The following is a 71,552-nucleotide window of genomic DNA, read 5'->3' on the forward strand; positions in this document are numbered from 1 at the left end:
TATTTGTAGCAGACTGAAAGCGGCAGTGTTCTATTCCGCTAGTATTGTTTACTTCTTTATTTTTCATTTTACTGTTGGACTCATTCGCGACAACAGAATTTACCTAAATATCAGAGTATTTTCCACCGTACGACTGGGACTTGATTATTATTTTCCTAAATATAGAGCGCGTGTATGTAAAACTGCCTCTCTCTCCTAATTTTATGTGGCAATATTCTAAATATCACTTGCCGAGTCAGACTCATGCATGTTCATTGACTCCTTTTCCAAATAACAATTTTAGAAAAATTCAGTTTTTCCCCCGCGAGCTGTTTCTTTCTATCAGTCCTTGCTCGGCTATTTCGGGACCAAGCCTCCAGTTTTGCCGTCTGCCGCCCGGAAGAACGCGGCCCATTTTACACAAGCGTTCAGAATAATTTAACGCTCCACCGGGCGTGACCGGCGTGTCCACGGGCGGGGCGCGGCGGGGCTCCGCCAGGGCACCGCTCTGGAATCAAAGGAAACCCAGGAACGATGTGTGTTTTGAGGGTCGAGAAAATGACTTCAATGAAACTTAGGCAGGATAGCTTTTTCGTTAAGTGGCGTACAAAAATGCTACTAACAACCAATGCGTTTTTAAAGAGAGATCTACATCGTAACGAAGAATATTCACGTTTTCTATTGGTGGAGGCGTTAGTCACTGGCCTCGCTTGGTTGGGCATAAATTCCTCCACTGCCTAAGCTTCACCAGAGGTCTGAACACTAAAAAGACAAGCGGTGTGTGTCCAGGGTCAGCGCACAAGCCGCGCTGTGCTTCATCCTTCAGTCATGCGGTTCACCCCTCAGCGGGCCGGTTCATTTTCTTCGTCGTCCTGCGAATGTTCGGGGTTCCTAGTTCTCATCAGCAAGAGTCTCGACTCTGAGGTCACAGCACGCGTGGCTCAGGTGGAAAGTGTTCAATGCTGTAGTGTTAATGTTCTTGCACTGGGCAGCACAGATCATGGTACAGATGTGTATGAGGATATGTTGTTTATATTTTACGGTAGAAAGATAGACTAAGTCCTAAAATCATGACGCCTGCAACATGCTGCCTCTGCCATGGAAACTGAATGCCGAAAAAGATCAAATTTTGTTTCAGAGTTGTCTTGATAATTCCCTCTTAGGAGAGTTTATATCGTATACATGTTGACGTATGTTTAACAGCTAACGGGATGAAAAGAAATGAGAAAGAAAAACCTGGTTAACTTGCATCAGTTTCAGAGTTCTTTCGATAATTCCTTCTTGAAAGAATTTATATCGTTCGAGGAAAGAAAGGCTGTATGAGAAAATATTTCCCAGTTTACCAGTCAACGGGATGAAATAAAAAGAAAAAAAACGCTTAACTTGCAGCAGTAAGTTGGACGGGCTAGGGAGGAGGTTGAATATTACAAACGCTTTAGAGTTGCCGCGCGTTTTAAAGCCAGCAATTAGAGCAAACACTAATGGAGGCAGTAAAGGTGAGTTACGGTTATATAATAAACTATCCCCAACACGTTAATGCCGCTACGGATGTATACTAAGAGTTTTATTATTCGTCAGTACGTGCGGAGAGAGGGCGCTAATGTGTATGGTATTAGTGTGGCGGGAAGGTAATTAGGTGTTATTATGGTGATTATGGAGATAACGCTAATGAGGAGGCCTTACCTTATACCTGTGCCGCCACCTTGATGCCCCGTATTATGTGTGTGTGTGTGTCTGTGTGTGTGTGTTCGGGCGCGGGCATATTAGCGATTTCACTACGGGAATCATAACACACACACACACACACACACACACACACACACACACATTAATTATATAACTGTTGGTGGGGAAGAACAAAGAAACAAACTCCCGGCTTGGTATATTTCTACAAAGTGTAACGTCAGCTCGGCCTCATCATATGTTGACGCGCCGCTGCACACGCACAGCCTTCGCCTTAGAGCTTATGAGATTCGTTAGAGTACAGTAAATTGTCAACGCTCATTTGCACGTATCGCGTCCGGATGCCCGCTCGTTTCGGCCGCAGTTGTAGTGATGTGTTGATATTATCGAGCTGGTAATTCTGGTGTATTTGTGTGTGTGTGTGTGTGTGTGTGTGTGTGTGTGTGTGTGTGTGTGTGTGTGTGTGTGTGTGTGTGTGTGTGTGTGTGTGTGTGTGTGTGTGTGTGTGCTGTATTAATGTCAACCAAAAGTGTATAAAATGGCCTATATCTAATCATTGTAGGCAAGTTAATCAAGGCATATCATGCGTTTGTGTGCTTTATGAACAATGTTAAGCCTCGCTAAACATCAAATGCTATCAGTTTTTTCCCAGTGATAAAATATTAATTACTGCATGTTACATAATTTTGTTTGTCGTGAACGCGTCAGAGTTTTATTGTTCATTTAATTTTTGGATTTGTATGACAGATAAGACAAGTCTATTCGTTGTACTACTGAGAGATCACGTGTGTGTGTCGTGAAACTGTTTTGTTTGGTACAGACTGTGTCACACTCACACGACCAACGTGACCCCTCCACATTAGCTACAGGTGTGTGTTTTCATGCCAAGAATGCATGTGGAGGGAAGATATTTCAATACATTAACGAGAGAAAATGTGAAGCTTACCTCAGTTGCTGTCTGCCATCAGGTCCTACAAAGCTCTCGTGTCAGCCGCAGTAAACAAAACAAATAAGTAATTGTCTTTGTGGTAGAAATGTGTTGGTTCTGACAGCGGCAGCAAAATGATGAAGGGAATGTCTGGGATCCAAGAACTCGGCAGAAAAGTTATAATTGCTCGTCTTCGTATGAAGGACTTTTTTTTCGTATTCAAGCAATACTGTGTATAGACGAGATTGAAAATGGTCCCCCTAGCACTCCTGGACCATGTTTGCTGATCGAAATAGACTTCTGAGTGATAATGAAGGGATAAACTGATAGCTGAGGTGACTGGGTGGTCTGCGGCCTTGTTCTGAGTTTTGAAACGTTGCGTGGGTGGACTCGGGAACCGGGGTGTAGATACTTGCGACCACTGCACCAGCACCAGCGGGTCGCTTTAGGGAGAAGAAAGTTAGAAACACACCTGCCCAGGAGCACGGGGTCAGGGTTCACTGCGGACCCTTCCAGTGCACCACTGCATCGCCTCATCCATCTTAAGACGTAAAGAGGAAACGAGGCCTTTCCTCCGCCGGGCTGCCGCGGAAGGGTCCGGCATTCGTGGCAGGCCAGCGCGGTGCCGTAATGCGGGCCATGAAGGCAGCTCACCGCCAAGCCGGACCCTACAGAAAACTTGGCTGAGAGGAGCGGGACCGACCACTCCCTCCCCTTCTGGAGCGTCACTTAGTAAATTAAATTGATCAAGGACAGGTCTTTACGGGATTTCGTTGCGTGCTGAGGAAAGGCAGCAAGACGTGGGGCGTGGTGATGACACCCAGTGACCGCGGCTTGGGAGGCACCGGGTGCACAGTTTATTCTACACAATCTCTATCGTTATGTGGAGGAAAAGTTGGGGGGATTTCCTATTGCGCGTTGCCTTGGTGATCATCTCCGTCGTTAACTACTATACGTATGCATCTCCGAGGGACAGTCAGGGCATATCGTTACCTGGTGATCGAGTTGATGAGATTTGTTTGTCTGTCCGCCTGTCTGTTTTTTTTTGTCGGTTTGTATGTCTCTCTCACACACACACGACCTTACTGTAGAGAGTCCCCGCGTACACAGCGTCTCCTGCACCGGCTCTCTCGTTAGCTTCCCTTCGTAATGAGTTCCAAGGAATGGTCTGGCAGGGTGAATGAATGCCGGAGGAGCGCTGCTGGAGTGAGGGAGGGAAAAAAGCCTCCAACTACCTCGACTGTGACTGGAGGAAAGAAAGCGTCTCCCTTCTCCTCCTCCCACGCTGCTGGTGCTTGAGCTGATGGGATTTGTCTGTCAGTGTGTCTGTGTGTTTGTGTGTTTGTCTACCTTTCTGTTTGTGTGTTTGTCTGTTTTTCGGTCCTGTTTGTCTGTCTGTCTGTCTGTCTATGTATCTGTGTTAGTCTGCTTATCTGTGTCCGTGTATCTGTCTTTCTGTTAGTCGGTGTCTGTCTGTCTGTCTGTCTGTCTGCCTGTGTGCCTGCGTGTCTGTTTCTCTGTCCCACTCTGACACACACACACACACACACACACACACACACACACACACACACACACACCACACACACAGACCCCCCACACCCCCTCACACACACACTCACACACAAAGAGCGGATCAGTAATGGTTCCAGTCTTTTTGGGTGGATTATTCATACGAGCGTTGCGGGGGATATATTTCGCGATAATTATTTGATGAGGAGCGAGCGGGCGTAGAAAATATTAGCAGTGCGTCGGGCTGCTGCTGCTGCTGCTGCTGCCGGCGATGAGGTTAAAGACGATATCTCGGATTGGGGGATGCCTGCCTACCCGCCTTGCCTACCTGTATACCTACCTGCCTGCTCTTGTGTGTACCTGATCTCTCGGAGGCTGCACGCGCACACACACACACACACACACACATACACACACACAGTAAAGGTACATGTTCACACGTTATCCAGTGCTGTAGTGACAGGCATTATAAACATTGATATACCTCCTCTTCCTCTTCCTCCTCCTCTTCCTTCTCCTCCTCGTTCTCATCGTTATCATCTTCCTCTTTTGGTCCTTCTCTTTCTCTTCTCCCCTTCTTCTCCTCTAGTTATTTTTCACGTCTTTTCTCAAATTTCATACATATATTTTCTTTGCCTTTCCTTCATTATTTTTCTATTCATCTTCCTTCGTCTGCGTGCTCTATTTTTGCTTCTCATTCATTGGCGCGGCGTTGTATGTAATCTTTCTTTCAATCCTCTTCCTCCATTCTTCCCTTTCATTTCATTTCCTCCTCGACGTCTCTCCTTTCCTTCCTTTCCTTTCTTCTTCGACATCTTCTCATTCCTTCCTTTTATTTTTGCCTCGGCTCTTCCTCTGCTCTTTCTTTCCTCTTTGGCCCCTCCACTTCCCTTCCTTTTCTTTTGTCCCCCTTCCATTCATTCCCTCATTGAGTCTTTCCCTTTCCTTCCTTTCCTCATCAGCCCATTCCTTTACCTTCCCTTCTTTACCCCCTTATCTACCCCTTCCATTTCCTTCCTTTCGTCATATAGCCCTTCCCTTTCCTTCCTTTCCCACTCGACCCCGTCCCATCCCTTCCTTTCCTCCGAGAACCCTTCCCTCCTCTTCCCTTACGTTCCTCCACAGCCCTTCCGTTCTCTTCCTTTCCTCTACCTTGCCCTTCCTTTCCACCTCCCTTTTGCCACCTCTACCACTGCCGCCGCCGCTGATGCTGATGCTGCGGAAGATGCTGTGTCGTAAGTGATCGTGTGTCTCCCGCAGCCAGGCCAAGCATTAGGGGGATTGGCCTGGAGGAGCTGGCGGCGGCGGTGGGGGCGCCGGGGCCGGGGGCGGTGGGAGGTGACGGCGGGGGAGGGTGGGGCGGGGCGGCGAGAGAGGGCAACTAGACAACCACCCACCCACACAAGGCTGAGGTAGCGGGTGAGGCAGGTGTGTGGTGTAGCGGTGGTGCAGGTGTGTGTAAAGGTGGTGAGTGGGTTGTGTTATAGGGTGACAGGTGTGTGTGAGAGAGGGGAGAGGAGTGGAAGGTTTGTAGAGGGGAGTGTATGTGCGGGTATGTGTGTTTAGTAGGCAGCGTATGTGTGGGTTGCAGGTGTATGGGACAGAGGTAAATGTAGGTTGAGTATAGTTGTGAGGTGGAGAGATAATATTTGTTAGAGGGAACGTACGTAGAGTGTCTGGGTAGAGTGTATGGGACAGGGGTGAATATTGAGGTGTGAGAGTAACAGTTGTGAGGTGTGGGGTGAGTATATTTATGTAGGAGGGGAGTAAAGTGAATAGGCAATGCTTGTTTGTGTGTGTGTGTGTGTGTGTGTGTGTGTGTGTGTGTGTGTGTGTGTGTGTGTGTGTGACAGGTTTGAGCATAGAGAGACGGCTGTATAAGAGGGGAGAAGTGTGTAGGGGAGTGTGTGTGTGGGACATGGGTGAGGATAAGGAGACAAGTGTATGAAGTTATGGATATGGATAGGGTATGGGTAGGATATAGGATAGGATATAGTATGGATAGGATGACGGGGACAGGGGACGTTTAGGAGGGTAAGTGTGAGTAATGGGAGTGTATCTGCAGATGGGATGAGATGGATGGGGTAGCTGGGAGGGGTAGGTGAGGGGGTAAAGAAGGGAAAGTGAAGGAATGGGGTGATGAGGAAAGGAAGGAAAGGGGAAGACTCGATGAGGGAATGATTGGAAAGGGGACGAAAGAAAAGGAAGGGAAGTGAATGGGGTAGCTGGGAGGGGTATGTGGGGGAAGCAGGCGTGTGAGGGAATTTTTCTAGCTACCTATATATGAATTTTATGTTTTGTATGTGGAGTCAGGGAAAAAAGATGTGGCGGTCGTGATGGTGAAGGTGATATTGGTGGTGGTGGAGTATTTCTATATGATTTGGTGTGTGTAGTGGAAGACACATATGTAGTAGCAGTGGTTGTGTTGGTAGTGCTGGTGTAGTTGGTGGTGGTGGTAGAGTAATTTTGATGAGTGATATTTGTGATGGTGTTGGTAGAGTTGACTGGAAGACGAAATGTGTCGTGGTACTGACGCGCAAAATCAGGTGTTTGGTGGAGCTGGGATGGTGGAATGGTGGTAGTGGTAGTGAGTGAGGGTGAGTGGTGGTGCTACTCGTGTCGGTGGAAGAGGTATATGGTGATGAAGGAAATAATAATAACACCCAAGCAAACAACATGTCCCTTAGCACCACCACCACCACCACCACCATTACCACCACCACCACCACCACCACCACTGTTGACGTCTGGTGCCCCGCCGTCGCTCCCGGTCACTCCCTGCAGCGCTCTCAATTAGCAAATTAATTATGTCATTTGCAGCTGCTTTTTGTCCGCTGTCTCTGCCGCCTCTTGTCGCGAGGGAGGAACGGGAGGGAGGGAAGAGAGGCGGGAAAGTAAAAGGGAAAGGAGGAAGGAGTAAGGGGAAGTTGAGGATTACGGGAAAGAGGGGGAAAAGGGGAAGGAAACAAAGGAAGTAAAAGGAGGAGGAGGAGGACGAGAAAGGTAAAGAGGAAGAGAAGGGAATGGAAAGGATGAATTAGAAAAGGGGAATGGAAAATGATGGGTGAAAAAAGGAATGAAATGGAAAAAAAGAAAGACAGGAAACATGGAAATGCAGGCAACAGAAAACCTATTGGCTCATAACGAGGTTGCCCGCTCTGGTGATTTAATCTGCTCGACGGTCCCTAGGTGTCCGCAGAGCAGATGAAAGCACCTGAGAATGTACTCCTGACTCAACGAAATGACGGTCGATTCGATTTTTGAAGGAGTTGATGGTATTTGCATTTACTACATCTGAAGGAGGAGAGAGGGGGAAGGGAATATGAGAAGGAGTAAAAGGAAAGGAAAGGAGGAAAGAAAAAGCGAAGGGGAAGGAAGAAGAAAGACAGGAAGGGAAAGGAGTAAAGAGAAAGGAAAGTAAAAAGGGAAGGAAAAAGGGAAAGAAAGGAGCAGGAAAGTGGAAGGAAAATGAAGAAGAAATAGAGAAACAGAAAGGACTGCCAGGTTACTACTCTTTGTCTCTCTCTTTTCTTTTTCTCATATTTATTCTTTTACGATTCCTTGTTGTTGATATTGCTGTTCTTATTTGTTATTGGTGGTAGTGGTGGTGACGATTTTTCTTTCCTTCCTTTATTCCTGTTTTCCTTTCCTTCCTCTTCAATTCCTTCCTTTATTCCTGTTTCCCTTTCCTTCTTTTTCAATTCCTTCCTTTATTCCTGTTTCCCTTCCCTTCCTTTATTCCTGTTTTCCTTTCCTTCCTCTTCAATTCCTTCCTTTATTCCTGTTTCCCTTCCCTTCCGAATTGTTATGACCTCCTGCTCTTTGTGTGTGTGTGTGTGTGTGTGTGTGTGTGTGTGTGTGTGTGTGTGTGTGTGTGTCCGATTATTTAACGTGGTAATGACTCTTCACCTAAATAAAGACAGATACAATATACAAGAGAGAGAGAGAGAGAGAGAGATTTTAAGAGTCCCTGCCGTGAAAAGTATATTGTGGATCGTAAGAGTCGCGGTTTATACTTTTATTTTTTTTTCTGAGGCGACTTTACGTTCCGCATATTTATGGAAGTGGCGAAAAGGAGGCGGATGAAGAGGACTACTACTACTACTACTACTACTACTACTACTACTACTACTACTACTACTACTACTACTACTACTACTACTACTACTACTACTACTACTACTACTACGACTACTCCTTCAACCTCATCAGGAAAACGTCCATATCTCTACTTCATGCAAATTAAAGCATCGCTGGCACTTTGATCTCCTCTTTCTCCTCCCCTTCTTCTTCTACTTCCCCTTCCTCCTCCTCCTCCTCCTCCGTTGCCTCTTCTTAACCCCTTTAACCCACCCCTCTTCCCTCCTTCCCTCCACAACGATTTTTTTCCTCCACTTCATTTCTTGACGTCGTTTGCTTTTTCTTTTTCTTCCTACACCACCGTCACGAAAAAAATGAAGAAAACGCATGAAATAAATTTAAGGCTAAACGGACGAGTCGTGTGAGGGAAGAGAGAAAAAAAGGGAAGATATGAAGGGAGTGGAGTGAGGAGGAGGAATATAGGGAAGCTGCAGATGATGATAGTGGAGTGTGTTGCTAATGATAGTGTGTGTTGTAGAGGGATGGTGATAATGAGGAAGGGAAGATAAAAGAAGATAAAGACAGGGAGGAAGATATGATGGTGGAGCAGATAGGGATGAGGAAGAAGGAAGAGGAAGAAGGAGACAGTGAAGAGAGGAAAGAAGATGAAAATAGAAGGGGAAGATAATATGGATAGTGTTTATAGTGGTGGTGGTGGTGATAGTGATGATGGTGAAGCAAAAGGGAGGAAATGAAGAGAAGACAATGGAGGAAGATAGAAAGATAGTTAATAACGATAGAGAAACAGAAAAAAATAGAGAAAAAAAGGTAATAAACGGAGAAAGTGGGAGAAAGATGATGATGGAGTTAAAGATAAGGAAGATGATAATTGAAGATGCTGTGCGGCTAAGAAGAATGATAATACTGATGATAATGACAATGAGAATGAAGATGACAGTGGTAAAAATAAGAAGGAAAAGAAAGGAAACAAGAAAAAAATATATAGAACAAGAAAACTAGAAGGAATAAAAAGAGAAAAAAATGGAATAAGAGGAAATTTTAAGAGAGGGCAGAGTGAAGGATGGGGAGAAAACAATGGGGAGGCACGTGATGGTGATGGTTAGAATGATAGTGACTCTGATGATGATAGACACCCTCACCACCATCACCATCTCCACCACCATCAGCTGAGAGTCTAGTGGTGTTGTAGGAAGATAAATCAACACGTTCCAAGTAATGGTTGCAGTGAAGGAGAAAATATAAGGTGAGGTAATGGGCGTATCAAGGTGATGGGCGGAGGTGATGGGCGGGGGAAGTGAACATTATGGTTATGGTAGAAGTAATGGGCGGGATGGGGCGGCAGGCTTTACTGGTGGTGGTGGTGGTGGTGGGGGTGGGGATGGTTGTGTGGGATTTTAAAGGGGTGATTGTATGCTGTGGAAATGGTGTTGGTGGTGGTGGTGGTTAAGGAGTGTAGGTGGTTTGTCTGGTGGTGGTGGTGGTGGTGTTGAGGGTGATGATGGTGGTGATAGAGGGTGTTGGAGGTGTGTTTTTCATGGTGTTGAGCGGACCAGGCAAGTCAATGAGAATGGTGGTGGTGGTGGCGGTGGTGTAAGGCAGGAAGGCGGGATAAACGAAATCCTATTGTCGTTAACGGCTCGGCGCGCGCTCGCACACACACACACACACACACACACACACACACACACACACACACACACACACACACACACACACACACACACACACACACACTCTCTCTCTCTCTCTCTCTCTCTCCTCTGGCCCAAAAATCTCCTAAAGCTCCTATGATGATGTCCTTGAGTGGGATTGGAGAGGGGGGATCGGGAGGAGGCGGGGACGGGGGAGGAGGGAAGGAAGGGGTAGGGGCCAAGGGGAAGTAGGGGAGTAGGGGACATCCTTTCACAAGTTCTCCGTGTGTAACTTTTTTTTTTCCCTCTCTTGTGTGTCTGTTGGGTGGTGGTGATGGTGGTGGTGATGGTGGTTGTGTTAGTGGTGGTGGTGGTGATGCTGGTATTGGCCCACTTTTCTTTTTCCTCTTCTCACATCCTCTTCCACTTCTTTCTCCTCTACCTCCTCTTTCATGTTCTCTTCCACTCTTTTTTTCTCTTCTTCCTCCTGCTCTTCCATCCTCCTCCACTTCCTTTTCTTTTCCTTCCTCCTCTTTGTTAATGCTAATACTCTCTACTTATGGTTTCTTCTATTTCTTTAGTGTTTATTCGTAAGTGTAGTAAGTAGTATTGGCGTCCCCTCAGTTATCGATGTTATTATTGTTACTTTTATTATTGCTTTTGTCTCGTTTCGTGGTACGTTATTATGGTGATGGTGGTGTTTGTAGTGGTAGAGTTCTAACTGTTTGTCTTGTGGAAGTTTGGCATTGGTAGTGTTTGTATTTTTTTTTTGTGTGTGTGTGTTTGTATGTGTTAGAGGAGCGGTGTGTGTGTGTGTGTGTGTGTGTGTGTGTGTGTGTGTGTGTGTAGGTCTTGAGAGAGAGAGAGAGAGAGAGAGAGAGAGAGATCACACGAACAGAAACTTAAAAAAAATAAACAAACAACAAACAAACACACTCAAAAGAAAAACGAAAACAGAGAAGAAATAAAAGCAGAGAAAGACAAACAACCAGACAGACGGACACAAAGAGAGATCAGAACACACACACACACACACACACACACACACACACACACACAAAGAAGAAGAAGAAGAAGAAAAAAAAAATAATGAACGTTCAAAAACAGCCATATATGAACACAAATAACCATAGGCCTTAATTGATGCTCGACCTACATTCACCACCACCACCACCACCACCACCACCACAGGAGCGTATGATGTCTGGTGTTGCTGTTGCCCGGATTGACCACTTATTACGTTGCACATTTCCATTATCTCAGACATTTATTATCTCGTGTGAGTGGTTGTGATGACGGTGGAGGAGGAGGAGGAGGAGGAGGAGGAGTGAGAGGGTATAAAAGAGGAGGTGGCGGTGGTGGTAAATGAGTGCAATGGTGATAGTCGTGGTGGTGGTGGTTGTGGTGATAACAGAGACACCATTTATTATTTTTTTTACCTGCATGCATCTCCTCCAGGTATTGGCATTACAGGTGTTTCGTTCTTCTCCTTACCTGTGTCTGTATGTGTGTAGGTGTGCATAAGTATCGTCTTGTCGGTTTGTCTGTGCCTGTCTGTGTGTTATTTGTTTGAGGTATTGAAGGGAAGTCTGTGTGTACGTTTTTTTTCCTGTTTTTTTCTGTTTTTTTTTATTGTTTTTTTCTTCTCTTTTGTGTATGTGTGTTTGTGTGTGTGTGTGTTTCTCTTCCATTCATTACCGTTCACACCCACTTCCTCTTCTCCTGTTCACTTTTTCTCCTCCTTCTCTTCTTCTTCCTCTTCTTCCTCCTCCTCCTCGCTTGTCTCTTCCCCTCCTCTCATCAACGTTCTTTCACCTTTGTCCCGTGGTCGCTTTCCCTTCCACCCTTCCGCTCTTTTTCCCCCTTCCCTTTCTTCTTCGCGGGAATTGCATTATCGGAAGAATCACAAACCGCCAGAAGCAAGTAAGTACAAGAGGTCGTGTCTCCTGTGTGTGTGTGTGTGTGTGTGTGTGTGTGTGTGTGTGTGTGTGTGTGTGTGTGTGTTTGTGTGTTTGTGCGATTCGTTTACTCACCAATCCATCTACTTACCTATCTATATACCTACCTGTCTTACCCACCTACCTACCTAACTAACTACGCGCTTACCTTACCACGTATTTTCACCTTATCTACCACCTACTTACTATACTATTATACTTATACTACCTGTCTACCTACCTGTTTTCCTACCCGCTTACCTCACTCCCTACCTACGTACTAACATACCTGGTTGCCTATCTGTCTTCTTAACTGCCAGATTATTTTCCTCCTACCTTCCCACCGCACACCTTCGCCCCAATCCATCACCCTGCCCCGCCTAAAGTACCGCCAGTCCATTAAAGTACTTCCTCCCTCGCCCATCACCGCCCCTCCGCCCACAGCGCCGCCTCTCACCCCATAGAATAACCTCCCCTCACACCACTCGTTTGCTTTTGTCATCGTTTTGCTGTTTTTTTATTCTCCTCATTCTCCTTTTTAGTTCTTCCCTTATTTAACGTTCTTACTTCACTCGTTTTTTTTTCTCCTCGCCTTTTTGCTTCTGATTCGTCTCGTCTTCCTACTTCTTGTCTTTTCTTTCTCCTCCTTTTCTTGTTTTTTATTTCTCATCCTACCTCTTTTCCTCTTCCTTCTTCTCCTTCTCTGTTGAATATTTTGATACCTTCCCGTTTCTCCGCTTCTTTCTCCTCCTTTTCTTGTTTTTTATTTCTCATCCTACCTCTTTTCCTCTTCCTTCTTCTCCTTCTCTGTTGAATATTTTGATACCTCCCCGCTTCTCCGTTTCTTTCTCCCCTTTCTTCTCCTTCTCATCCGTTTCGTTTCCCTCCTTCTCCTGTTATTCGGTCTTCTTCTCCCTTTCTCTTCGTCCTCTCTTTAGTTTCTCTCCCTTTTCCTATTCTGCGACCTCCTCATCTTTGTCTCTTTATTCCCTTTTTTCTCCTCCGCCTCCTCGTCCTCCTCTAATTTGCAGCTGTTTTTTTATTTTCTTTCTCCTCTTCTTGCTCCTTCAATAGTCCTCCATCTCCTCCAATTCTGCAGCCTCCGCCTTTTTGTCCTCTTTTTCGTTTTGCTTCTGTTCCTCCTCGTCCTCTTCCTAGTCATCCTCCTCCTCCTTCTCCTCCTACTTTACGGCATTCTTTTTTTGTCTTCCTCGATCTCTTCCTCTTCCTCAATTTCGTCTTCCTCCTCCTCGGCTTCCTCCTCGTCATCCTCCCTCTCCTCCTCTTCCTGTTCCCGTTCCTCGTTTTCTCCAGGCTTGTTTTCTTGTTTATCTCTTTATTTTGTCTTGCGGATTTCCACGTGCGGCTTTGGTCGTTCGCTCTTCTTTATTACACGCGATTTCCAGCCATAAACATGAAAGCATTCCGAAACAACTTTACTTTGCGGCGGGAGGAGGAGGAGGAGGAGGTGAAAGAGAAGCAGGAGATGAGGTTTGCGGGACAGGAGAAAACCAGTGTTGTCTATTTATGTGAAAGGGATGGGAAGGGATTGGTTATTGGAGTATAGGGTTGTTAAGGGGAGAAAGAAAGGGGGAGAAGATGGACTGGTTGTGTATGGGGAGTTCAGAGGGAAGGAAAAGGGGAAGAAACAATGCATACGTATGAATTTAGGGAGGTGGGCGATGAAGGAAAGCAAGGTAAAAGAAAGAAAGGTAAATAAAGGAAGGAAGAAGTGTGAAAGGGAGGTTGGTTAGAGAAGAAGAGAAGGAAAGGAAAGGAAAGGAAAGGAAAAGATGAAATGAATGAAGGGTAGTGTACGATGAAAATAAAAGTAAGGTAAAGAGGGTAAAGGGTTAATTAATGAAGGTAGAAAAGATAATTCGTTGAAGGGAGGAATTGGAAAAGGAAGGAAAGAAGAAGAGAGGAAAGGGAAGGTACAGTGTGTGAGGAATTAAGGGAGGGGTAAAGGGGGAAAAAAGGTAAATAAACTGAAGGAAAAAAGGAGAGTTGGTAGAAGGAAGGGATTGAGAAGGGAAACAAATATAAAAGAGGAAAAAAAAGAAGGAAAAAAGGAGAGTTGGTTGAAGGAAGGGATTGAGAAGGGAAACAAATATAAAAGAGGAAAAAAAGGAAGGAAAAAAGGAGAGTTGGTTGAAGGAAGGGATTGAGAAGGGAAACAAATATAAAAGGGGAAAGAAAGGGAAGGAAGAAAGGAGAATTGGTTGAAGGAAGGGATTGAGAAGGGAAACAAATATAAAAGGGGAAATAAAGGGAAGGAAGAAAGGAGAGTTGGTTGAAGGAAGGGATTGAGAAGGGAAACAAATATAAAAGAGGAAAAAAAGGAAGGAAAAAAGGAGAGTTGGTTGAAGGAAGGGATTGAGAAGGAAAACAAATATAAAGGAGAAGGAAAGGGAAGGAAGAAAGGAGAGTTGGTTGAAGGAAGGGATTGAGAAGGGAAACAAATATAAAAGAGGAAAAAAAGGAAGGAAAAAAGGAGAGTTGGTTGAAAGAAGGGATTGAGAAGGGAAACAACTATAAAGGAGAAGGAAAAGGAAGGAAGAAAGGAGAGTTGGTTGAAGGAAGGGATTGAGAAGGAAAACAAATATAAAGGAGAAGGAAAAGGAAGGAAGAAAGGAGAGTTGGTTGAAGGAAGGGATTGAGAAGGAAAACAAATATAAAGGAGAAGGAAAAGGAAGGAAAAAAGGAGAGTTGGTTGAAGGAAGGGATTGAGAAAGGAAACAAATATAAAAGAGGAAAAAAAGGAAGGAAAAAAGGAGAGTTGGTTGAAAGAAGGGATTGAGAAGGAAAACAAATATAAAAGAGGAAAAAAAGGGAGGAAAAAGGAGTGTTGGTTGAAGGAAGGGATTGAGAAGGTAAACAAATATAAATGAGGAAAAAAAGGAAGGAAAAAAGGAGAGTTGGTTGAAAGAAGGGATTGAGAAGGAAAACAAATATAAAAGAGGAAAAAAAGGGAGGAAAAAAGGAGAGTTGGTTGAAGGAAGGGATTGAGAAGGGAAACAAATATAAAAGAGGAAAAAAAGGAAGGAAAAAAGGAGAGTTGGTTGAAGGAAGGGATTGAGAAGGGAAACAAATATAAGAGAGGAAAAAAAGGGAGGAAAAAAGGAGAGTTGGTTGAAGGAAGGGATTGAGAAGGAAAACAAATATAAAGGAGAAGGAAAAGGAAGGAAGAAAGGAGAGTTGGTTGAAGGAAGGGATTGAGAAGGGAAACAAATATAAAAGAGGAAAAAAAGGAAGGAAAAAAGGAGAGTTGGTTGAAAGAAGGGATTGAGAAGGGAAACAAATATAAAAGAGGAAAAAAAGGAAGGAAAAAAGGAGAGTTGGTTGAAGGAAGGGATTGAGAAGGAAAACAAATATAAAAGAGGAAAAAAAGGAAGGAAAAAAGGAGAGTTGGTTGAAGGAAGGGATTGAGAAGGGAAACAAATATAAAGGAGAAGGAAAAGGAAGGAAGAAAGGAGAGTTGGTTGAAGGAAGGGATTGAGAAGGGAAACAAATATAAAAGAGGAAAAAAAGGGAGGAAAAAAGGAGAGTTGGTTGAAGGAAGGGATTGAGAAGGAAAACAAATATAAAGGAGAAGGAAAAGGAAGGAAGAAAGGAGAGTTGGTTGAAGGAAGGGATTGAGAAGGGAAACAAATATAAAAGAGGAAAAAAAGGAAGGAAAAAAGGAGAGTTGGTTGAAAGAAGGGATTGAGAAGGGAAACAAATATAAAAGGGGAAAGAAAGGGAAGGAAGGGATAGAGAAGGGAAACAATTATAAAAGGGGAAGGAAAGGGAAGAAAGGGGACAAGAAAGGCTGCGATGAATTAAAGTAAGTTTTGCAATGAAGGAAAGGAATTGAGGGAAGGTAAATACATAGAGGAAGAAAAGAGAGTTAATTGAAGGGAGGGATCGGGAAAGGGAAGGAAAGAAAAGGAGAGGAAAGAAAAAAAATGAACGATGGAAAGTGCACGATGAAGAAAAGGAAGGTAAAGGAAGAAAAAAACATCAATAAACGAGGGAAAAAATACGGGTTCATTATTAAGGAGGAATTGTGAAGGGAAGAAGAGAAGCAAAAAGAGAAAGCAAAGACTCATGAATTCAGGGAAGCGAGCGATGAAAAGGAAGGTAAAAAGGAAGAAAAAAAAACATAAATAAACGGAGGAAAAATGAATGTTATTTAAAAGGGCGGCAAAGGAAGTGGATAACTGGATGAAGAAAGGGAGAGGTGCTGAGGAAGAAGAGGAAGGGGAAGAGGGCAGATTAGAGGGTAAGAGGAAAAAGATATTGGCTCAAGGAAAGGGAGGAAGGAGGGAAGAATTAGGTGAATCGATAAGAAGGGAAGGGAAGGGAAGGGAAGGGAAGGGAAGGGAAGGGAAGATGGAGCAGGAAAGAGGAAAGGGTTAGGAAAGGGGGAAGGGATGGAGGTAGGAAAGAAAAAATGATGGACTAGGAAGAGAAAAAAGGATGGAAGGGATGGGGGTAGGAAAAGAGGAGAGGGATGGGGGAAGGAATGGGGGAAGGAAGGAGGAATAGGTGGGATAGGAAAGGGATGAGGTAGGAAAGGATTAGGGGAGGAAAGGGATGGGGAAAAGAAAGGGGAAGGGATTAGGTAGGAGATGAATAGGGAAGTAAAGGGATGGGTTGGAAAAATGGGGGACGAAAGTGGTAGGGGAGGAAAGGGATGAAGAGGAAAGGGGGAAGGGAAGGGGTAGGAAAGAGGAAAGGGATAGGATAGGAAAGGGGGTAGGAAAGAAATGGGGAAGAAAAGGGTGGGGAATAAGAGGGATGGGGGTAAGGAAGGGGGAATTTATGGGGTAGGCAAAGGGGGTAACGAAAGGGGGTTGGATTCTTCTCTGGCGATGCTCAATTTTTTTTTGTTAAGTCCTTGTGGAATACGACGTTTGTTTGCTTAAGATAAATGTTTACTGATTATCATAGGAAAGCTAGATTCATTTTCTCTCTCTCTCTCTCTCTCTCTCTCTCTCTCTCTCTCTCTCTCTCTCTCTGTTTGTTTTCCATTTGAATCTGTGTTCTGTCTGTTTGTCTGTGCAGTGTTTGTTTGTTTACTTGTGTGACTGATGTTCTTTTGTCTGTCTGTCTGTCGTGTGTGTGTATATGTGTGTGTGTGTGTGTGTGTGTGTGTGTGTGTGTGTGTGTGTGTCTGTCTATCTGTCTTTCTTACTCCATCTCTAAATCTATGTATCTATCTATCTATCTATGTATCTATCTATCTATTCATCTTATTATCTCCCCCCTCCTTTCCTCCCCTTCCCCTCCTCCCTTCTTCCCCTTCCCCCCTTCCTTCCTCCCCTTCCTCCCGTCTCCTCATCTTCTCCCCCTCCGTCCCCGCCTTACATCCCCTTCACACTCCCTTCCCCTTCTTCCCCTCTTCCCTCCCCTCCCTCCCTCCCCCTCCCCCTCCCCCGTGTCATGGCCCGTGCGTGTATGTGCCGAGGGTAATAACGCTTTTTAATGCTAAGTAACCCGCGCCATCGACCCGCCAGCCAGCCCTTAGCCCGGCGATCGACCCGCGGCAGCTCACCTCGTTACCTGGGATTCTGCTCATGGCCCCCCCTCCCTTACCTTACCTGCCTTACCTGTGTGTCTCCTCCTCTACCTGCCCGTCTCCCCCTGCTCTACCTGTGTACCGTCTGTCTTTTTACCTGTTTCTCCGTCTACCTGTCTTTACTTTCCATTTCTTTACCTACCTGGCTTCTATCTGCCTCTTCCAGTTTCCCTTACCTGTCCCTTCCTGCTTTTTCTACCTGTCTCTCCCTACCTTTCTGTCTCTTATACCTGTCTCTACCTCCACCTATCTCCCTACTTACATTTACCTTTATCTGTCTCCCTATCTCTCTCCTACCTGTCCTCAACTGCTTGCTGCCTCCTATCTTGTCCCCCATCCTGTTTCTGTACTGCTCCCATAACCTGCCCTCCCGATCTGCTTCCATTTTTGCCCCGACCTGCCTCCCAGTCTACCTCCCAGCTTGTCTTCCATCCATCCTACCTCCGCTTGTCTCCATCCTGCCTCCCCACCTGACGCACATGCCTACCCCTTCTTTCTACTCCCTTTTACTGCCTCCCTTCCAACCTTCCTTCTTGCCTTCCCTCCTGCCCCCTCTCACTTGCCTCCCCTGCCTTCCCTCACCTTCCCAGTCAGAAAGGGAGAGAAAAGGGGAAGAAGTTTCTCGGTATCCCTCCTTTCCTCTTCCTCTACTTCCAACCTCTTCTCCACTCTCACCCCCTACCTCACCCCTACCTCCTTTTGCCCCGCCTCCTCCGCTCCCACCCTCTTCTCTAATCATACACCCCCTACCCTCTTCTCCACCCTCTCCGCCAGTCTCCAATCCCTACTCCTTCTCCACCCCGACCCCTTCATCCACTTCCCATTGAAATTCACGTGTACTGGTTCGTCATACTTCACTCTGATTGTATATATATTTTTTTAGTTTAACGTTCTCAAAAGCTTGTATAACCGTAACTCTCATTCTGCAAAAGCTCGAAATGTTATGTTACTTTTTAAAATAATTTCTGTTTTACTCCCCTCGTTAATGGGTTTTTATATATATTTATTTTAACTTGCATATCACAAAGCCTGCGTGGTACTTTTAACTCGCGTAGGAAAATGACTTTGTATACTTTTATTTATACACTTAGGAGTTCACAGCAGGTTTATATATATTTATTTTTTCTTGTGTATAAAAATAAAAAAAATCTGCGTACTTTTAACACGCATAAAAACAACTTTGTATACTGAAATTCATACACTTAGGTCGGTATTATAAGACCCTCTCGGTTCTCACATCAACTATTTCGAAAGGTCAAAGAGGGGGTCAGTCGGGTTCTAATGAGTGTTTCTTTTGGCTCACGGTACAGAGGAAGGGTCAAACTACCACCAGGGTCATAAAACTAATCCTGGAAATGCCCAAAACTCCTACGAAAGCCTTGGCAAATATGTGAACTTGGGCGACCAAATGTTTAAAATACGACACTTAAAAGCCCGTATATACATTGTAAGTGGCCTCATTTCTTCTATATTTCAACTCGTGTCAACAGGTTTAGAATATATTTTAGCTCTGATTTATGGGTAGGTTGTTTGAGCGCACATTAAGCCCGTATATACATTGTAAGTGGCCTCAGTTCTTCTATATTTCAACTCGTGTCAACAGGTTTAGTACATATTTTAGGTCTGATTTATGGGTAAGTTGTTTGAGCACACATTAAGATTTCACGTCCGCAAGTCGCAAATAAAAGCAATGTACACTGCCGCCGTTAAATTACATGATGTACAAAAGGCATTACGCATTATAGATCACAAAGCCAGTGTACTTTAACGCGTGTGTCCAAAGGCTTGTGGAGATGTATTAAACTCGTGCATCAGGGAGCCTGTAAATCTACCTCCCTTGGGCCGCGGTGAGCGATGCGCCTCGTCGATCGTCGCGACTTGAAAGGCGTGAGTGTGTCCGCCACGCCCCCGGTGCACGTCAAAGGGAATGCACTCAAACGTGTTAGGTATTGAGTGTAATGGTAAGGTTAGATACTGATACTTTTTTTTCACAACAAAGGAGACAGCTCAAGGGCACAAAAAAAGGAAACAATAATAAAAAAAAGCCCGCTACTCGCTGCTCCTAAAAAGAATCACTTGACTATTTTGCTTTAGGAGATGGACAGCTTTGTGTCTATTGGTTGTATTGGTAAGGTAAGATACTGATAATGGTGTTTGGCTCTGTTGCTTTAGAAGGCGGACAACGCTGTATGTGTTGGTTTTATTTGTGAGGGAAGATACAGACTGACACAGACACTTATTTATGTTGTTGTGGGAGATGGACAGCGTTTATTGGTAAGATTAGATACTGACAATGGCTCTTGGCTATTTTGCTCTAGACGATGGACAACGCTGTAGGTATTGTTTTTGTTCATAAGGTAAGATGCACTCCTCTTGTCCTTCCTCCCTCCCCACCTGTACCTTCACCACCAACCCACTTCCTCGTCTTACTTTGCCCTTGATCAAAAAGACTCTTCGCTGTGTTGCTTTAGGGAGATGGACAGCGCTGAAGGAATTGATTTTATTGGTGAGATACTGAGTTATGATGGCGCTTGGCTGAGTTACTGTAGGATATTGACAGCGTTTAGCGGAATGACGTAATTTGTGCAAAGGGACGGTTCTGAGGGAGGTGTTGGTGGGCGTTCATGCATGGTTGCGTGAGTGACCTTACAAAAACGTGAAATCTAAATAGCAGAGGTTTTTATATAGTTCAAGTGTAGATAGTTCAGTCCATCAGTTCAAAGATAACGTAAGGTGCTTCTCTCTACGTATGGTAATTGCAGGTGGTTTTCTCTCTTCGTAAAATATTCAAGTAATTATTATATAAGTGACGTGTTTTTTCTCTTCTCGCTACGTCACGCCACATTACATCACAGAGACGGAAGAATGTCCTCAACATAACTACATGATACCACTTATTTTTTTCTCTTGCTAACGGGCACGTGGATAACGAGTTCGCTCTATTAGCTACGATCGATCTCCAGTGCTTGACAAATGGGCTCAGAGGGGTAATTGTAGTAGGTTCAGGAGTGTGTGTTCTCGGAGTAAGTGAATTTAGTAGTGTCAGGGTTGTGCATTTTCTGAGCAGGTAAATTTAGTAGGTTCAGGAGCATGTAAACAAATGAGCTCAGAGGGGTAATTTTAGTAGGTTCAGGAGTGTGTGTTCTCGGAGTAAGTGAATTTAGTAGGTTCAGGGTTGAGCATTTTCCGAGTAAGTAAATTTAGTAGGTTCAGGAGCATGTACTCAGGGAAGGCGGGAGTCGTGCGGGGTGCGGCTCGTCGGCTGAGTCCCGGCGGAGGGCGAGGCCACCTGTTGAGTCCCTCCCGTGCCTTGTCCGTCCTCGCGTCACTCCCTCCGCCGCTGTTCCCGTCCACCGCGCGTCAGCCAGGCCGTGCTGCACCCCTGTCTGGCCCTGATGCTGCTGCCGGCCTGGTGCTGTTTGTTTGTTTGTTAGTTTGTGTGTGTTTGTTTGTTCATCCGTCTGTCTGTCTGTCCGCCCTTCTACTTTATGGATGCGCCTCCTTCATCTCCGGCACAATGCTTACGTCGTGAGTAATTCATCACAACGCACAAGATAAATTCATAAAAATATTTGCATTATTGCGTTAATTAATATTCTGTGACGAATTTTTCCGGCGAAATTCATTACAGTATAAAAAAAAGTATATTTTCTGGAGGAGAGTTGTGCTTTTGTGCGCGTGAGTTCGTCTAAAGTTGATGGAGAGGGGAAAAGTTGTCCTCTGTGGAGTGCAATTAAGCGTCCCACGAGCGGCGAGGCAGTGAGGTCGCGGCCAGCGGACCACGACACACAACTCTTGCGCCGCACTCACGCATGTTGTGGTCGTGGACGGAGAGAGAACAAAGTAAGAGTAGTTTGCTGGCAAGGACGTAGGAGGAAGGAGATATTGCCAACCCATACTTTTTGGAAGAGAAGGAGAAGGAAAAGTTGTGATAAAAGTGGAGATAGAGAGAGAACGAGAGGAGATAGAGAGAAACGGATAACACGAGGAGAAAGAGGAGAGATTGTTCTATAAGTGTTCGTGGAATCCTGTAGATGTATAAAATAAATGTTTGTAACTTTAAAATGGCCACTAACAAGAATGATTCTCAATGTACACAGGCACTCCTCTTTCACCTTGAACTCGACAGAGCTAGCTACCTTCCGTCCACAGGTACTTCCTTTTTTGCCTTAATCTGAATATAACTACCGCTGATACACACGCACCTTCTCTGTACTCATACCCGGAAATGGCTAATAAGCTGTCACTCCTTTTCTACCTGTAAATCATTAAAACTAATCTCACTGCACAGGCGTTTCCTTTTTGTCTCACCTAAACTAACTAGATTCTTTTTTTGTCTGTATAGGAGTGGAGTGTTGAGGGGTCTTCGTCGAACTACACTGCCGTATAACGGTATCACGCGGAGCTGCCCTCACTGTACGGACTCTTTCCCTTCGTCCTTGCGGGTCGTGTGAAGGGCGATATGTGGAAGCGTGAACCATTGACAGCAATCAGCGGTGCTACAGTTTCTTTTATGTCATTAAAATCTACACACTCACGCACGCACGGACGCCCATCACTCTGAACGCTAATTTATGCATCGCCCATTACACTTTCAATTTTTAGTTCGTATATCTCATCGTTGTGTCGAGTCTGTGAACGCAAATGTATAAAGTGTATAAAACTTCGCGCTCGCTCTAAATATTATACGTTTCCATTCCCAGAAATCCTCATACTTTTTTTTTTTTTTTTTTTTTTTTTGATGTTCATTAATATTTCGTCGGCGAGTATTTTCCGCCCAGACACAATGGCCCGAGCGGAGATGATGTTTATTTAATTAGGTAAAAATGTATACCTGTTTTTTGGTGCACCTTTGCATATTCTAATTAATTAATTATTCCGGGGCCGCGGTGAATCATCCGAGAGGGAAAGTTAGTTCGCGCGGAGAGGCGAACCCGACCATAAATACCTTTGATAAACAACGTTCGCCATGCACAAACGTTGGCGGCACAAACAAAACACGCCTGAAAACACACACACACACACACACACACACACACACACACACACACACACACACATATACCCTTCCCCCCCCCCCCCCCTACACACACACATTCACCCTTCATATATATACACACATCCCCCCCCATACACATGATTGCCCCCACGACAGCCAACCTCATCCCCCCCACACAGCCACCCTCCCCCCTCGCACACATATTGCCTATCCCCAACACACACACACACACACACACACATCGCGTCCCCTCCCCCACTGCACACATATTAACCCCCCCTCCCACATCCACACATCTATTCCCCCCTCCCCCACACAGACACATGCATTTCCCCTTCCCCTCACACACGGAAAAGAGCCAACCTATAAATCCTGGCGTGATGAGACGAGTGATGGGAAAAAATGACGTAACTCCTTTCCTATTAAAATGAATGCACGCGTAACGTTTAAAAGTCCGCGTTCGTTTAAATGTAAACAAACAAATAAATAAGAAAAGGTGCAGACCAATGTAAATATGTAGCCGAAGTGGTATGATTTTTTTCTCTTCGTTTTTGCCCCAGTTGATTGAATACGTTTTTTTGTGTGTGTATGTTTGTGTGTGTGTGTGTGTGTGTGTGTGTGTGTGTGTGTGTGTGTGTGTGTGTGTGTGTGTGTGTGTGTGTGTGTGTGTGCCTTTTTTATCTGTCTTAAGTGTATCCGTTTGCTTATCTGTCCATTCGCTCTTCTGTCTCCCTTCATCTGTCCCTCTGTTCACCCATTCAATATCCACCTGACCGCTTAACTGTCCGTCTTTTCGTTCGTCAGTCTGAATATCCGTCCATCTGTCCATGTAGTTATCCTTCCATTCATCCATTCCCCTATTCTGTCGTCCCTCTATTTACTTTTCCTTTACTTATCCTTATTCTGTGCAGTATTCTGAGTGTAGGTAGGAACAACCCCTCACATAACTATTGCTTAAATGACACTCTCATAAGTAGGTCTGGGTGCGAGAGGGATTTAGGGGTCTTAGTGAGCTCTGATCTCCGTCCAAGGGCACAATGCATTCAAGCTAGAAATCGAGCTAATAGGGTACTGGGATTTATTTCAAGGAGCGTAAGCAACAGAAGCCCCGAAGTCTTCCTCAAACTATATTTAGCATTAGTTAGACCTCATCTTGACTATGCGGTTCAGTTCTGGTCACCCTACTATAGAATGGATATCAAAATGTTAGAATCGGTGCAGAGGAGGATGACTAAGATGATTCAGGGGTTGAGAAACTTGCCATACGAGGAAAGACTCAAACAGTTAAACTTGCATTCTCTAGAAAGGCGAAGGGTGCGTGGAGACATGATCGAGGTTTATAAATGGATGAAGGGCTTTAATAAGGGAGACATTCATAAGGTTTTGTTGGTAAGAGAACCGGGTAGGACACGAAGTAACGGGTTTAAACTGGATAAATTCAGATTCAACAGGGACATAGGCAAAAATTGGTTTACTAATAGGGTGGTGGATGAGTGGAATAGGCTTAGCAGTCATGTGGTGAGTGCCAATACAATTGTCACATTCAAAAATAGACTAGATAAATTCATGGACAGCGATATTAGGTGGGGTTAGATACACGGGAGCTTAGGGTCAAAGGAGCTGCCTCGTACAGGCCTACCGGCCTCTTGCAGACTCCTGCGTTCTTATGTTCTTATGTTCTTATACCCTTCGTCTGTTAATTTGCTTGCCAACCCAATCCTCCACCCACCCGTCCGTCAGCCAGTCCGTTCGTCCACATATGCATCTAACTTCCCGTTCTTTCATCCTTACCAACCCGTCCACATTTTACCTGTCTTTCCTCCCTTCTACCAGTCCATTTATTCATTCTTAAAGCTTTCCACTAACTGTCTCTTCACGTGGCCAAACAGTTCGTCCACCGTCTACCCGCCATTCTCTCCCTCGACCTGCCCATGTGTTCGTTCATCAACCTCTCCAATTTTTCCTCCATTCATCCATTTACCCGTCTTTCCTCCCTCCAACCAGCCTGTCTGTCCGTTCATCCATTTCTTTACCAACCTGTTCTTTCATTAATCTTACCAATTCATCCACCATCTACCTGTCTTTCCTCCCTCCAACCAGCCTGTCTATCCGTTCATCCATTTCTTTACCAACCTATTCTTTCATTAATCTTACCAATTCATCCACCATCTACCTGTCTTTCCTCCCTCCAACCAGCCTGTCTATCCGTTTATCCATTTCTTCACCAACCTGTTCTTTCATTAATATTACCATCTCATCCACCATCTACCCGTCTTTCCTCCGTCCAACCAGCCTGTCTATCCGTTCATCCATTTTTTACCAACCTGTTCCTTCATTAATCTTACCAGCTCATCCACCATCTACCTGTCTTTCCTCCATCCAACCAGCCTGTCTATCCGTTTATCCATTTCTTCACCAACCTGTTCTTTCATTAATCTTACCATCTCATACACCATCTACCTGTCTTTCCTCCCTCCAACCAGCCTGTCTATCCGTTCATCCATTTTTTTACCAACCTGTTCCTTCATTAATCTTACCAACTCACCCACCATCTACCTGTCTTTCCTCCCTCCAACCAGCCTGTCTATCCGTTCATCCATTTTTTTACCAACCTGTTCCTTCATTAATCTTACCAACTCACCCACCATCTACCCGTCTTTCCTCCGTCCAACCAGCCTGTCTATCCGTTCATCCATTTTTTACCAGCCTGTTCCTTCATTAATCTTACCAACTCACCCACCATCTACCCGTCTTTCCTCCGTCCAACCAGCCTGTCTATCCGTTCATCCATTTTTTTACCAACCTGTTCCTTCATTAATCTTACCAACTCACCCACCATCTACCTGTCTTTCCTCTCTTTGACCAACCTATTTAATCGTTCATCCATCTCTCCATCTACCGGTCTACCTGTTCTTTCACGTGTTCAGGCAGCTGGCCCCGTCCCGTTAGAGTCCAGTCTGGCGCATGCGTGTGAGCGGCAGCCGTGTCGGTCGCAATTTGTCGTCGGCGAGTTTGTGACAACGCTGCAAATAACTCGATAATGAGGATACTCCCGCGGGGCTGATGTCCGGGCGGGGGGCGGAGGCTGGTTGGTCTCGTGCAGAGGGCGGGAACGTCACTCAAGTCAGGCGTTTTTGGTACATGACTTCCGCCTGGCTGTGTTGGCTTTAGGGTTGTTTATAGGTGTGTGTGTGTGTGTGTGTGTGTGTGTGTGTGTGTGTGTGTGTGTGTGTGTGTGTGTGTTATCAGTGGAAGGTTAATGAATGTGGTAAGGGAGTTTATTTATTTATTATTAATTTACGAGACATGATGGGGGAGGTTGTTCTTAAATACATTCCAGGTGGATGTATTTCGCTCTATAGGCCAGATGATGAGCTTGTGTGTGTGTGTGTGTGTGTGTGTGTGTGTGTGTGTGTGTGTGTGTCGCTTTCACACACGTACACACACCTACACACACACGTAAAGAAATTATCATGGAAATTCTGATACAGTAGAAAATAAATAGGCATGAATTTGCTTCTTGAAATTAACAAACAACAAAAAACATTCTCATTAACTTTCATTGGTAAAAGAACGAACATTTTTATCATGGTGTTACATATTCGTGGAGCAGAAATGTTATATATATATATAAAAAAAAAACACACACAGGGGAACTCAGGTAAACTCAGGTAAAGAATGGTCCACCTGCTGTAAGTAAGTTCAAGTGGAGGAGGAGGAAGAGGAATAGGAGTAGGAGGAGGAGGAGGAGGAGGTGGAGAGTTTGCAGGTAAGTTGTCTCGGGAGCTGTGGGATCGCTCTTCATCGTCGCCAACTCATTAAACATTCTTGCCAGGCTTGTAAAACGGGCGCAGCTTACTCAACTTGTCTGCAGGGAGCGGGGACGAATGGGTGGTGCCTGGTTTTACTCTGGTGGTTTTCATTTAAGAGAGAGAGGAAAAGAAGAAGAAGAAGAAGAAGAAGAAGAAGAAGAAGAAGAAGAAGAAGAAGAAGAAGGAGGAGAAGGAAAAGAAGAAGAAAATGGAAAAGAAGTAAGAATAAGAAGAAAGAAGAAGAAAGAAGGGGAAGAGAGAAGAAAGAACAGAAAAAGGAGAGGCGAGAAGAGGAGAGAGAGAGAGAGAGAGAGAGAGAGAGAGAGAGAGAGAGAGAGAGAGAGAGAGAGTTGCTTCTATACGTTTACAGTGCACGCAAGCTTTTTTTTTTTTTTTCATCTAGTGCCTCAGGAAGGAAATCGTGGTGAAGGAGTTGTTTCCCCGGCGACCTCACATGAACCCTCTCGTGAACAGACTCGGTTGGGGGAAGGATCGAGGGTGGGGAGGGTATGCGGGGGAGGGGGGGGCTAAGTCCGCTTCCCTCTTCCCCAGCGTTGCCAGATTATCGTATTCACCACATTGTATTTATTATTTTCAAGCCTCAAACTCTCGTACCTGCACAAATAACGATAGAAAATTGAAGTTAGCGTTAAAGCTGTTATTTATTGATGCCCTTTTCTTCGTTTTTGCTATAGTTATCGGTCCGAAAGTACGAAAATGCAATGCGATGAGTACGATAATTTGGTAACGCTGCTCTTCCCCCGACGATGGTCTTGTGCTGCGGGTTCGTGAGCTCTTCTTCTTTTCGTGTAAATGCTTCTGTTACTCCTATTTTTTTTATGTGGAAATTAGTTTGTTCCCCTCAATTGTGTCTTTGGAAATAGGTAATAGGTCTCTTCCTCTCTATCTCGTGTTTTGGAAATGCATGTTATTCTCCTTCTTATCGTGTAAATACGTTTGTTCCTCTCCCTTTCGTGTTGTGGAAATGTTTTTGTCTTTTTCCTTCTTATCGTGTAAATACATCTGATCCTCTCTCTCTTGTGTTGACGCGTTGTGGAAGTGCTTCTGTAATTCTCCCTCTTCTTGTGTAAATGCGTCTGATCCTCTCTCTCTCATGTGATGTGAAAATGCTTATGTAATTCTCCCTCTTCTTGTGTAAATACATCTGATCCTCTCTCTCTCATGTGGTGTGAAAATGCTTCTGTAATTCTCCCTCTTCTTGTGTAAATACATCTGATCCTCTCTCTCTCTTGTGTTGTGGAAGTGCTTCTGTAATTCTCCCTCTTCTTGTGTAAATACGTCTGTTCCTCTCTCTCTCTCTTGTGTTGTGAAAATGCTTCTGTAATTCTCCCTTTTCTTGTGTAAATACATCTGATCCTCTCTTTCTCTTGTGTTGTGGAAGTACTAATATAATCATCTCTCTTCTTGTGTAAATTCATCTGATCCTCTCTCTCTCTCTTGTGTTGTGGAAGTGCTTATGTAATCCTCTCTCTTCTCGTGTAAATACATCTGATCCTCTCTCTCTCTTGTGTTGTGGAAGTGCTTATGTAATCCTCCCTCTTCTTGTGTAAATACATCTGTTCCTCTCTCTCCTGTGTTGTGGGAATGCGACTGCTATTCTCCCTGTTGGTTTGTAAACACGTCTGCTCCCTTGTTTTGTGGAATTACATCTGTTATTCTCCCTATTGGTTTGTAAATACGTCTGCTTCCCTTGTTTTGTGGAAATGCATCTGTTCTCTTCTCGTGTTGCGGAAATTATGTCTCTTCCTTAGATAGCTCCTTTCATATTCCTAAAATTCTTAAAATATGTCGGTTCCTCTCGTTTTGTGGAATGTGTGTATCATTCCTATGCGTTGAAGCTGGTAAACTCTGAAACAAACATTCATGCGGGTGTATTTCCTCGTTCGTACGACTTGACTACTTTTTTTGTTTTGTAGAAATAATTATATTCCTCTTGTGTCGTAGAAATGCGGATATTCTACTTTAGTGTAGAAATACGTTAATTCTGTATGCGGGATTTGGTTTCAGTGCACAGTAAAAAATGTACTTGATGGGACTTCCAAAACGGGAGGTGCATCAATAACAGTCTTCCTTTCATCCTCGTCCGTGTGCCGCTATTCTAAATCAGTCACCGTGTACTTGAAAGTGGACGAGCACAGCTGAGTTATTGGTAGTAGTGGGTCGGGATGATCAATAGGAACTCCCTCGTCGTGTCGGTGAGCTCGCTGACCCATCACGAACGAAAACCGAACCCTGAGTGACTGGCTGGTGGCTGGTGGCTGTGGTCTGTCCTCTGCGGCACCGACACATCAGAAGGGAAGGGAAGGTTGGGGGTGGTCAGGAGACACCAAGGTCGCGTATTCTCAGTCGCTTCCGCCTCTAACATCCACTATTTCCAAAGGCCAAAGATTAGATCAATTTTACTCTCATGAATGTTTTTTTTATTTACGTTCATGGTACAGAAGCTTTGTCATCCCAACACCAGGATCGTAAAGCTGCCCATAGAAATACCCACAACTCATACGAAAGCCTTGTCAAATGTGTGTGCTTGGCTGTAGAAATGTTTAAGAATACGGCGCTAAATGGCGTTACAAGTAGGCAGAGGAGAGGAGAGGAGAGGAGAGAAGAGGAGAGGAGAGAAGAGAAGAGAAGAGAAGAGGAAAGGAGAGAAGAGAAGAGGAAAGAAGAGAAGAGAAGAGGAAAGAAGAGAAGAGAAGAGGAAAGAAGAGAAGAGAAGAGAAGAGAAGAGGAGAGAGAGAGAGAGAGAGAGAGAGAGAGAGAGAGAGAGAGAGAGAGAGAGAGAGAGAGAGAGAGAGAGAGAGAGAGAGAGAGAGAGAGAGAGAGAGAGAGAGAGAGAGAGAGAGAGAGAGAGAGAGAGAGAGAGAGAGAGAGAGAGAGAGAGAGAGAGAGAGAGAGAGAGAGAGAGAGAGAGAGAGAGAGAGAGAGAGAGAGAGAGAGAGAGAGAGAGAGAGAGAGAGAGAGAGAGAGTCTTCACGCCCCGACATCAGGAAGAAAACGGCCTCGGAGAATTTAGAGGAAGTTTATAAATGAACTAATGTTGAAATTAAGGTTGAGTTCTATTTTTTTGGTAATAGTTGATTGGTATAACTTTCCTCAATTTGTTCGACTCATGAATTAATATAACTCGATTTCTGAATTCCTTTAACTCGCTTCAATATGTATAAAGCCTCAATTTTCATAACTCGCCTAAATTGGTATAACTCAACTCAATTTGTATGGCCCACTTTGTATAACTGGCCTCAACTTGTACAACTCATGCATAACTTGTACATATTACGCTTTTTTGTTTTCATTTGTTCTTGCCCTTGGGCTGGTTCCTCTACTGCAAACTCGCCTAAAAATTTTCTAGCGTTTATTATTTACCTATTAACTGATTTTCCTGATGAGTATGAAGTGTAAGACTGCATGCGCACCACTCACCGAACTAACCTCTGATGCTTCGACTCCAATATAGTGTGACATATATGACTTCCCGAAATTGACCTCTCTTCTGGCCTCTTTCTTTTTTCTTTCGTCGGAGCAGCGTATGGCGGTATTTATTTGATGTTCTCTTTGTTTCTTGCCCTTGAACTGCCTCCCTTGCCGTAAAGAAAAGAGGATCAAGCACTACAAGGCATAAAGTTTTTGTATTTCTCTCTCTCTCTCTCTCTCTCTCTCTCTCTCTCTCTCTTCAGTCACAGATTTGTACTCGAAGTCGTGTCTTGCAGTACAGCGAAGTCAAGCCTCGTCGGCCTCCTCCCCTCCGCGGCCCATCTTCCATTATGCTCCAAGTTTGTGTTCGCTAATTGAAAAAGTTAGCGCTTTATGAGTGGCCTTGTTTTATTTCATATGTATGAGTTATATTATCCGCCCGCCAGCCCTGGGGAAATTAATGAAACTGAAAGCCAGGGTGCATACATAATGAATGGAATGTGTGCCTGTGTGTGTGTGTGTGTGTGTGTGTGTGTGTGTGTGTAGACAGCAAACACAAGGGAAAGAGAAAGAGAGAAAAAAAAAAGATCATAGATGGTGCACTGCTGAGAAATGGAAAGGAGAGAAGATAAGAAGAAAAGAGTAATAAGATGACAAAGACGTGAAGAGAGAGGGAGCGTAAGGAAGACAAACGAAAGAAAGGGAAAAAGAGAGAGAGAGAAAAAAAAACTCGTAGAGGGTGAAGTACAGAGAGAGGAAGACAAGAAAGAAGAAAATAAGATTAATGAGGACAAAAACAAAGGCGTGAGGAAGAGAAACGAAAGAAGGAAAGAGAGAGATAGAAAAAAAATAACTCGTAGAGGGTGCAGTGCAGAGAGAGGAAGACAAGAAAGAAGAAAATAAGATTAATAAGAGGACAAAAACAAAGGCGTGAGGAAGAGAAACGAAAGAAAGGGAAAGAGAGAAATTGAAAAAAAAAACTCGTAGATGGTGCAGTGCAGAGAGAGAGAGAGAAGGAAGGAAGGAAGGAAGGAAGGAGAGGAAAACAAGAGTAATAAGATGACAGAAACAAAAACAAAAGGCGTGAGGAGGGAGACGGAACAAAAGAAAGAGAAAGAAATAGACGGTGCAGTGCAGAGAGAGAGGGAAAGCAAAGAAGAAAGGAGAGGAAAACAAGTGTAATGAGAGGAAGACAGAGACAAAGATGAAGACAAAGACGTGACGAGGAAGGTAGCGTGAGGAAGACAAACGGAAGAAAGGGAAAGAGATGGGCGGTGCAGTGCAGAGAGAGAGGGAAAGAAAAGAAGAAAGGAGAGGAAAACAAGAGTAATGAGAGGAAGACAGAGACAAAAATGAAGACAAAGGAAGGAGGAAGCGTAATGAAGACAAACGAGCGAAACACAGAGAAAGGCGCAATGCAGAGGGAAAGAAGAAAATAGAGGAAGATGAAAACAAGAGTAATAAGCGGACAAAGAAGACAGAGACGAAGACATGGACGTGAGGAGGGAGAGTGAGGGAGGGAGCGTGAGGAAGACAAACGGTATCGGGTGTGTGGGCATCGGGGGAAGTGTTTATGAGGTGACGACGCACATTAATCTTGGGAGTCGATCATACGCACGGCGATGATAAATATTGGGGGCGTATTAACCCTCTGGACAGTGCTGGTAGGTGGTGGGGGTGGTGGTGAGGAGTGGCTGGTGCTGTTGTTGAGGTAGTGGAGTGGTGATGCAGGTGAAGTGGCGATGGTGGTGGCTGGTGGAGGGCGGCTGGTGTTGTGGAGGTGGTGTGGAGTGGTGTTAGAGATGGCTGTGGTGATGGTGGTGGCTGGTGGAGGGCGGCTGGTGTTGTGGAGTGGTGTTGGAGGTGGCTGTGGCGATGGTGGTGGCTGGTGGAGGGCGGCTGGTGTTGTGGAGTGGTGTTGGAGGTGGCTGTGGCGATGGTGGTGGCTGGTGGAGGGCGGCTGGTGTTGTGGAGTGGTGTTGGAGGTGGCTGTGGCGATGGTGGTGGCTGGTGGAGGGCGGCTGGTGGTGTGGGTGGTGGAGGTGGCTGTGGCGATGGTGGTGGCTGGTGGAGGGCGGCTGGTGTTGTGGAGTGGTGTTGGAGGTGGCTGTGGCGATGGTGGTGGCTGGTGGAGGGCGGCTGGTGTTGTGGAGTGGTGTTGGAGGTGGCTGTGGCGATGGTGGTGGCTGGTGGAGGGCGGCTGGTGGTGTGGAGTGGTGTTGGAGGTGGCTGTGGCGATGGTGGTGGCTGGTGGAGGGCGGCTGGTGTTGTGGAGTGGTGTTGGAGGTGGCTGTGGCGATGGTGGTGGCTGGTGAAGGGCGGCTGGTGGTGTGGAGGTGGTGTGGAGTGGTGTTGGAGGTGGCTGTGGTGATGGTGGTTATGGTGAAGAGTGACTGGTGGTGTTGTAGAGATGGTGGATTGGTGATGGTGATGGTGGTGGTGAGGTGTGGCTGTAGGTGGAAGAATGTGTGGCTTGGATGTTGTGGAGGTGGTGGAAAGGTGATGGAGTGTGGTAATGAAATGCGTTGTTGTTGTTGTTGTTGTTGGTGGTGGTGGTGGTAGTGGTGGTGGTGGTGATATAGGATTTGGTGATGAAGACGAATGTGATGTATGCTGTTTGTGGTATAGGTAGTGGTGGCAATAGAACGTGAGGTGATGAAGATGTAGTGTGATGATGGTGGTGATGGTGGTGGTGGAGGGTATGATGATGAAGTGACGTAATGATATAATGTAAGACGGTGTTGTAGGAGGTGGCGGTGATGGAGAGTGTTGTAATGAAGAAGGATGTGGTGATGGAATGTAGGGAATGAAGTGTGTAGGGGTGGTGATGGACCGGTAGGTAATGAAGAATGATTTGATGGTGCTAAGATGTGCTGGCGGTGGTGTGGCGGCGCTGGTAGAAGGTGTGATGATGCAGTAGGTTGTGATTCGTGAAGGTGTATTGACGAGGAGTGTTGCTGGAGAATGACAAACGATAGAAAGGGAAGGGAGATAGGAAAAAATAACTCGTAGATGGTGCAGTGCAGAGAGAGGGAAGGAAGGAAGGAGAGGAAAACAAGAGTAATGAGATGACAGAAACAAAAACAATAGAGGTGAGGATCGAGGAAGGGAGCGTAAGGGAGACGAACGAAAGAAAGAGAAAGAAATAGACGGTGCAGTGCAGAGAGAAAGGGAAATAAAAGAAGAAAGGAGAGGAAAACAAGAGTAATAAGATAACAAAAACAAAAGATGTGAGGATCGAGGAAGGGAGCGTAAGGAAGACGAACGAAAGAAAGAGAAAGAAATAGACGGTGCAGCTCAGAGAGAAAGGGAAAGAAAAGAAGAAAGTAGAGGAAAACAAGAGTAATGAGAGGAAGACATAGACAAAAATGAAGACAAAGGAAGGAGGAAGCGTAATGAAGAGTTGTAGTGGAGGTTGTGGTGGTGGTGGTGGGGGGGGGGGAGGTAAAATTTGCAAACATGAGGCCTAGTGATGACAGACTGGCTAACTGGGGTCTGGATGTCTGGTTGTCTGGTTGGTTGCTTAATTGCTCTGGTGGTTGGGTAGGGATGAGACTGCGATGACTGGATGGATGACTGAGTGTAACTAGTTGGCTGACCTCTTCCACCTCCCTCTGAGCACACGCCACTCCACTCCCCACTCCACCTTGCGTGCCGGGGTGGGTGTGCTGGCTGGCTGGGTTTGGGTGGAGCCAGGATGATGAAGTGACGTGGTGCCTGCCGGGAAATCAGGTGCCCTCGGTAGGTGGCTGACGGCGTGGCGTAGGAAGACAGTTATTCCCTCCACGGCCCTTGTGCCCATCTTGGCGGTGGCTTGTGGGCGGGGCGCGAAGGGGACGAAGCAGAGGGAGATCTTTAGAAGGAACAGAATTTTGGATAGCAAGTAAGGGAAAGGGTTTTAGAATGGAGGGAATCGTGGTTGGGGCGTGAAAGAGGGAAGGTTGTGAGGGAAAGCTTTGAGAGGAGTAGGATTTTAGGAAGCTATATAGTAAGGGAAAGAATATTAGTAAGAAGGATCGTAGATCGTAAAAGAGGGGAAGGTTGTGAGGGAAAGCTTTGAGAGGAGTAGGATTTTAGGAAGCTATATAGTTAGGGAAAGGATATTAGTAAGAAGGATCGTGGGCGTAGAAGGAGATGGAAAAGAGGAAGAAAATGGAAAAGAAAGAAGAAAAAGAAGAAAGAAGAAAGAAGAGGGAGAAAAGAAAGAACAGAAAAAGGAGAGGCGAGGAGAGGAGAGGAGAGGAGAGGAGAGAAGAGGAGAGAGGAGGAGAGAGGGAGGGAGAGCTTGGAGAGAAGTAGGATTTTAGGAAGCTATATAGCAAGAGAAAGGGCGTTAGAAAGGAGGATCGTGGGCGGGGCGTGAAGGAGAGGAAGGTTGGGAGGGAGAGCTTGGAGAGGAATAGGAGTTTATAAAGCGAGTGAGGGAAAGGGTTCTAGAAGGGAGGAATTATTGGTGGTGGCTCGTGAGTGGGCGTGAAGGAGAGGAAGGTTGGGAGGAAAAGCTTTGAGAGGAATAGGAGTTTATAAAGCGAGTGAGGGAAAGGGTTTAGAATGGAGGAAGTCTTGGTGGTGGCTCGTGGACTTGGCATGCGTGAGAGCTTGGAGAGGAGTGGAATTTTAGGTAGCGAGTAAGGGAAAGGATTTTAGAAGGGTGGAAATTCATGAATGTAATCTCTCAAAATGCTGAATATAAAAGGATTCTATTGCTGTTAGTGAATAGGAGTTTAGGAAGCGAGTAAGGGAAAAGGGTTTAGAAGGGAAGAAATCCATTAACGTAAACTCACTTAACGTTAAATACGGAATGATTCTTTAGATACTTGTCAGGAAAAAAAGGGCTCAGGGAAGGAGGAACATAATGAAGGGAAATTCTGGTAATGGAAACTGAGTAAAGGAAAGCGTTTTAGAAGGGAGGAAATTCATGAATGTAAACTTATATAATTGTAAATATTCAAGTATTCTTTAGCTACTTGCAAGGGAAAAGGTTTAGGGAAGGAGGAACTTATTGAAGAGAACTAATGGTATTGGAGACAGGAGATACTTTAGGATAGCGGTCTTGACAAGAGGCTCTGGGAAGGATGTATACAGTAGAGTTTTGCCCAAGGTATTTAAGGTAAAGTTAAGGGCATAATTTTGCTATAGCTGCGCGTGGGCTTAAAGTGTGGCTCACATTAAATGGCCTAGGAATAGAGGTTGAAGCAAGACACTTATAGAAAAGGCAACTGAGGGAGGGAACAAGATCTAGGGTACTAACAGAGGGAGATAGGGAAGGGAAACCAGGTGAGAGGAACTAATGAAAGGAGCGCAGAGTAAGGAAGGGGAAGCTGCCTGTCTGTGTAAATTACGTGTTTCAGGGGCGGGACGGCGGTAATTATAACAGGCAGTAAAACATCCCTGCAGATATAATGGAAGACGAACTGTTAGATTTACCGGAAGATAATTTGCTCATTAAAGACTCAGCTCACCTGTGGGCGGGGTGGAGGCAGTTCCTGAAACACGTGATTAAAGTTTTGCGGCCGGCTTTTTTCTCGTCCGTGTTTGTTCGTAATCGTTGGAGGGAGATTACCTGAGCTTCCCGGTAAGCGATCAATGGAGTTCCTCGCCACAAATTAGTAAAGGAGGCAAGAGATTTAAAAGTTTTGGTTTTCGTTAAATTTTGCCCTTGTGGCTCGTGATGCATCTCGTGGGTACAGTAATAATGAGTGTTTTGAAGGAGTCTCCTCCGATATAACCTGTTACGTCAATATTAAGGCTTATATTAAATCGACTAAATAATAATGTGTTTTTTGCTGCTATTGTGGTTTGTTAAGAAGAGTAGGTGATCCACTTTTGGGGGTTGTTGAAATACTGTAGAAAAGAAAGGTTAGTGAGGGTAATAATGAAGGTTGACTAAAAATAGTGTGATCGGAACGTTTTGAATTGTTTTAATGACTGAAAAGTTTAAAAATGGCAGTTGTAAAAAAAATGGTATTCATTACTAAATGGAAGACCACGGTGAAATTTTTTTTTCATACTGACCATATAATAAATTGTATTGAAACTACGCTAACCTAAAAAAAAAAAAAGATTTTTCGTGAAAAAGATTTGTCTGTAAAGGAGGAAAAGTCGGCGTTGTTAGCTTTGGGCGATGAAAAGCGTGAGCGACGTACAGTTTTATCCGGGCGGTGGGGACAGCCGGGGGGAGGGGGGGGGGGGCAACAATGAGGTGAGGGACAAGAAAATGTCAACGTTAAACATGAACCTGAGCACCAAACTAACTTAACTTTCATCTAATTTCTAAGCTGACTTACCCTGGCTGGCCAGCCACTGAAGTCCTGACGTGTCATCGTTGATCCCGGCCTTGTGGCAACACCGGCGGGGCGAGGGAGGGGCAAGTGGGAGTGTGTCTTTGATTCCTCAGATTGAGCCAAAGCTTGACTGAGCAGGATACTGGAGTCTGCCTCAGCGTATTTTCAAACTTCATCTCAGCATACGCTCAAAATCTCCTTCAACATATTGCTGAATTCCCCATTGGTAAAGGAATTAAGTCCGCCTTAAGAAAGGGTCCAAGTCCTTCTAGAGAAAGGATTCCTAACCCACTGCTCCATGAAGACAGCATCGCCAGCACCTTGTTGGGCCGTGAACCCGACGAGGAGCACTGCCGCGGCCCACACTGGCTTAGTGGCCTTCAGGGCTCCGCCATGTGGATCCCTGGATCCGCCTCTGTTCAGACGGAAGTGAGAACTTCAGCGGGACTCCACCGAGTGCTTCCCTGTCTCCTTTGTCTGCCTGTACCCCCGACTCGTGTGTGTGAGTGTGTGTTTGTGTGTGTGTGTGTGTGTGTGTGTGTGTGTGTGTGTGTGTGTGTGCGTGTGTGTGCGTGTGTGTGTGTGTGTGTGTGTGTGTGTGTGTGTGTGTGTGTTTGTGTGTGTGTGTGTTTGTGTGTGTGTCCGGCCAGGCCATGACATGGGTGTCATCTATGAACCGCCCGGGATTTGAACCCTTGAATGAAATGGGCTTTGCCCCGCTGTGGAGAGGAATTTGACCCTGTGTTGAGGGAAACTTGCCGTGTTGTTGAGGGGAATGGGAGTCTTTGTTGAAGAGAACTTTGTCCCTTTGTTGATAGGAATTTAACCCATTGTTGAGGAAACTTTGCCCCTTTGTTGAGGAGGAGTCTGTCCTTTTCTTGGGGCTGTTCTTGGTCCTTTTGATGGGGCTGGCGCGTGGCTCAAGTTATTTGCAGCCTCACTTGGTGCCTGGCTCTCCTACTCTCCTGCTCAACGTCCTCTGCAGCGTTCCCCACTTGCCGCTCCTTCTGCTTGGTCGGCGCCACGTAACCACATCTTGTCTCTCTAAAACTCCGTTTGCTGTTTGACAGCCGGTGGAGCGAATAGACGGATAGTGGTGATGACTGGGTGGGTGGGGTGAGGCGTGAGGAGTCCATGCGGGTGACGGTTGTGAGACTTGCACCCAGAATGCTGTTTTATTGGCATAAGAGAATGGATTGATGTTTTGATGGCGTTATCCAGGAACTGTTGTTTGATCCGCGGCCATTATTTTGGTTTCAAACGGTGACGTCGTGCATCTGGACAAAGACCCGGCTTGTGCTTCCCGGTATTAGTATTGTTCCTGAAGGTTTGTTTTTCGCCTCGGAAATGTTTTGTGGCCTAATACTCATCGCGACATTTAGCGCACATTCTGTTGTCAGCTTTCGCCAAAGTTGAAAGTACACCAACACTTCTGGGAAACAGAGGATTTAGAAGGAATTGTTAAAGCGTTTTCCCAACCTTGTTTTGAGTCAACACCGAACAGATTTCCACTTTTTTATTAAACAAAAAACAAAAAACAAAAAAAAAAAGTGAAGAATCAAAACCATGTGAAATTACCAACCAGGCATAGCATTCCGAACAAGTCTCACTTTTGATTTGTATACGCAATTTGCCTTTGATTTCAACGCCTTTGTGACAGACAGAGCCAACCTGGGAGGCTTTTAAGCGCAGCATATTACTCTGAAGGGCAATTTCTTGCTTGGCAATCCCCACAAAGGAGGAGTTACAGAAACCGAGCGGCTTTTAGTGTCGCCACAAGAATATCATCATCACGGTGCAAAGTAACTGAATACATTGACTTATGCGGCGAGTTTCGAATAATAAAGTCAATAATGCTTTGCTGTTTATGATCAAGGATTTCAGGTGGTATAGAGTGGATGCGAGGGACTAAAATCCTCCCTCATATTCAATAGGGATCAGTTCTTTTTTTATTTCTTCTGCGCTTATGAGACAGCAGTTTATGGTTTCGAATAATAAAGTTAATAATGCTTTGCTGTTTACTACCAAAGAGTTCAGGCGGCGCAGATGTGGATGCGAGGGACTAAAATTCTCCCTCAAATTTGATAGAGATCAGTACTTTCTTATTTATTTGGGCGTTTATGAGACAGCAGTTTATTGTTTGACCTTTTTTCCTGCGTTTACGAGCCAACAGTGTATAGTTTTGCGTTATTTTTTCTCCGTTTACGAGCCAACAGTGTATAGTTTTGCGTTATTTTTTCTGCGTTTACGACCCAACAGTGTATAGTTTTGCGTTATTTTTTCTCCGTTTACGAGCCAACAGTGTATAGTTTTACATTATTTTTTCTCCGTTTACGAGCCAACAGTGTATAGTTTTGCGTTATTTTTTCTCCGTTTACGAGCCAACAGTGTATAGTTTTGCATTATTTTTTCTGCGTTTACGAGCCAACAGTGTATAGTTTTGCATTATTTTTTCTCCGTTTACGACCCAACAGTGTATAGTTTTGCGTTATTTTTTCTCTGTTTACGAGCCAACAGTTTATAGTTTTGCGTTATTTTTTCCTGCGTTTACGAGCCAACAGTGTATAGTTTTGCGTTATTTTTTCTCCGTTTACGACCCAACAGTGTATAGTTTTGCGTTATTTTTTCTCCGTTTACGACCCAACAGTGTATAGTTTTGCGTTATTTTTTCTGCGTTTACGAGCCAACAGTGTATAGTTTTGCGTTATTTTTTCTCCGTTTACGACCCAACAGTTTATAGTTTTGCGTTATTTTTTCTGCGTTTACGACCCAACAGTGTATAGTTTTGCGTTATTTTTTCTCCGTTTACGACCCAACAGTTTATAGTTTTGCGTTATTTTTTCTCCGTTTACGACCCAACAGTTTATAGTTTTGCGTTATTTTTTCCTCCGTTTACGAGCCAACAGTTTATAGTTTTGCGTTATTTTTTCTCCGTTTACGACCCAACAGTTTATAGTTTTGCGTTATTTTTTCTCCGTTTACGACCCAACAGTGTATAGTTTTGCGTTATTTTTTCCTCCGTTTACGACCCAACAGTTTATAGTTTTGCGTTATTTTTTCCTCCGTTTACGAGCCAACAGTGTATAGTTTTGCGTTATTTTTTCTCCGTTTACGAGCCAACAGTTTATAGTTTTGCGTTATTTTTTCTGCGTTTACGAGCCAACAGTGTATAGTTTTGCGTTATTTTTTCTCCGTTTACGACCCAACAGTGTATAGTTTTGCGTTATTTTTTCTGCGTTTACGACCCAACAGTTTATAGTTTTGCGTTATTTTTTCTTCCGTTTACGAGCCAACAGTTTATAGTTTTGCGTTATTTTTTCCTCCGTTTACGAGCCAACAGTGTATAGTTTTGCGTTATTTTCTCCTCCGTTTACGAGCCAACAGTGTATAGTTTTGCGTTATTTTCTCCTCCGTTTACGAGCCAACAGTGCATAGTTTTGCGTTATTTTCTCCTCCGTTTACGAGCCAACAGTTTATAGTTTTGCGTTATTTTTTCCTCCGTTTACGACCCAACAGTGTATAGTTTTGCGTTATTTTTTCCTCCGTTTACGAGCCAACAGTTTATAGTTTTGCGTTATTTTTTCTGCGTTTACGAGCCAACAGTTTATAGTTTTGCGTTATTTTTTCTGCGTTTACGAGCCAACAGTGTATAGTTTTACGTTATTTTTTCCTGCGTTTACGAGCCAACAGTGTATAGTTTTGCGTTATTTTTTCTGCGTTTACGACCCAACAGTGTATAGTTTTGCGTTATTTTTTCTGCGTTTACGAGCCAACAGTGTATAGTTTTACGTTATTTTTTCCTCCGTTTACGACCCAACAGTGCATAGTTTTACGTTATTTTTTCCTGCGTTTACGAGCCAACAGTGCATAGTTTTACGTTATTTTTTCCTGCGTTTACGAGCCAACAGTGCATAGTTTTACATTATTTTTTCCTGCGTTTACGAGCCAACAGTGCATAGTTTTGCGTTATTTTTTCCTCCGTTTACGAGCCAACAGTGCATAGTTTTACGTTATTTTTTCCTCCGTTTACGAGCCAACAGTGCATAGTTTTGCGTTATTTTTTCCTCCGTTTACGAGCCAACAGTGTATAGTTTTGCGTTATTTTTTCCTGCGTTTACGAGCCAACAGTGTATAGTTTTGCGTTATTTTTTCCTGCGTTTACGAGCCAACAGTGTATAGTTTTACGTTATTTTTTCCTGCGTTTACGAGCCAACAGTGCATAGTTTTGCGTTATTTTTTCCTCCGTTTACGAGCCAACAGTGCATAGTTTTACGTTATTTTTTCCTCCGTTTACGAGCCAACAGTGCATAGTTTTGCGTTATTTTTTCCTCCGTTTACGAGCCAACAGTGCATAGTTTTGCGTTATTTTTTCCTCCGTTTACGACCCAACAGTGTATAGTTTTGCGTTATTTTTTCCTCCGTTTACGACCCAACAGTGTATAGTTTTGCGTTATTTTTTCCTCCGTTTACGACCCAACAGTGTATAGTTTTGCGTTATTTTTTCCTCCGTTTACGACCCAACAGTGTATAGTTTTGCGTTATTTTTTCCTGCGTTTACGAGCCAACAGTGTATAGTTTTGCGTTATTTTTTCCTCCGTTTACGACCCAACAGTGTATAGTTTTGCGTTATTTTTTCCTCAGTTTACGACCCAACAGTGCATAGTTTTGCGTTATTTTTTTCTGCGTTTACGAGCCAACAGTGCATAGTTTTACGTTATTTTTTCTGCGTTTACGACCCAACAGTGTATAGTTTTGCGTTATTTTTTCCTGCGTTTACGAGCCAACAGTGTATAGTTTTGCGTTATTTTTTCTGCGTTTACGAGCCAACAGTGTATAGTTTTGCGTTATTTTTTCCTGCGTTTACGAGCCAACAGTGTATAGTTTTGCGTTATTTTTTCCTGCGTTTACGAGCCAACAGTGTATAGTTTTGCGTTATTTTTTCTGCGTTTACGACCCAACAGTGTATAGTTTTGCGTTATTTTTCTCCGTTTACGACCCAACAGTGTATAGTTTTGCGTTATTTTTTCTGCGTTTACGAGCCAACAGTGTATAGTTTTGCATTATTTTTTTCTCCGTTTACGAGCCAACAGTGTATAGTTTTGCGTTATTTTTTCTGCGTTTACGACCCAACAGTGTATAGTTTTGCGTTATTTTTTTCTCCGTTTACGAGCTAGACTAACCCAACCTAACCCAACCCAACACCACTCTAACACCACCCTAACAGGTTTATAGTTTATAGTTTATAGTTTTTTTTCTGCGTGTACGAGCCAGCAGTTTCAATCCCATAGTGTGCCATAAAATATCCTTAACTGTAAAATCCATAAGGTGAGTGTAAGCGTAACTTTTGGTCACGCCATAGCACGCTGGGTTGACTCTGGGTGTGGGGGGAGAGGGGAAGTTTGAGAGAGAGAGAGAGAGAGAGAGAGAGAGAGAGAGAGAGAGAGAGAGAGAGAGAGAGAGAGAGAGAGAGAGAGAGAGAGAGAGAGAGAGAGAGAGAGAGAAAGCAAGCCAGAAACATAAGGTTAAAAAAAGTTCACACACACACACACACACACACACACACACACACACACACACAGACTACCACCCCCTAGACACACACCTCGTCACACCACACAACCCCCGTCCCAACATCCCCCACTCGAGCACTCGTCGGGGGTGGGGTTAGGGGGTTAGGGGGGTGCAGGGTGATTAACGGGGGGACGGCGGGGTATGTGGGGGGCGTGCACCTGCTGTTACGCCCCCCCCTCCCGATATGTAGGTACTCGGGGTCTGCGGCGGCGGAATGAATGGTCGGCTAGCGCAGATATGTTTGCCGGGGCGGGGCGGCGTGGTATACTTGCGATGATTTAAAGGAGTTTGAACGCGCGTTGGTAGTGGTGATGGAGTAGGAGTGTAAGGAGAAGGTAGTTGTGGAGGATTGGAAGATGGTGGTGGTGAAGAAGTAGAAGGAGGTGGAATGGAAGTAGTAGTAGTAGTAGTAGGAGGAGGAGGAGGAGGGTGAGAAGTCCTTAGAATGCAGCAAATATGAGACCGTTGGTAGTTGTGGAGGTGGTGGTGGAATAAAGGAGGTATAGTGGAGGAGGTGGCTGGGGATGAGGAGGAGGAGGTGGACAATAGGGATGGGGAGGAGGAGGATGGGGAGGAGATCTTAAAATACAGCAAGCATGAGTCTATTGGTAGCTGCTGAGATGATGGTGGAGTAGGAGGTGTCGGAGGAGGAGGACGAAACATGGAAACATGGAAACATGGAAATGCAGGCAACAGAAAGCCTACTGGCTCATTACGAGGTCGCCCGCTTGGGTGATTTAATCTGCTCGACCGCCACTTGGGGGTTGATGAGCAGATGAAAGCACCTCGATATTGAGGAGCAGATGAAAGCACCTCGTTATTCAGTTTACTCCCGAAGCAGCGAAATGACGGTCGATTCTATATTTGAAGGAGTTGATGGTATTCGCATTTATTACTTCTGAGGGAAGATTGTTCCAGTGGCGGATGACTCGGTTTGAAAAGAAACTCCTTCCAATGTCTGTGTTACATCGACTCGACTGAATGGGTAAACCGTTATTTCTAGTTCTTGAGTTGGTTTGCAGTTCAAAGAATTTAGAGTAATCGACGTTATTGAAGTTTTTCAGATACTTGAAGACTTTAATCATATCCCCTCGTAGGCGTCTTTTCTCCAATGTAAAGAGATTGAGTCGCTTGAGTCGTTCCTCGTACGGTTGAGCCCTTAAGGTTGGAATCGTGTTTGTGGCGCGTCGTTGAATCCTTTCCAGTAAAGCAATGTCCTTTCTGTAATTAGGAGACCAGAACTGTACTGCATACTCGAGGTGCGGTCTTACCATGGAATTATACAAGGATAGCATCACGTCTGGTGTTTTACACTCGAAGTTCCTCGCTATGAACCCGAGCATAGTGTTGGCTTTGTTGTATGCTTTTTTACAGTGATTCGCGTGTTTCAAGTCACTGCTGATAGTGACTCCAAGATCCTTTTCCTCCTGCATCGCCTGCAGAGGTCTCCCATTCATGATGTATGTGTGGTTACTATTTTGGGACCCAATGTGCATGACTTTGCATTTGTCAACATTAAAAGACATTTGCCATTTTTCCGACCATTCGATAATGTGATTGAGGTCTTTCTGAATAATTTCGCAGTCGGTCTTTGTGAGGGCCTCTCCACCCACCTTGGTGTCATCTGCAAATTTCGATATTGTGGATTTCAGTCCTGATTCTAGGTCATTGATATATATGATAAAGAGGAAGGGTCCCAGCACTGACCCTTGAGGCACTCCACTAGTGACTGGAAGCCAATCGGAAGGCTGTCCGTTGAGTAGTACTCGTTGTTTTCTGTCGGTGAGCCAATCTCTTATCCATGCGATCAGATTGGCTCCAATGCCCGCCGAGTGCAGTTTCTTAAGGAGTCGCTCGTGCGGTACCTTGTCGAAGGCTTTCTGAAAGTCCAGATATATAACATCACTGGGGATGTGGGCATCCCAGTTCTTATATATACCTTGGAAGAAGTCTAATAAATTTGTTAGGCAGGAGCGCTTGTTTCTGAAGCCATGCTGGGTGTCGGAGATTATATTATTGTTTTCTAGAAACTTAACAAGTTTATCTCTAATAATCTTCTCGAGTATTTTTCCTGCCACTGATGTCAAACTTATGGGCCTGCAGTTTAATGCAACGCTTTTGTCTCCTTTTTTGAAAATCGGTGTTGCGTTCGCCATCTTCCAGTCTTCCGGGACCTTTTTCAGTTGAACTGACCGGTTGAATATGTTAGTGAGTGGTTGAAGTATTTGTTGTTTAAGCTCTTTTAATAACCGCGGGGACAAACTGTCGGGTCCCGTTGACTTGTTTGTGTCGAGTTTGTCCAAGTACTTTTTTACTTCTTGGTCGCATATTGAGTCAATTTCCAGGGGCGTGATCTCACTCGGCGGGTCAGGGCCCTCGGGAATGGTTTCGATGTCCTCGACTGTGAATACGGATGCGAAGTTACTGTTGAGGATTTTGGCCATCTGTTTACTGTCCTGAGTTACAGATCCAGTCTCGTCTGTCAGGGGACCAATATTGGATTTTACTTTCTTTTTCGATCTTATGTACGTGAAGAATTTCTTGGAGTTAGTTTTGATTTCGCGCGCTATTTGCTTTTCATAGTTGCGTTTGCTACTCCGAATAAGGCTGCGACAAGCTCTGAGGCTGTTGTGGTACTGTGTGCTGGCTTCGGCCGTAGCATTCTCTTTCAACAAATTATAATTCCTTTTTTTTAGGTTTACTGCTCTTTTTATTTCTCTGGTCATCCACGGTGGATCTACGGCCCTATTTACTCATCTGGATTTCGTAGGCACTGTAGCCTTCTCTACCTGCAACAGCTTATCTTTGAAAACGTTCCACGTGTTGTCGATTGTATTGTCGGTAATGTCAAGTTGGTCCCAGGTCGTAGGGGGAAGCAACGCACGGGCTAAGTTGAAATTTCCTTTTTTGTAATCTGGTATCACTGACGGATTATCTACGAGTTTCTGACATATGTTGACATTAAAACGGATTAAGTGGTGATCGCACCCATTAAGTTTCTCACCAACTGCACAGTCGCGAATGAGGTCGGGGTCGCTTACTAATACCAGATCCAGCAGATTGTTTTCTCTTGTTGGTTGAGTTACAACTTGAGTGAGGAACGAATCCTCCACCATTTCTATAAGCCCATTACCCTCTTGATCTCCAGTCATCAGTCCCCAGTCAATGTTAAGGCAATTAAAGTCCCCAATTATAAATGCTTCCTTGCTTTGTGTTAGAGAGTGAATCTCTTCGTAGAGGGCAGTGTCATCGGCTGCTGTTGTTTCGGAGGCCTGTATACGGTTGCAAGTGTTAGTTACTTGTTATTTGCGGTTATTTCCACTTAGACAGAATCGTATTTCTCTGCGTCCTGTTTGTCTATTTTTATGGCAGGGAGTGTACTTTTTACGGGGAGGTGGAGGAAACTTTAGAACACAGCAAGCATGAGTCTGGTGATGGTGGTGGTGGTGTGACCTTTAACTCTGCCTTGGGTGGCGCCAGAAGCATTCACTTGTTTATGATCTTTCATTTATTTTACGTTTATTATTTTTGCATTTGTTTTTTTGCATGTCATTTCTTTGCTTGTTCGTTCATTTGACGGCTTTGTTATTGTTAGGACGCTGTTGAAGTCATTGATGTTGTTGTTGTTGTTGTTGTTGTTTTTACGTTTTTCATTTGCTTGTTTATTTGACGGTTTGTTTGTTTTTCGTTAGGCTGTTGTTAAAGTTATGGTTGTTGTTTATTCTGCCCCAAAACACGACCAACTGTTATCGTGTTCTACTACTACTACTACTACTACTACTACTACTACTACTATTACTACTTTTTTTTACTATTACTACTACTACTACTACTACTACTACTACTACTACTTTTTTTTTTTTACAACAAAGGAGGCAGCTCAAGGGCACACAAAAAAAGAAAACAATAATAAAAAAAAAGCCCGCTACTCGCTGCTCCTAAAAAAGAAACAAAAGAGGTGGCCGAAAGGAAGATCAAATACGGGAGGAGAGGTGTCCTGATACCCTCCTCTTGAAAGAGTTCAAGTCGTAGGCAGGAGGAAATACAGATGAAGGAAGATTGTTCCAGAGTTTACCAGCGTGAGGGATGAAAGAGTGAAGATGCTGGTTAACTCTTGCATAAGGGGTTTGACAGTATAGGGATGAGCATGAGTAGAAAGTCGAGTGCAGCGGGGCCGCGGGAGGGGGGGAGGCATGCAGTGAGCAAGTTCAGAAGAGCAGTCAGCGTGGAAATATCGATAGAAGATAGAAAGAGAGGCAACATTGCGGCGGAATTTAAGTGGTAGAAGACTATCAGTATGAGGAGGAGAGCTGATGAGACGAAGAGCCTTAGCCTCCACTCTGTCCAGAAGAGCTGTATGAGTGGAGCCCCCCCACACATGAGGTGCATACTCCATACGAGGGCGGACAAGGCCCCTGTATATGGACAGCAACTGTGCAGGGGAGAAGAACTGGCGGAGACGGTACAGAACGCCCAGCCTCGAGGAAGCTGATTTAGTAAGAGATGAGATATGAAGTTTCCAGTTGAGATTTTGAGTTAAGGATAGACCGAGGATGTTTAGTGTTGAGGAAGGTGATAGCTAGGTGTTGTCAAAGAATAGGGGATAGTTGTTTGGAAGATTGTGTCGAGTGGATAGGTGGAGAAACTGTGTTTTTGAGGCGTTGAAGGACACCAGGTTCTTCTTGCCCCAATCGGAAATAATAGTAAGGTCTGAGGCTAAGCGTTCTGCAGCCTCCAGCCTTGAGTCGTTAAGTTCCTGAAGGGTTGGTCTTCTATTAAAAGAAGTTGAATAATGCAGAGTGGAATCATCGGCGTAGGAATGGATAGGACAGTTCGTTTTGGAAAGAAGATCATCAATGAACAACAGAAAAAGAGTGGGAGATAGGATAGAACCCTGTGGGACACCACTGTTAATAGATTTAGGGGAAGAACAGTGACCGTCTACCACGGCAGAAATAGAACGGTCAGAAAGGAAACTGGAGATAAAGGTACAGAGAGAAGGATAGAAACCGTAGGAGGGTAGTTTAGAAAGCAAAGATTTGTGCCAGACCCTATCAAAAGCTTTTGATATGTCCAGCGCAATAGCAAAAGTTTCACCGAAACGGCTAAGAGAGGATGACCAAGAGTCAGTTAAGAAGGCTAGGAGATCACCAGTAGAACGCCCCTTGCGGAACCCATACTGACGATCAGATAGAAGGTCAGAAGTGGAAAGTGCTTTTGAATCTTCCGGTTAAGGATTGATTCAAAAGCTTTAGATAGACAAGAAAGTAAAGCAATAGGACGGTAGTTTGAGGGATTGGAGCGGTCACCCTTCTTAGGTACAGGCTGTATGAAGGCATACTTCCAGCAAGAAGGAAAGGTAGATGTTGACAGGCAGAGGCGAAAGAGTTTGACCAGGCAGGGTGACAGCACGGAGGCACAGTTTTTAAGGACAATAGGAGGCACTCCATCAGGTCCATAAGCCTTCTGTTACTGCCACTTTTATTATCATTTCTATCACCACCACCATCACCATCACCACCACCATCACTATCACCACCACCACCACCACCATCACCATCACCACTTTCCACGGCCCATTGTCTTTTGCTATGGACCATACCATATGTTTTTTACCCATGTCTATACTAAAGTACTAAAGTAACCAACTCCAGAACCAGCTGCTACTACCACTTCTACCATCACTCCACCACCATACCACCACCACCACCACCACAACGACCACCACCACTATCAATATCAATTATCTCAACGCTCTTTCGTGGCACATAAAACGCCGGCCAGAGGTTCTTACAATACTCTCCTTTCCCAGAGCCTTTTTTCCCTTTTTTTTCCTTCACTCCTACCCTTTTTTCCCTCTCCCTCACCCCCACACCCTTTTTTGTTCTTCTATACTCTCTTTTCCTCTACCCGCTTCCTTTACTCAGCTTTCATTTGTCCACTCTTCTCTTTTCTCCTCTTTCCTCATTTTGGTCTTTTCTACTTTTTTTATCTCCTCTTTTCTCTTTTGGGTCCTTCTCTCCTCTTTTCTCTTGTTGGTTTTCTCTTTTCTTTCCTCCTCCTCTTAACTCTTCTCCACTTCCTCCTCCTCCTCCTCGTCCTACTACTCCTCCTCCTGGCTCACTCTCCTTTTTTTTATCTCCTATTTTCTCTTTTGGGTCCTTCTCTCCTCTTTTCTCTTGTTGGTTTTCTCTTTTCTTTCCTCCTCTTTCCTCTTCTCCACTTCCTACTCCTCCTCCTCCTGGCTCACTCTCCTTTTTTTTTATCTCCTATTTTCTCGTTTGGGTCCTTCTCTCCTCTTTTCTCTTGTTGGTTTTCTCTTTTCTTTCCTCCTCCTCCTCCTACTCCTACTCCTCCTCCTCCTGGCTCACTCTCCTTTTTTTTTATCTCCTATTTTTTCTTTTGGGTCCTTCTCTCCTCTTTTCTCTTGTTGGTTTTCTCTTTTCTTTCCTCCTTCTCTTTCCTCTTCTCCACTTCCTCCTCCTCCTCCTCCTCCTCCTCCTCCTCCTGGCTCACTCTCCTTTTTTTTTATCTCCTATTTTCTCTTTTGGGTCCTTCTCTCCTCTTTTCTCTTGTTGGTTTTCTCTTTTCTTTCCTCCTTCTCTTTACTCTTCTCCACTTCCTCCTCCTCCTCCTACTCCTACTCCTCCTCCTCCTGGCTCACTCTCCTTTTTTTTATCTCCTATTTTCTCTTTTGGGTCCTTCTCTCCTCTTTTCTCTTGTTGGTTTTCTCTTTTCTTTCCTCCTTCTCTTTCCTCTTCTCCACTTCCTCCTCCTACTCCTACTCCTACTCCTCCTCCTCCTGGCTCACTCTCCTTCGAGAAAGTGTAATGTTTCCTCTTTTTTCGTTTCCTCTTACCCGCCCAGCTGTGTCGGTTTTCATAACACTTGCCTCCTAGCCAGGGTTGTTACGTAAGTCCTGTGCCCGTTGTTATGAATTATTACCTTCCCATACGTGTTGCCTTGCCCCCCCTTAACCCACAATAACGAGCTAACCGCCCTTTGTTTTAGTGGCCCAATTAGTACGAGTTAAGTGATTATATGTCTTGTTTTTTTGCTCTCCCATTGGGTAACTTTTTCATCGACTGAGTCTCCGTTTGATATATGTTGTAGTATAGTAGCGGGCTTTTTTTATTTTATTATTGTTTCCTTTTTTGTGCCCTTGAGCTGTCTCCTTTGTTGTAAAAAAAATATGGTGTGTTATTCTGTTTTATATAAGGGGGCATTATTGATTTAAAGCCACCCTGAATTATGCTTGATAGTTTAGTTTGATATAATACGTAATCTCTAAAAACATTACCACATTATTCCTTTATTATTTCCTCTTAGTTCACAGCGTATAAATCATGTGTATCATAAAAGAGGGCATCGTTAATCTTCGCCTTAACTGAATTATGATCTCTTCTTCTGATACGATCAAGAGGAATTGTCTGTGCACCCTATGAAAAGCCTTCCCCTCCTCTTGTAGACAGTCTCTTCATCTATTTATCTTAGGACTGCTAGGTTGTTAGGACTGTTCGTATAATAGGACTGTGACACCCTGATGATTTTTACAGTTTTGATCCTGCTTGTTATGATCCTTGATATTGATTCTTGAGCGTCGTTTGTAAGTGGTGGACTAGACTGTCTTTTGTATGTAAGTGGTATATTAGATTGTCGTTTCTAAGTGGTGGGCTAGATGTATTTATTAAGTGGAGGACTAAGTGCTGGGTCAGACGCGTTTGTAAGTGCCGGGCTAGACTGTCATTTATGAGTGGGAAAAAAAGTTGTCATCATCCTATTCGTCATCGTATGGGTCCAGGTCTTAATTGGATTCGGCTCATTGCTTATTTGCCTGTTTTTTTTTCCTTAGTCGCGTTCACTTGCCTTCCGGACGACTACAGCCGCCGCTCCCTTTCACGCTTGGTCGGAAACAGGTCGATCGATGATGATGGGAAAGTTTTGAAAGCCGGGATGAAAAGGTTGAGAAAAAGTTGCGAACGTCTCTCGGTCTCGCTAGGGGGGACTGTGCTACTCTTTTTGCCCTCTCCCTTCCTTTCTTACCTGACTCCTCCTTCTGCTCTCTCATTCCTCATCCACTCCCAGTCTGTGTTTTCCCCGTTTCTCATTTCCCTTCCCTCCTTCCCTTTTTTGTCTGTAGTACCTATTTTCATCCATTTCCAGTCTGTGATGTATCCATTCCCCACTCCTCATTAATTCTCCTAGTCTGTGCAGTACCCACTTTTCATTCCCCATCCATTCCCCCAGTCTGCTCAGTACCCATTTTCCATTCCCCATCCTTCCTTCCAGCCTGTGCAGTATCCATTCCATATTCCCCATCCATTCTAAGTCTGTTCAGTCCCCATTTCTAAATTCCCCATCCATTCTCCCTCTCTGTTTCTCATTCCTCATTTCTCATTCTCCCCATCCATTTCTCATTCCCCATCCATTCTCAGTCTGTGCAGTTCCCATTCCTCATTCCCCATCCATTCTCAGTCTGTGCAGTACCCATTCCTCATTCCCCATCCATTCTCAGTCTGTGCAGTTCCCATTCCTCATTCCCCATCCATTCTCAGTCTGTGCAGTACCCATTCCTCATTCCCCATCCATTCTCAGTCTGTGCAGTTCCCATTCCTCATTCCCCATCCATTCTCAGTCTGTGCAGTACCCATTCCTCATTCCCCATCCATTCTCAGTCTGTGCAGTACCCATTCCTCATTCCCCATCCATTCTCAGTCTGTGCAGTTCCCATTCCTCATTCCCTTTCCAGTCTTTGCAGTACCCATTTCTCATTCTATTTCCATTCTCAGTCTTTGCAGTACCCATTTCTCATTCTATTTCCATTCTCAGTCTGTGCAGTTCCCATTCCTCATTCCCTTTCCAGTCTTTGCAGTATCCATTTCTCATTCTATTTCCCTTCTCAGTCTTTGCAGTACCCATTTCTCATTCTATTTCCATTCTCAGTCTTTGCAGTACCCATTTCTCATTCTATTTCCATTCTCAGTCTTTGCAGTACCCATTTCTCATTCTATTTCCATTCTCAGTCTTTGCAGTACCCATTTCTCATTCTATTTCCATTCTCAGTCTTTGCAGTACCCATTTCTCATTCTATTTCCATTCTCAGTCTGTGCAGTTCCCATTCCTCATTCCCCATCCATTCTCAGTCTGTGCAGTACCCATTCCTCATTCCCCATCCATTCTCAGTCTGTGCAGTACCCATTCCTCATTCCCCATCCATTCTCAGTCTGTGCAGTTCCCATTCCTCATTCCCTTTCCAGTCTTTGCAGTATCCATTTCTCATTCTATTTCCATTCTCAGTCTTTGCAGTACCCATTTCTCATTCTATTTCCATTCTCAGTCTTTGCAGTACCCATTTCTCATTCTATTTCCATTCTCAGTCTGTGCAGTTCCCATTCCTCATTCCCTTTCCAGTCTTTGCAGTACCCATTTCTCATTCTATTTCCATTCTCAGTCTTTGCAGTACCCATTTCTCATTCTATTTCCATTCTCAGTCTGTGCAGTTCCCATTCCTCATTCCCTTTCCAGTCTTTGCAGTACCCATTTCTCATTCTCTTTCCCTTCTCAGTCTTTGCAGTATCCATTCCTCATTCCCCATCCATTCTCAGTCTGTACAGCATCCATTTTCCATTCCCCGTCCTTTCTTCCAGCCTGTGCAGTATCCATTCCTCATTCCCCATCCATTTTCTCATTCTGTATAGGTCCCACTCCTCATTCCCTGTCCACTTTGTTCAGTAACCATTCCTCCACCCCATCTGCTCATACTCTTCAGTCTCCATTCCTTGATTCCCTTTTAACTCTCCCAGACTATCCTTTACCTACCATCTTTACTCCATATTCACTTCTATTCCCCATTCTCCACCTCTTCTTCATCCACCTGTTTCCAGACTTCCCACTCCTTTCCCACTTCCTCCCTACTCCCTCCTCCCCACTTCTTCCCTCCACCATTACTCTTCCACTATCAGGCCACCGACATATTACACCTGATTATATTACCATCTTCATTGATCTCACACACACACACACACACACACACACACACACACACACACACACACACACACACACACACACACTCTCTCTCTCTCTCTCTCTCTCTCTCTCTCTCTCTCTCTCTCTCTCTCTCTCTCTCTCTCTCTCTCTCTCTCTCTCTCTCTCTCTCTCTCTCTCTCTCTCTCTCTCTCTCTCTCTCTCTCTCTCTCTCTCTCTCTCTCTCTCTCTCTCTCTCTCTCTCTCCTTTTCTCCACCTTCCCATCTCCTAGGTACCCCCCCCTCCCTCCAATCCCTCTCCCACCTACTAATTGTGCTGTTCTACTTCCATTCATCTGCTAAGCTCCAAATCCTCCTGAATCTGACACACCGCTGCACTAATAACCCTGAAGACGTGCCCTAACCAGACCCCGTGCACCGCTGCCCTCATTCCCTTCTCTCTCCTATTATTAGTGATGTTCTACCTACGTCCTTGAGGGCTTTTGAGTTTTTGCTTTTTTGTTTTTATTTTTTCCTTGAGTTGTTTCCTTCTCTTTTCTGTTTTTCCTTTTAGCATGTGGACTAACCGTAGTGTGCAAAATCGTTCTCACTTCTTATCGCTCCAGGCTTATATTCCCAAGACATTTCGTGGCTTACACACCCAAATTTGTTAATGTATAAATAATCATCTGTTTTGCTCTTCTCCTGCTGAACCGCCTAATGTACAGTAATGATAATAATAATAATGATGGTAATGTTAATAATAGTAATACAAATTTTCAACCCATACATTTAGTTTTACTTTATGATCGTTCGTTTTTTTTTTTTTTCGCAGAGCGTCTTCTGTTTGTTTACTTTTTAGTATGACAGCTTCACATTTCAATATATATACATATTTTTACTTTATGTTCTCAGTCTCTATTTCTCAGCTTTTGTTTCCTTCTTTTCATAGCATCGCACACATTTCATTCTTCTGTATGTATAAATTTCTTTACCTTATGTTATTGGTCTTATTTCTCAGTCACTTTTTTTTTTCAGCATCGCAATCACTTCACATTTCTGTATCCATTTCTTTACCTTCTCTTCTCTTTCTCTATTTCACTCTCCAGTTTGTTAGCCCGGCCACTCCCTATTTTCCGATACCATTCATCAACTCGTCTCTTTGAGGTCCCTTGCTCTCCATTTTCCACCAAATATTATAGTCACACTTTCTTTTTTTATTTATTCTTGCATACCTCAAATTACTCTTCCATCCCGGTTGTTCAGGCATTTCCCTCACTCCCCATTTCCTGAGCTTCCTCACTCCCCCTTCCCTTCACTCCCTCACTCCCCTTTCCCTTCACTCCCTCACTCCCCTTTCCTTTCACTCCCTCACTCCCCTTTCCCTTCACTCCCTCACTCCCCTTTCCCTTCATTCCCTCACTCCCCTTTCCTTTCACTCCCTCACTCCCCTTCACTCCCTCACTCCCCTTTCCCTTAACTCCCTCACTCCCCTTTCCTTTCACTCCCTCCTCCCTTCACTCCCTCACTCCCCTTTCCCTTAACTCCCTCACTCCCCTTTCCTTTCACTCCCTCACTCTCCTTTCCCTTCACTCCCTCACTCCCCTTTCCCTTCACTCCCTCACTCCCCTTTCCTTTCACTCCCTCACTCCCCTTTCCTTTCACTCCCTCACTCCCCTTTCCCTTCACTCCCTCACTCCCCTTTCCCTTCATTCCCTCCTCCCCTTTCCTTTCCTCCTCCCCTTTCCCTTCCTCCCTCCTCCCTTTCCCTTCACTCCCTCACTCCCCTTTCCTTTCACTCCCTCACTCACCTTTCCCTTCACTCCCTCACTCCCCTTTCCTTTCACTCCCTCACTCCCCTTTCCCTTCACTCCCTCACTCCCCTTTCCCTTCACTCCCTCACTCCCCTTTTCTTTCACTCCCTCACTCTCCTTTCCTTTCACTCCTCCTCCCCCTTTCCTTTCCTCCCTCCTCTCCTTTCCTTCACTCCCTCCTCCCCTTTCCCTTCACTCCCTCCTCCCCTTTCCTTTCCTCCCTCCTCCCCTTTCCCTTCACTCCCTCCTCCCTTTCCTTTCCTCCCTCACTCCCCTTTCCTTTCACTCCCTCACTCCCCTTTCCTTTCACTCCCTCACTCTCCTTTCCTTTCACTCCCTCACTCCCCTTTCCTTTCACTCCCTCACTCCCCTTTCCTTTCACTCCCTCACTCCCCTTTCCTTTCACTCCCTCACTCCCCTTTCCTTTCACTCCCTCACTCTCCTTTCCCTTCACTCCCTCACTCCCCTTTCCTTTCACTCCCTCACTCCCCTTTCCTTTCACTCCCTCACTCTCTTTTCCCTTCACTCCCTCACTCCCCTTTCCCTTCACTCCCTCACTCCCCTTTCCTTTCACTCCCTCACTCTCCTTTCTGCAATAGTATTAATCTCTTCCCCTATTTCCGAGGTCAATTACACCCACTCCAACATTAAGAGAAGCTGAACCCCCCTTCCTCGGCACTACTCCCCTTGCCCTCCTCTCCCCACCTTCCCTTCCCCTTATCCCTCTAAACCCCAGCACCCCTCCTCTTCTCCTCCTCTCCCCAACTTCCCTCCCCTCCTCCCCCTAAACCTTGGCACTACTCTTCCCTTCCTCTCCCCACCTTTACTTCCCCTCATCTCCCTGAACCCTGTCCCCACTCTTATCCCTTCTCCCAACCTTCTCTGCCCTCTCTCCCTTCTCCCCACCTACTCTCCCCTTTCTCCCGAGCCGTGCCATCTTTCCTCTTCTCTTCCTCTCCACCTGCCCATCCCCTCCTCCCCTTAACTCTCTCCCGACTTTCCCTCCTCTCTCCACTCTTCTTCTCCCCTCCCCCTAAGCCTGTCTCTGGTGGTCTGGACTCATCTTGGCCTTGATGGAGTCTGTTGCCTCGTCCTGTGTCTTAAATAACTCGCCTGCGTCGTGTTGCTGCCGGGGAATATTAATCCTCGTGTCTTAATTAGTTTCGTGCAGGTAGACTTCTATACAAGGTGGTTTAGTGGGAGAGGGGAAGGGAGGGGGGAAGGGGGAGGGTCACTGGCAGAGGGAGGGAGGGAGCGAAGGAAGGTGAAAGGACGAAAGGGAAGGAGAAAGAAAGGGGAAGTGGAGAGTTAAGGAAGAAAGGGTTAATGGATACTGGATTAAAGGGGGGAAGGAGGGAGGAGGGGGAGGGTCACAGGCAGAGGGAGGGAGCGAAAGAAGGGGAAGTGGAAGGGGAATGGGGGTTAAGGCAGGAGGAAAGAGATAATGGACATTGAGATGAGATGAAGGTGAGATAGAGGAGAGGAAAGGAAGAGAGGGAAGGAAAAGATGTGATAGAGAAGGAGAGGAAGAGAGGGAAGGGAGTTAAAGAAGGATAAAGAATGAAATGGTCCAAGGCGAGGTTGTTTACTGGGGATAACGAGAGAGAGAGAGAGAGAGAGAGAGAGAGAGAGAGAGAGAGAGAGAGAGAGAGAGAGAGAGAGAGAGAGAGAGAACATAAGAACCTAAGGAGTCTGCAAGAGGCCGGTACGCCTATGCAGGGCAGCTCCAGTGAACCTAACCCCACCTAACATCACTATCCATAAATTTATCTTAACTTTTTTTTTTTTTAAATGTATCGTATTGGCACTCGCAACATGGCTGCCAAGCCTGTTCCACTCATCCACCATTCTGCTGGTAAACCAATTCTTGCCTAGGTTCTTTTTGAATCTGAATGTATCCAATTTAAACCCATTACTACGTGTCCTATCCTATCTAGATGAGGTCTAACCTATGTTAAATATAGCTTGAGGATGACTTCGGCGCTTCTATTGCTTACGCTCCTTGAAATGAATCACAGTAGCCTGTTTGCACGATTTTTAGCCTGTGCCCTACGACGATGTTCAGAGCTTACTAATGCCACCAAATCCCTCTCACACCTAGACCTGCTTAGATGAGTGTCATTTAATCAATAGTTATGCTTCTATCTACACTCAGAATACTGCACTTCCGATATTGAACCCCATATGCCACTTCCCCGCCCAATCATACAATCTGTCTAGTTCATCCTGGATCTGAGCCGCTCCATTCAGCGCTTTCACCCGAAACTCTAAACCGGATCACAATGACTCTGCAGAACCGAGTGATTTATTGTGATCTTGCTGGGAGGTGGGTTTGACAACAACAACAACAACAACAGCAACAACAGAATATCTAGATTGATAAGAAAGACAAGAAATGATAAGAAATGCTAAGAAACACGGTGGTAAGGCGTCCGTCACGGGTCACAGGCATGTCTGTGGGTCGCTTACTGAGCCTCAGCGGCCTCGTGCCTCCGCCACTCGGCGATCTCTTCGCATATGTGGCGGTAGCACCGCAGAACGGCGTCTCTGTGGCCCTTGATATGCAGGGTTCGCCTGACCCGCACGATGCTGACGCCGTGGCCCCGCTGCAGGTCCTCCTCTTCTGCGGCAGGAACATCAGAGGCTTTCTCCTCTTCTACAGCAGCGACATCAGAGGCTTCCTCCTCTTCTACAGCAGCGACATCAGAGGCTTTCTCCTCTTCTGCAGCAGGAACATCAGAGGCTTTCTCCTCTTCTGCAGCAGGAACATCAGAGGCTTTCTCCTCTTCTGCAGCAGCGACATCAGAGGCTTTCTCCTCTTCTGCAGCAGGAACATCAGAGGCTTTCTCCTCTTCTGCAGCAGCGACATCAGAGGCTTTCTCCACTTCTGCAGCAGCGACATCAGAGGCTTTCTCCTCTTCTGCGGCAGGAACATCAGAGGCTTTCTCCTCTTCTGCAGCAGGAACATCAGAGGCTTTCTCCTCTTCTACAGCAGCGACATCAGAGGCTTTCTCCTCTTCTGCAGCAGGAACATCAGAGGCTTTCTCCTCTTCTGCAGCAGGAACATCAGAGGCTTTCTCCTCTTCTGCAGCAGGAACATCAGAGGCTTTCTCCTCTTCTACAGCAGCGACATCAGAGGCTTTCTCCTCTTCTACAGCAGCGACATCAGAGGCTTTCTCCTCTTCTGCAGCAGGAACATCAGAGGCTTTCTCCTCTTCTGCAGCAGGAACATCAGAGGCTTTCTCCTCTTCTGCAGCAGCGACATCAGAGGCTTTCTCCTCTTCTGCAGCAGGAACATCAGAGGCTTTCTCCTCTTCTGCAGCAGCGACATCAGAGGCTTTCTCCTCTTCTGCAGCAGGAACATCAGAGGCTTTCTCCTCTTCTGCAGCAGCGACATCAGAGGCTTTCTCCTCTTCTGCAGCAGGAACATCAGAGGCTTTCTCCTCTTCTACAGCAGCGACATCAGAGGCTTTCTCCTCTTCTGCAGCAGGAACATCAGAGGCTTTCTCCTCTTCTGCAGCAGCGACATCAGAGGCTTTCTCCTCTTCTGCAGGAACATCAGAGGCTTTCTCCTCTTCTGCAGCAGCGACATCAGAGGCTTTCTCCTCTTCTGCGGCAGGAACATCAGAGGCTTTCTCCTCTTCTGCAGCAGGAACATCAGAGGCTTTCTCCTCTTCTGCAGCAGCGACATCAGAGGCTTTCTCCTCTTCTGCAGCAGGAACATCAGAGGCTTTCTCCTCTTCTGCAGCAGGAACATCAGAGGCTTTCTCCTCTTCTGCGGCAGGAACATCAGAGGCTTTCTCCTCTTCTGCAGCAGGAACATCAGAGGCTTTCTCCTCTTCTGCAGCAGCGACATCAGAGGCTTTCTCCTCTTCTGCAGCAGGAACATCAGAGGCTTTCTCCTCTTCTGCAGCAGGAACATCAGAGGCTTTCTCCTCTTCTGCAGCAGGAACATCAGAGGCTTTCTCCTCTTCTGCAGCAGCGACATCAGAGGCTTTCTCCTCTTCTGCAGCAGGAACATCAGAGGCTTTCTCCTCTTCTGCAGCAGCGACATCAGAGGCTTTCTCCTCTTCTGCAGCAGGAACATCAGAGGCTTTCTCCTCTTCTGCAGCAGGAACATCAGAGGCTTTCTCCTCTTCTGCAGCAGCGACATCAGAGGCTTTCTCCTCTTCTGCAGCAGGAACATCAGAGGCTTTCTCCTCTTCTGCGGCAGCGACATCAGAGGCTTTCTCCTCTTCTGCGGCAGGAACATCAGAGGCTTTCTCCTCTTCTGCAGCAGGAACATCAGAGGCTTTCTCCTCTTCTGCAGCAGGAACATCAGAGGCTTTCTCCTCTTCTGCAGCAGCGACATCAGAGGCTTTCTCCTCTTCTGCAGCAGGAACATCAGAGGCTTTCTCCTCTTCTGCGGCAGGAACATCAGAGGCTTTCTCTTCTGCGGCAGGAACATCAGAGGCTTTCTCCTCTTCTGCGGCAGGAACATCAGAGGCTTTCTCCTCTTCTGCGGCAGGAACATCAGAGGCTTTCTCCTCTTCTGCAGCAGCGACATCAGAGGCTTTCTCCTCTTCTGCAGCAGCGACATCAGAGGCTTTCTCCTCTTCTGCGGCAGGAACATCAGAGGCTTTCTCCTCTTCTGCGGCAGGAACATCAGAGACTTTCTCCTCTTCTGCGGCAGGAACATCAGAGGCTTTCTCCTCTTCTGCGGCAGGAACATCAGAGGCTTTCTCCTCTTCTGCAGCAGGAACATCAGAGGCTTTCTCCTCTTCTGCAGCAGGAACATCAGGCTTTCTCCTCTTCTGCGGCAGGAACATCAGAGGCTTTCTCCTCTTCTGCGGCAGGAACATCAGAGGCTTTCTCCTCTTCTGCAGCAGCGACATCAGAGGCTTTCTCCTCTTCTGCGGCAGGAACATCAGAGGCTTTCTCCTCTTCTGCGGCAGGAACATCAGAGGCTTTCTCCTCTTCTGCAGCAGGAACATCAGAGGCTTTCTCCTCTTCTGCGGCAGGAACATCAGAGGCTTTCTCCTCTTCTGCGGCAGGAACATCAGAGGCTTTCTCCTCTTCTGCGGCAGGAACATCAGAGGCTTTCTCCTCTTCTGCGGCAGGAACATCAGAGGCTTTCTCCTCTTCTGCAGCAGGAACATCAGAGGCTTTCTCCTCTTCTGCAGCAGCGACATCAGAGGCTTTCTCCTCTTCTGCAGCAGCGACATCAGAGGATTCCTCCTCTTCTGAAGCAGCGACATCACAGACTTCCCAGCCTCGCGCACCGCTTCGTCAAAGTCTTCATCTTCCACCGCAAACACCTTATCCATGTAAACTTTCCATTCATTGTAGGTGGCATCATCAGTGTCAGTGTTACCTTCAGTATACATGGCCTTCTTTCCTTTGCCAGGTTTGTGTTCCAATGGCCATGTTGTGAGAAGAGAGAGAGAGAGAGAGAGAGAGAGAGAGAGAGAGAGAGAGAGAGAGAGAGAGAGAGAGAGAGAGAGATTTACATAAATTTACATGGAAAATCAGACCACACAGACCCCAAGGTCCAGACTAGGTGGTCTGTCCTTAAACGTAAGTGATTCTACATTAGTCAGATGGCTCTAAAACGGTGCATTTCAACTCTAGTTAATATTAAGTTCAAGGAAGTGACGGTCGAGCTTACTTTTCAATTAAAGGAGTCACTCGTGTTACACTGGACCACTAGAGAGAGAGAGAGTAATAGATGGAGAGATAATGAGGCGAGGAGTGCGGCTGGCGGGAGGGAAGGGGCGGAGCAATTAGTGGCGGGAGGATGAGAAAAGAGGATAGACTTCGGGGCTTTGTTCATTGTCTCTTACTATTATGAAGTGACTCGCGCAGCATTTTTGGTCCCCTCTCCCCCTCCCTTCCTCCTTCCCTCCTCTCTCCGCCCCCTCCACCCTCCTCTGTCGCACACTCTTCAGTCTACACCATCATCACCAGTAGCCCTACAACACCCCCAACCCCTTCACCAGCGTCACCTATCGTCATCATCATCATCATCATCATCATCTCTACAAGTACTTTCCACAATCTTCTTTCTCCCTCATCGGCAATTTTTCCTTCATCAATCCTCATCATATTTTTATTTTAGTGGGGTCTCAGTATTACGTCATAGATACATTACCATACCATTGCCACCCTTGCAGCACCACCATGCTCAACACAGTCAACCACACCAAACACAGGCAGCCACACCAGCCACATCACATTCTCGCCACACCCTGCAGTCATTCTCACACCACAGGGAAGAGTATTTCTCCTTACACCACCACCACGCCATGCAAGCTTCAATATCTACAACACATGAATATTCCTCTCTGTATCACCATACTTCGCGGCCACACCATAGCCTTCAAGCCACACTTTTGCTCTCCGTTACTACTCCATCCCGGACATACTTGCTCCGCCCCACCAAGGATAGTCACACCCTGACCACAATCTACGGCCACACCCCATTTACACACCCAGACATCCAGTCTAGGGTTGTAAAATTCCCCGGAATTTTTAACTGGGAAACTTTCCATGCGAATTTTCGGGAACTTTGAGAATTGAGAAAAATTACGTTTTCCTATGACACCTTTAGGCTTCTTTTTGTGACAGAGGCTACTGTTGCCTCTTCAGACTTCAGTTTTGGGGGGTTGTTAGTGATTGTCCCTTAGCCCGGTGGTGGCGCATGCAGGATTGTTTAAGTGACGGCTATTAAGTCACATGCCGCCCTCCGGTTAACCTAACCTAATATAACCCCAAACAGTCACTATTGGTCTTGACTCAGAAAATTCATATATGCTTCCCTATTAATGAGACTTTCTATACAACAAAGTGAGGTCATTCTTTGTTGATTTATACCATAAAAGCTAGTAATCATGTGTTTGAAGATACCCAAAACTTAACCTAACCTAACAAAACCCCAAACAGTTACTATTAGTCTTGACTCAGAAAATTCATGTTTCTTGCTAATGAGATTTCTCGTACAACAAAGTGAGGTTATTATTTGTTGATCTATACCAGGACTTCCCAACCTGGGAGAAATTTCCCCCTGGGCGGAAATTTTATGATTCCAGGGGGAAATTTAACCTGAAGGAAATATAAATTACTAGCAATTAGTCGGCGGCAACGGGGCGTCAGAGCTATTGACTGACTGATGTGTGTTATTAAGTAAATATTGTGTTTGGCTACTATTTGTTTATTATATTATTTGTGTTATTAAGCAAGTAAATTTCGTGTTTTGGCTACTTTTTCCTCGTCCACATGAAGGGGGAAATCCGGGCGGTTGAAGCTGATGAAGGGGGAAACGACAGAAAAAAGGTTGGGAACCACTGCGCTATACCATACAATACAACCCACCTACACTATCCACTCACCCGCGCACCACACAACAATACACCCACAACACCACCCACCTGTAGCACTCACCTATCCAAATTCACCTGCACCACCCATCACACTGCAGCCACAGAATCACCCACTCACCCACCACACAAAACTACACCCCCACTAATAACTCCCTCTCCATCACAAACCTTCTCCATTCACCACCGCCACCACCACAATACTCCATGGCCCATCCACCCATATGGTATCACCATCAATCCCCCCCCCCCCGTCATCCCCCCCACCCCAACCCCCCTCCACGTTTTTCCTCCACTGTATAGGTCCTGTCCGATATGAACGCCACCATGTCACCGCACCGCTATTGTTTCCTCTACAATGCATGAGGAGGAGGAGGAGGAGGAGGAGGAGGGTGATGGTGTAGTGGTGGTAATTGTTGTGGCGGTCTCCCCCTCCTCTTCCCCCCCTTCCCCTCTCTCTCTCTCTCTCTCTCTCTCTCTCTCTCTCTCTCTCTCTCTCTCTCTCTCTCTCTCTCTCTCTCTCTCTCTCTCTCTCTCTCTCTCTCTCTCTCTCTCTCTCTCTCACCTGTTATACCTGTACTCCCACCCTACCTTCATTACACACACACACACATACACACACACACACACACACACACACACACACACACACACACACACTATGGGTTCAATATAACTCTTAAAGCTGCTTGGTCCTCATCCTCCCTCATAAAGAGAGAGAGAGAGAGAGAGAGAGAGAGAGAGTATAATGTGTTTGTTTGTTTGTGTTTGTGTGTGTGTGTGTGTGTGTGTGTGTGTGTGTGTGTGTGTGTGTCTGTGTGTGTGTGTGTGTGTGTGTGTGTGTGTGTTTTTCTTTTTTCATTCTTTGCTGTTTTTTTATATTAATCATTTTGCCGTATTGAAAACGGGAATATCGTAGTTTGCGCCTAAATAGAAAACGGAGTGAGGTTTAAAGGCCATTGAAATACAATAGAGGAAAATGGGAGGTGATGGAAATGGATATTGGCCTTATATTTGACGGTGTTTGTGTGTGTGTGTGTGTGTGTGTGTGTGTGTGTGTGTGTGTGTGTGTGTGTGTGTAAAGAAGAATAATTGTTGTGGGTAAAACTTTTCTTGCTGTTGTTTCTAATTTTTCTTTCTTTCTTCTTTTCTCCGTTTCGTTTTATCTTTGCCTTCCTTAGATTTGCGCTGTGCTTCTTTTTGTTATTTTTGTATTTTCTCTTTTATTTGTATTCCTCTTGTTCTCTGTTTCTCTTATATGGACCCGTTTTTATTTTCTCTCCTTTTTTTTCCTTTCAAATTTCGCACACACTAAACCCCCCCCCCCACACACACCCATACCCCCCCCCCCCCCACACACACACACATCCACCCACCCACACACCCACACTCACATACCCACACTCCCACCCATCCACCCACCCACCCACACACACACACACAACAGATGCCGAACAAACGTAGTTACTTATTTGAAAAGCAAAACCGAACAAAGCAATATTCTCTCTCTCTCTCTCTCTCTCTCTCTCTCTCTCTCTCTCTCTCTCTCTCTCTCTCTCTCTCTCTCTCTCTCTCTCTCTCTCTCTCTCTCTCTCTCTCTCTCTCTCTCTCTCTCTCTCTCTCTCTCTCTCTGTCATACGAAAAGAGAAGAAAAAATGTAAATGGAAATAAAACAGACAATGAATGAAGATTGGAAAAAAATAACCTTGTACTGAAATGGTCACCACTACCACCCTCACCACCACCACCACCCTCATCACCACCACCTCCACCTCCACCACCACCACCACCCTCATCACCACCACCTCCACCCCCCCCATCACCACCACCTCCACCACCACCACCCTCATCACCACCACCTCCACCTCCACCTCCACCACCACCCTCATCACCACCACTTCCACCACCACCACCACCCCCATCGCCACTACCTCCACCTCCACCACCACCACCGCCCTTTCCACTCCTTCCCGTGACCTTTACCGCAATCCTGTTAAGCAATGTTTATGTTCGGGCACAGAATCCTCCTCACCCCCCCTAATCCCCTTCTCTCTCTCTCTCTCTCTCTCTCTCTCTCTCTCTCTCTCTCTCTCTCTCTCTCTCTCTCTCTCTCTCTCTCTCTCTCTCTCTCTCTCTCTCTCTCTCTCTCTCTCTCTCTCTCTCTCTCTCTCTCTCTCTCTCTCTCCTAATCACTTTCTTCCTCCTCCTCCTCCTCCTCCTCCTTTTTCTACTCTTCCTCCTTCTCCTCCTTTTCCTTACTCGTCCTCCTCCTCCTCCTCTTTCTCCTTCCTTTCTAACTCCCCATTCCTCCCCATTTCTCTTCTGCTACCTTACACTTCTTCCTTTTCCTCCTCCTCCTCCTCCTCCCCTTCTGTACTCTGTCTCTTTATCTCCCCATCCATCTCTCTCCCTTACACCACGATTCCTTCCCTCCTCCCCCTCCATCCCCTTTCTTTTTTGTTTTTCTTCCACTACATAATGTACCCTCACCCCTCCTCCGTTTGCTTTATTCTTTCCGCCTTTGTTTTTTCTCCTTTTCTGCCCTCTCCAGCGGACAACACCACGCAACGGGAGGATGCTAGTGGCACCGCCCATGATGGCTTCACCGTCGTGAATGGAGAAGCCAAACCAGCCAGACAAGCGATTTATCCTGTTCATTGCTTCAACAGGTTTGCCATTCTGGAGGAGGAGGACGAGCAGGAGAGCACCTTCCTGGTGGGTGACTCCATGATTCGCCAGCAGGTCGTTGAGTTCTGCGGCAGAGTTCCTCGTCGAAGACGGAACTATTGCTATCCTGGTGCTGGGATCGACGATATAACTGCTGCTCTTGAGGAGATCTCCCCCCAGGCTACTAATGATTCACTGTTTGTTATTCACACAGGTACGAACGACGTCACCACGACCCGGTCTGAGGAACTCCTGGAGAAGTACCGCAGGCTCATCCAGAAGTATAAGTCTAAATCCCCTAACATTTTGATTTCAGGAGTTCTACCACGGACTTGGGCGGAGAGCGACTTTTTCAGTAAGGCCTTCAGCCTAAACAACCGCTTACAGACTCTTTGTAGGGAGCTTGACGTGGAGTTCTTCAACGCATGGGACAATTTCTATGGACAAAGTAAGCTCTTCCACAAGGACGGATTGCACCTGTCTCCCATCGGGGCAGCCAGATTCGGAAGGCTCCTCAACAACGCAGTACGTGTCATCCGAGCAAAAAACGACCCTCAGCCACGTCCCTCCACCCCTCCCGTGTAAATAGACGCCGTGCATCGCAACAAACCCGTAACCGTGATCCCACAAGTACCACCACCTCTTTTACCAAGCCTCTAGATAACTTAAAAATCCTTAGTTTCAATGCGCGTAGCCTAAGAAACAAATTTGATGAACTGAGATGTCTTGCTCTAACAGAAAATTTTGACATAATTGCTATAACCCAAACATTTATCGACACCACAAATATTGATTTAAGTTCCGAATACAACATAGATGGCTACAGACTCTTCAACAAAGATCGTGTAAACCGTAGAGGTGGTGGCGTCGCCCTTTATGTCAAAAGCAATGTGCAACCCACTGACAAAACACCAAGAAACAGTAACGTTGAACATTTGTGCGTGCGAGTAAACATTGCAAAAGTCAATTTAAATATATCTGTCACCTACAGACCTCCCGGGCAATCACTCGATGACGACCTTGAAATGTACAGCGTCTTAAGGCAGTCACTTAATAACAACGACTCACTGATATTAGGAGACTTTAACCTCCCCCATATCGACTGGGCGACACTGTCAGGTACAGAAGGCGAGTCACATAGAATTATCAAATTTCTAGAAGAAAATTATCTAAGCCAAATGGTTTCTGAGCCAACTCGACAAAATAATATACTCGACCTTGTTATAACGACTCAAGATAACCTAGTCAGTAATGTCACGGTAGGAGAACACCTCGGTTCTTGCGATCATAAATTAGTGCGCGTCGACATTAGAGCTCAATCATCAGTGACTGAAAATAAAGAAAAGGTGCCCAATTTCAAAAGAGCTAACTTCGTAGAAATCCAACAAAAACTAACAGAAATACAACTATCAGATGACGGCAATGTAGAGGAAGCCTGGCTAAGCTTTAAAAATCACTTACTCACTCAGCAGAACACATTCGTCCCCTTGTGCGAGAAGCGAATTAACACTAATAAAAGCCCACCGTGGTTTAATAGCGAAATTAAACAATCAGTCAATGAGAGAAAATTGTTTTACAGGTTAAAGAAAGAACAAAGCACGCCCGAAAACATTAGACTTTATAATGATGCCAGGCGACGAGTAAAAAGACTAGTAGGTCAGGCAAAGCGTAGATATGAAGAAAATATTGCAGCCAACTGTAAAAATAATCCGAAATCTTTCTTCAGTTACATAAACAACAGAAAGGCGATCAAAAGTGGTATTGGAACTTTAACAAACAGCGACGGTGCACTAGTGACTGACAGCCAACACATTGCAAACCTCTTAAACAATTACTTTTCCTCGGTGTTTAATACTAACAGTCTTCCTCTCGCTACCAACAACACCAGTACTATTGTAAATCTCGAGCATGCATTGCCTAATTTTGAAATAACAACCGATGAAGTCCTTAAAGCTCTCCATTCACTTAAAACAAATAAAAGTCCCGGACCCGACAAAGTATATCCTATACTGCTTAAAGAAACAAAGAGCGAAATACTCTCCTCCCTCACTACCGTATTCAATATGTCCTTGCGACAAGGCATCGTCCCTTCGGATTGGAAAAGGCTAACGTGACACCGATTTTTAAGAAAGGAGACAAAAAAAATACCAGGTAACTACCGACCCATTAGTCTAACTTCAATTTTAGGTAAGCTACTCGAGAGCATAATTAGAGACAAAATTGTGAGTTACCTCGAAAGCCACTCATTAATTGGGGATTCATAACATGGCCTCCGTAACAAAAGATCCTGCCTGTCAAACCTACTGACCTTTTATAACGATCTCTTCTTAATTTATGGCGTAACCAAAGCAGTGGACGTAGTCTATCTTGATTTCCAGAAAGCGTTTGATAAAGTCCCACATCATAAATTACTTTATAAATTAAAGCAAATAGGCATTGACGGTCAAGTAAACCAATGGATCGCGAATTGGTTGAGCAACAGACAACAAAGAGTTGTGATTGACGGATTTAACTCAGAGTGGGCGCCTGTCACTGGTGGCGTCCCTCAGGGCTCGGTTCTTGGCCCAGCGCTCTTCATTATTTACATCAACGATGTGGATGTTGGGCTCAATAATCGCATTAGTAAATTTGCAGACGACACAAAGATTGGTAACTCGGTTCTCACTGACGAAGACAGGCAAAACCTCCAAGAGGATTTGCACAAAATTTCAGCTTGGTCGGATAAATGGGAGATGCCCTTTAACGTAGACAAGTGCCAGGTCCTTCAAGTTGGAACAAAAAATAAGAAGTTCGATTATGAAATACGCGGCGTTAAACTCACAAGCGTTCAATGCGTTAAGGACCTGGGGATTAAAATCGCGTCAAACCTCAAATTCTCACATTAATGCATCGATGCAGCAAATAAAGCGAACAGAATGTTGGGCTTCATTAAACGAAACTTTTTATTCAAGAATAAAGATGTAATACTTCCGCTCTACAATAGTTTAGTCAGACCCCACTTGGAATATGCAGTACAGTTTTGGTCTCCCCACCATGCAAAGGACATTGCTAAATTAGAAGGTGTTCAGCGTCGAGCAACAAAAATGATCCCCTCCTTGCGCAACAAATCCTACGAAGAAAGGCTTTCCACCCTTAACATGTTCTCTCTTGAGAAACGTCGCCTCCGAGGAAAACTGATCGAATGTTTTAAAATACTTAATGGTTTCACGAATGTAGACAGAACAAAATTGTTTATGATCGATGACACTTTGCGAACGAGGAAGAATGGCACTAAACTCAAATGTAGACAAGTAAATTCAGACTGCACCAAATTTTTCTTCACCAACGTTGTAGTGCGAGAATGGAATAAGCTCCCACCGTCAGTGGTCCAGTGTAACACGATTGACTCCTTTAAAAACAAACTCGACCGTCACTTCCTTGAACTTAATATTAACTAGAGTAGAAAAGCAACGTTTTGGAGCCATCTGATTAATGTAAAATAACTTAGGTTTAAGGACAGACCACCTAGTCTGGACCATGGGGTCTGTGTGGTCTGATTTTCTATGTAAATCTATGTAAATCTCTTACGCCATACTTCCACTTCTTAACTACACTGTGACTTCTATTCTCTTCCTTTTCCTTTGCTTTTGTCTCCCATTACGTAATTTTGCCTTTTTCGTTTGTTTTTCCATTTTTCTTTGTCTTTCCTTCCCTTTCTCCCTCTCCCATGTCATTCTTCCACTTCTTAACTACACTGTGACTTGTATTCTCTTCCTTTTCCTTGAATTTTGTCTCTCTTTACATAATTTCTCCTTTTTCGTTTGTTTTTCCTTTTTCTCTTCGTCTTTCCTTCCCTTCCTCCTTCTCCCATGTCTTTCTTCCACTTCTTAACTACACTGTGACTTGTATTCTCTTCCTTTTTCTTTGGTTTTGTCTCCTATTATATAATTTCGCTTTTTTCGTTTGTTCTCCTTTCTCTATTTGTCTTTCTTCCCTTTTCTCCCTCTTCCATGCCGTTCTTCCACTTCTTAACTACACTATACCAACCTTTTACTTCCCTTTTTCCTTTCCAACACTACATAACATTACCTTATCCCTCCTTCGTTTTCTTTTCCTTTCTCCCTCTTTCTCCCCTCCCTTTCCTCCCTCTCCCCCTTCATTCTTCCACTTCTTAATTAACTTCACCATACCAATCTTTTACTTTCCCTTTTTTCCCTTCCAACACTACATAACATTACCTCATCCCTCCTTCGTTTTCTTTTCCTTTCTCCCTCTTTCTCCCCTCCCTTTCTTCCTTCTCCCCCTTCATTCTTCCACTTCTTAACTACAGGATGACTTATATTATTCCCTCTTGCCTTCCATTTGTTTCCCCTACTCTGCGTAACACAGCCTCACCCCTTCCGTTTTCTCTTCCTTCCTCCCTTTGTCTTTCCTCTCGCCAATCCCCTCCAATGTACGCCCTTCTCCCACGTCCCCCATCCTCTATAACGCCCCTTGCTACTCTTCTCCCCCTTCCCACTTCTCCCCTTTCTCCTCCTCTCCCCCTCCCTCTCCTACTGTTTTCCCCTCCCTGCTGCTCCTCCCTTTCCTATTCTCCCTTTCCCTCTTTCTCCTATTCTTCTCCCCCTCCCCTACTCTCCTCCCCTTCCTGCTACCTCTCTCTCTCTCTCTCTCTCTCTCTCTCTCTCTCTCTCTCTCTCTCTCTCTCTCTCTCTCTCTCTCTCTCTCTCTCTCTCTCTCTCTCTCTCTCTCTCTCTCTCTCTCTCTCTCTCTCTCTCTCTCTCTCTCTCTCTCTCTCTCTCTCTCTCTCTCTCTCTCTCTCTCTCTCTCTCTCTCTCTCTCTCTCTCTCTCTCTCTCTCTCTCTCTACTACAAGATAGGTACAGATACCTGAATAAACGCGTAAAATCCCTAATTAATATATCCAAAAATAATTACTATCAGTCCCAACTCAAAGACTGCAAAGGTAATACGTGTGCCACCTGGAAAGTTGTAAAATAAATAGTTCCCAATAAAAAGAACAGCTCAAACAATCAAATACCTGGCAGCTCAGAAACTTTGTGTGAAGAATTTAATACTTTTTTTTGCTAACGTGGGAAAAAACACATACGAAAAGACGCAATCTACGCTATTAAACATACAAAACAGTCCCCCAGTGGAAAATGCCATACACGAAAGACACCTCGCAGACCACACACACGAAGAAAACGGCACACTCTTTCGCCCCACACCCACAGACACTGACACACTCATCTTAACGATAAAGAGCTTGCACGAAACAAAATCATTTGGATCCGATGGTATTCCTCTTCGTTTCCTTAAGGACTCTCTCTTCATTACCGCATATTACTTGACTCAAATAATAAACACTTCTATTGTTACCGGCATCTTTCCTACACAGTGGAAAAACGCTGTAGTTACCCCCCTCTATAAAGCTGGCGACGTGAGTAATGCCGGTAATTATCGCCCATTATCCCTATTACCAATCTTCTCTAAAGTTATAGAAAAAATAGTTGCAAACCAATTAACTAAATACCTTGAAAATAACAAACTCTTGTCCGACACTCAGCATGGCTTTCGCCCCCACCTCTCAACCAGCACTGCACTCACGGCCATCACCGATAAACTATACGACAATATGGATACCAAACAATTATCGCTGCTTACACTTGTGACCTAGCAAAAGCATTTGATAGTGTTAGCCATAAGATTCTCCTCCACAAACTCTCAAATGTTAAAGTAGACACATTTTGGTTCAAAGACTACTTATCGAACAGAACACAGACAGTACGCCTACAAAACCATCTCTCCACAAAGGCAAACCTACAATATGGCGTTCCACAAGGTTCCATTTTAGGGCCTATATTATTTACACTATGTGAACGACATGCATGAAAACGTCGACGACTGCACACTGATACAATATGCAGACGACACACAAGTTCTCCATAGTGGGCCACTGAAGGATATAAATCTACTAGTGAAAAAAGTTGAAACCACCCTAAGCAAAGCCATGGTGTACTTTAATAAAAATGGTCTAATGTTAAACACCCAGAAAACCCAATGTATATTTATAGGAAGCAGACAACTAATATCAAGAATACCTGATAACACAACCATTCTCTTCCATGATAGTAAGATCGAACCCTCAAACAATGTAAAGAATTTAGGATTGTATATAGACCAATATTTATTGTTTGATCAGCATATAACCGAAATCAGTAAGAAAATCCTAGGAACACTTATGTATGCAAATAGAATAAAACAATGTTTTGATAAACCCACAAGGCAGGTTATGGTAGAGTCACTAGTATTAAGTATACTAAACTATTGTAATACTATATGGGGGACAACTAACAATACGCTGCTAACTAAAGTACAGAAACTACAGAACTTCGCTGCCAAAATCGTAGAAGGGAAGGCCCAGAAATATGATCATGTAACTCCGATAATTAAGGAACTCAATTGGCTCAATGTTTCACAACAAATAACTTTTGACACAGCAGTGAATATATATAAACATCTACACGGTCAATACCCTGAATATCTAATGCCTCTCCCCTCTGTAAACAGCATCAACAACAGCACAACACGCCAGCAGGGTAATCTGTATGTACCAAGAACACACACAGACACATGAGCCAGACAACTTTCTGTACACGGGCCTAAACTTTGGAACTCCCTTCCAATACATATAAGCACTGGCCACACCTTGCATAAATTCAAATATAGTCTGAAAGAGTTCTTACTTAATCGAAACTGAAACAACTAATGAATAACTAATTATCTCAATGGAGTAACCTATGTATGTACTTTTTATATATTTGGATGTAAGAATAACCACTTTTGGTGGAAATAAACTTATTATTATTATTATTATTATTATTATTATTATTATTATTATTATTATTATTATTATTATTATTATTATTATTATTATTATTATTCTCTCTCTCTCTCTCTCTCTCTCTCTCTCTCTCTCTCTCTCTCTCTCTCTCTCTCTCTCTCTCTCTCTCTCTCTCTCTCTCTCTCTCTCTCTCTCTCTCTCTCTCTCTCTCTCTCTCTCTCTCATATTCTCCTTTTTACTCACCTAATCTTCTCCCCCTTCCCTCCCCCTATTCTTTTCCTCTCCCCCTCCCCTTCTCCTCCCCTCCCCCCCTCGCCATTCTCCCACGCCCCTCCCTTTATAAACGTTTGTCCCGTAAATTTCCTAACTTTACCGACCCGCCCCGACCTTATAAACTACCCGCTTTTGCTCTCTCTCTCTCCCTCTCTCTCTCTCTCTCTCTCTCTCTCTCTCTCTCTCTCTCTCTCTCTCTCTCTCTCTCTCTCTCTCTCTCTCTCTCTCTCTCTCTCTCTCTCTCTCTCTCTCTCTCTCTCTCTCGTTTGTGTGTTTATAATTAGTAGTTTGTTTCTCGTCTGTGCAAAGTTTTAGGTCACAAAGGCTTCGTCTGCTCACTGCTACACGCAACGGTTTCTCTTTTTTTTGTCCCTTTTTTTTTCATGTTTACTTGTGTGTTGAAAGGAGGAGGAGAGGGAGTGGGGAGTAGAGGGAGGTGGGGTGGGAAGGTTAGGGAAGGAGAGGACGAGGACGACGACGAGGAGGACGAAGAGAAGGAGGAGGAGGAGGAGTAGAAACAATAGGAAAAGAAGCAAAAAAAAAAGATTAATGAAAATGACTCTTTCCTACTACTACTACTACTACTACTACTACTACTACAACTGATAAGATAATAATAATAGTAATAATAATAATAACAATAATAATAATAATAATAATAATAATAATAATAATAATAATAATAATAATAAAGAGAGTTATATAAGTTTAATATTGAAAAAGAACAGAGGACCTTGAATCTACCTGCCTTTCCTTGCCTTGCTCTGCCTTAGCTTGCTTGTTCACGTGAGTTGTGTGGGTAAGTAGGTCGCTAAACACGCCGAGGGGATGAAGGAGGATTTCCCAGGATGGAGAGCGTAAGCCAGAGCCATGCTAAGTTAGATTAGTGATGCTGTGGCCGGTCGAGGTGACGTGTGTTTGTGTGTGTGTGTGTGTGTGTGTGTGTGTGTGTGTGTGTGGGTGTGTGTGTGTGTGTGTGTGTGTGTGTGTGTGTGTGTGTGTGTGTGAGAGAGAGAGAGAGAGAGAGAGAGAGAGAGAGAGAGAGAGAGAGAGAGAGAGAGAGAGAGAGAGAGAGAGAGAGAGAGAGAGAGAGAGAGAGAGAGAGAGAGAGAGAGAGAGAGAGAGAAATGTGAAATTGTTTTTTTTTATATCCTGACATATTTCTAAATAAATTTTAAGTGTCCGGTGTACAGAATGTTTACAGTAAGGGGTGCGCTACA

At 44.9% G+C, this 71,552-nt stretch overlaps 1 protein-coding gene across 1 annotated transcript; it reads right to left on the reverse strand.

Annotated features, from left to right (window-relative positions):
- Positions 1–31,168: 31,168 nt before the first annotated feature.
- LOC126995345 (uncharacterized) lies at positions 31,169–59,449 on the reverse strand. The gene is made up of 5 exons (XM_050854824.1): positions 59,348–59,449; positions 55,682–55,830; positions 36,803–37,031; positions 35,865–35,913; positions 31,169–31,899 (listed from the first exon to the last, which is right to left on the reverse strand). The coding sequence occupies exons 1-5, from the start codon at positions 59,447–59,449 to the stop codon at positions 31,169–31,171; spliced, it is 1,260 nt and encodes a 419-aa protein (XP_050710781.1).
- Positions 59,450–71,552: the final 12,103 nt, after the last annotated feature.

The sequence above is a fragment of the Eriocheir sinensis genome, chromosome 8, assembly GCF_024679095.1.
Source record: "Eriocheir sinensis breed Jianghai 21 chromosome 8, ASM2467909v1, whole genome shotgun sequence".
In the NCBI taxonomy this organism is placed as follows: domain Eukaryota; kingdom Metazoa; phylum Arthropoda; class Malacostraca; order Decapoda; family Varunidae; genus Eriocheir; species Eriocheir sinensis.

Coding starts and splice junctions, on each gene's coding strand:
- LOC126995345 (XM_050854824.1), bottom strand. CDS start 59,449: ATGACTGCAGGGTGTGGCGAGAATGTGATGTGGCTGGTGTGGCTGCCT. Junction 37,032..55,681: donor CACGAGGCCGCTGAGGCTCA/GTAAGCGACCCA, acceptor CCAATAAAACAG/CATTCTGGGTGCAAGTCTCA. Junction 35,914..36,802: donor GTAGGAGAGCCAGGCACCAA/GTGAGGCTGCAA, acceptor TGTTGCCACAAG/GCCGGGATCAACGATGACAC.